Source organism: Mytilus edulis, chromosome 8 (genome assembly GCF_963676685.1).
Source record: "Mytilus edulis chromosome 8, xbMytEdul2.2, whole genome shotgun sequence".
Classification (NCBI taxonomy): domain Eukaryota; kingdom Metazoa; phylum Mollusca; class Bivalvia; order Mytilida; family Mytilidae; genus Mytilus; species Mytilus edulis.
In genome coordinates, this window is record NC_092351.1 from 8,562,719 (window position 1) to 8,628,992 (window position 66,274).

General features: G+C 32.4%; 4 protein-coding genes across 4 annotated transcripts; 3 read left to right on the plus strand and 1 right to left on the minus strand.

Annotated features, from left to right (window-relative positions):
* The first annotated feature begins 22,417 nt into the window (after positions 1-22,417).
* On the plus strand, positions 22,418-23,329 carry LOC139483927 (heat shock 70 kDa protein 12B-like). Its single transcript, XM_071267652.1, has one exon. The coding sequence runs from the start codon at positions 22,418-22,420 to the stop codon at positions 23,327-23,329; it is 912 nt and encodes a 303-aa protein (XP_071123753.1).
* A 4,733-nt stretch (positions 23,330-28,062) lies between these two features.
* On the minus strand, positions 28,063-30,861 carry LOC139483928 (uncharacterized). Its single transcript, XM_071267653.1, has 3 exons — positions 30,816-30,861; positions 28,415-28,795; positions 28,063-28,118 (listed from the first exon to the last, which is right to left on the minus strand). Exons 1-3 carry the CDS (start codon positions 30,859-30,861, stop codon positions 28,063-28,065), a joined length of 483 nt encoding a protein of 160 aa, XP_071123754.1.
* Positions 30,862-39,141: 8,280 nt separating this feature from the next.
* LOC139483929 (uncharacterized) lies at positions 39,142-49,265 on the plus strand. Its single transcript, XM_071267654.1, has 8 exons — positions 39,142-39,148; positions 39,667-39,773; positions 40,677-40,727; positions 41,627-41,705; positions 43,243-43,322; positions 46,812-46,878; positions 48,451-48,550; positions 48,968-49,265. The coding sequence occupies exons 1-8, from the start codon at positions 39,142-39,144 to the stop codon at positions 49,263-49,265; spliced, it is 789 nt and encodes a 262-aa protein (XP_071123755.1).
* A 2,307-nt stretch (positions 49,266-51,572) lies between these two features.
* Positions 51,573-57,226, plus strand: LOC139483930 (heat shock 70 kDa protein 12A-like). Its single transcript, XM_071267655.1, has 3 exons — positions 51,573-51,788; positions 53,882-54,038; positions 57,144-57,226. The coding sequence occupies exons 1-3, from the start codon at positions 51,585-51,587 to the stop codon at positions 57,224-57,226; spliced, it is 444 nt and encodes a 147-aa protein (XP_071123756.1). The 5' UTR covers positions 51,573-51,584.
* The last annotated feature ends 9,048 nt before the right edge of the window (positions 57,227-66,274 follow it).

Here is a 66,274-nt window from a genome sequence, read left to right on the forward strand (position 1 = left end):
CTCCATTTTTACGTTAGCAAGGTCATAAACTCCCCTGTACCTGTATCGTATGCCTTTAAAGAATTCCTGGAGTATACAATTTTCTTAAATTCATTCTGCAATGTGATTGGTAGAAATATACCTATTTAAAATAAGTTATCATTTAAGGTAGATTTTCTCACACGCTTAAATAGTATTAAGATCATTACTGATACTGACGACAATACAAGGACTTTCTTTTTTAACCACCTCGGGTAAGAGTCCTTAATTGTTATCATTTTTATTGAAAAATAATGGTTCTATTTTTAACTGGTAATATTAAGAGAGTTATCATTGTTCCTGTAATTGTTATTGTCTGAAATGCACAGATACACTTAAAATAACGATTTAATATAATGTCAATTGTAATCAAAGTTAGAATCATAAATATATCTGCAAAGGTTAGTCTGAGCATCTGAGTCAAAGTTCAATTTGCAATTATCGAAATTACTGATCAACATTTAGTACCGAAAATTATATAACATGTCAGTTCATTTACAGCATATACCTTATTCTAGAAATCTATTTTTGCAAAATTTGTTCAAAATTTCTCTAAATGCTTTTCGGAATTTTCAAAAGAAAGGCAAGAGACGATAAAGGGCCGTTTAAATTCACATGTGCAAAACAAACTGACAATGCCATGCCGAAATCGAAAAACGACAAAACGATAAATAACATTACACAGTAACACAAAACACAACCTGAAAAATAAAATAATCCGAAAAAAACCCCACAAAAACTAGAAGTTATCAAATGAGCTCCGGAATGATAACACGATCTTTCTTCACTAGTGGTTCCCGTCGTGTTGCTTATGTAAGTTATTTGTGACAGGTTTCATTTAAGTAAAAGAGGATGGGATCATAGTTTCGACAATTGTAACATATTCGTCGTCATCTGTGCAACAGATACTTCATAACTGCCAACTATCATGTGACGGTTCATGTCTGAATCGGTTTTTGTGGATATCCTGTTATCTGCATTGCTTAAGCCAAAAAATCGTCAATATTTGACAATCTTTATGACAAAAAGAGATCTTATTTAAGAAAAGTAGCATACTACAACATATTTTACAATTTGATAACGGACTTTCCGTTTTGCATTTTCTTGTAGTTTGATTAGGTCGATATTTAACGGTATACAATCAGTGAACGTAATTGAAGTTTCTGAAAACAGTAGTATGCCGCTGTTCAAAAGTCATTAATCGATTTAGAGAAAACAAATCTTGGTAACAAATTAAAACTGAAGGAAACGCATCAAATATAAGTGCAAAACAACAGAAACACTAAAGTGCAACAAAACAACAAACGATGGTTCGCGGTTCTCTCCAGATACGTCGTATTTTTATGAATACAAACTGTTCACTAAGATACACAATCAAGTGTTAAATTGTTGTTGGAGGAAGATGTTCGTTGTTTTTCTACGTTTAACATGTTGTAACGACTATAATATTATATATGTGTGCGTTTTTGTATGCAAGTGGTCTTGTATTTATTTTTTGGTGCTGTAGTTCTGTCACTTACTGATGTCATTTTAGCGACATTGTTCAAAATTGTCATATACGCGAGAGGTACGGCTAGTCATACAACCAGATTCAACCTACCAGTTTTTTTCGTAAAATGACCTGTACCAAGTCACGAATATGGCGCTTATCAAATAATTCGTTTCAATGTATGCTCCATTGTCGTTTGTTTTATTGCACTTCAGTGTTTCTGTTGTTTCGTTGTTTTCCCAACAGCATAATAATAGTTGAATTTCAAAACCATTGACACAATAAAACGTTATATTTATCAGTCAACTAAATAACCGTTTCACAGATGATATCGGATATGTTCCTTATGTCGTAACTACAAAACCCTTCCCTTCCCAAGATTGTGACATACCTAATTAGATCATTTACCGGATTTGTAGCAGCACGATAGGTGTCATGTGTAGAACAGGATCTGATTACCCTTCCGGAGCACCTGAGATCACTCTAGTGTTTGGCGTGGTTAGTGTTGCTAGGTTTTCAGTTTTTTATGTTGTGTCTTGTGTATTATAATTTGTATGTTTGTCTCTTTTTTTGTAAGCCATGCCGTTGTCAGTTTATTTTCGATCTATGAGTTTAAAAATCACAGATCTCTAGTCGTTCCTGTACATATAACTACCAGAAAACATGTATCAATTTTTGAATTCTGGTTTACGGTCTTAAGTTAAAAAAGATGTTCCTTTATTTCAATTAATACATTTGCGACATGTACTCATTCGACCAAGGTATACCTTGTAACGACCTTCGTTTTATCAAGTGTAAATACATTTTATGTATCAACATGCTGTAACATTTAAATGCCTGCAGTATCAGTAACTTCAATAATAATTGCAACATCTTAATTATTTGAACTGAATACGTAAATGCGGAGTTTTTTGTAAACAAATTATACCGAACCATCAATTTTCGATATTACACGATATGGTTTCGTATTGACTTGAATTGATATAGATTTGTCATTACTTTTTCTGTTTTTGTCATTACTCGAAGATGTTTTACCTAATTTAATGTGGTTATGTCATTAGGCAGTGTGATTTTAACATACTTGATGTGTATGTGACTTAACGTAATGCAGTTGTTTCATTACATGATATGATTATGTTAGTTAGTAATAGTGGTTTGCCAATTCTTTATATGGCTTCAACATTACGTAATGAAGATTCAAAATTTGACTCTTTTACACTACATGAAGTGCTTGTTTCAGTATTTGATATGGTCCTGTCATTCTTTGATGTGGTTATCACATCACTTGATGAGGTAAAACCACGTGACCATTTCGGAAAAAATATGTTGTATTTTTAAACCGATTTCCATGTGTCATTTGTTTAATGTGTTTTTTGATGAATATAGCTATGCTGTCCATTAAGTTTCAAGTTCAAATTAAAGTCCGAGTTGTTGTTCAGAAGTAATTAGTATGAAAAAGGGGGACGACAGACAAAAATAAGAAAAAAGTACTAAACAATAAGAGTATTTAGGACATAAGGGGATATCCCCACAAGCCACTTGATCCTGCCGTTTTTTCCTTAGTTAAGTATTATAATAAATTCGTAAAAAAATCCACGGAACTCTGTCTCTCGCCTGATATTGCTGCTGTCAGTGTAAAAGCGAAATGTTTTCTGTACATTTATCGGAAAATAAACTCATCATAGATACCAAGATTAAATTTTGTAATTATACCAGACGCGCGTTTCGTCTACAAAAGACTCACCAGTGACGCTCGAATCCAAAAATATGTTTGAAAGGCCACATAAAGTACGAAGTTGAAGACCATTGAGGAACAAAATTCCTAAAAGATTTGCCAAATACAGCTAAGGTATACTATTCCTGAGGTAGAAAAACCTTAGTATTTCGAAAATTCAAATGTTTTGTAAACAGTTGATTTATAAATATGACTATATCAATGATAATTCCTGTCAGCACAGAAGTGCTGACTACTGGGCTGGTGATACATTTTTGTACTCTCGGGGAATTAAAGGACTGGTCATTTTCTTTCATTGGGGTGGGGGAGGGGGATGGGAGGAAACAGTGCAATTACTCTGATTTTTTTCATGTCCCCACTTTATGGAAGTAAAATAAATTCAAGACCCTCCTTCCAAAGACATTAAAATTTCACCCCCCCCCCCAAATATTATTTTTTTATCACGACTTTGAATTCTTATATCAAAAATACATGCATACAAAAATGGATGACTTGGATGTAGAATTGTCTCATTGGCACTCATACCATATCTTCTTATATTAATATATATAAATAACTAAAGGAGATGTTGTAGAATTTTCAATGAGACAACTATTCAACAGCACATAAAGAATGTAACAGGGTTAAACATATGTGTGAGTACTCAACCTCCCTTATTAAACATGGGAAAGCGGCATCACAGCACAGCATGTAAGAATTTGATAAATGTATTGTGTAATTTGTTATGACGAAATCCTAACCTTTTGATTTATACAAAGAAAATGTTCATTGAAATCCAAAACCAACTGCAGACATGGGCGTATCGAGCAAGTTGTGAAATGTATTATGCCTGATTTGGCCTGATTGACATTTACCACACCTTCATTCAATTTCAGCACATTGTTCATAAATATCATTTATTAAAGAAGCTGGAAAAGTAAGTTTAGATAACGATGCATTCGTGTAAGAGGATGTTGAAACTTCTGAATTGAATCTTAGGAATTGATCAGAGCGGATCGAGGTGAAAAACATGATGTTTTTGTTCCAAAACATTATATTTCTTATTGCATGTAGAAGAGGTGGGTCGAGTTGACAAAATTTTTTATGCCCCCCCCCTATCTAAAGAAAAATTGGACACCCCTTACCATGTCTAAAAATTTGGAAGCCCCCCTTTATTCCCCCCACCACCCCCTAAAGGTTACAAATGACCAGCTCCTAAAAACAAAATTTAAAAATAATAGTTATCAAAGGTACCAGGATTATAATTTATAGTACGCCAGACGCGCGTTTCGTCTACATAAAGACTCATCAGTGACGCTCATATCACAATATTTATAAAGCCAAACAAGTACAAAGTTGAAGAGCATTGAGGATCCAAAATTCCAAAAAGTTGTGCCAAATACATCTAAGGTAATCTATGGTCATAAATGTGTTTCTGTAGATGCTTAATTTATCTTGATCTTGAAGAATAACTCCTATACAAGTATTATAAAAATTCATGGAGGTTTACAAATTTATCAAGTCAAAAAAGTTTAATTCGGTAATATCTAATGCAAAAAAAAATAATTTGAAAAATAAGGTTTGATTTCCAATAAGACAACTCTCAACCACATACCAATTGACGTAGACGTTAAAAAATATATGTGACTGTATGGTCTTCTACAATGAGCAAAACCCATACCACATAGTAAACTATATAAGGTCCCAAAATGAAAAATGTTAAAAACAATTTAAATGAGGACCTAACAATCTAAATGATGAAGACGCTGACGCCACTACCGACGACGGAATATAGGTTTGGTGTGTCTGACTGCCGTTACATTAATGTCGCAGGCTCGACACAAATCAAAAGACTTGTACTTTATTGTCAACAAAGGAGAGTATATCAACTCACACTATAGTTACCAATCTTTTATTTTTATAAATTGCATTCTCTGATATAACTCGCACTAATTAAAAAAAAATGTTTTGGAATATCTGATTCACAGATGACGACGGATATGTTCCTGTTTTCGTAACCACAATTCTTTCATCTTTTCCTCGAATGTGAACTACCTAATAAAACCAAGTCACTGGGTTTGTACTTTCACGAATAACACGACGGGTGCCACTCGTTGAGCAGAATCTGCGTACCCTTCCGGAGACCCCGATATATCCCCCGATGGATTTATATTACCCAGTCATACTAATCTATTCAGTTAAGCCAATTGAAACTGTTTTTACATCTTTTTCTTATGTTATGCTGTTACACTACAGTCCGAGGTTAGGTTAGGGTTTAGCGTTCACATACACGTATAACTCCGCCACGTGCACTTTCTTTATGTGCCTGCCCCAAGTCATAGATTGTTTAGTTATAAATTAGACCGTTAGTTTTCTCGTTTGAATTGTTTCAAATTTTCACTTGGCAGGCTTTTGTAGCCGACTATACGGTGTGATGATTGCTTACATCCACTGCATTTAAACTCTGGTGAATGGTTGTCTCATTGACAATCACTTGACATTAAACTCTATTTCAATTTCTATGTTTTGTTTTGTATACTGTAACATTGTTTATCTTTTGTACGCAAATCCCTGAGCCCTCTTTTCGGAAGACCAAGCAAAAGCCCTTGATCCGCGATAGAAAAATTTAAATATGAAATCTTAATCTAAATGAAACTCAAATTCGAGTCTGATTCGAACTCTACCTCAGAAGGTGACTCAAATTCAAAGTCGAAGTCCAATTGTAACTCGAACTCTACCTCAGAAGGTGACTCAAATTCAAAGTTGAAGCCAATTATAACTCGAACTCTACTTTTAAATGTGACTCAAACTCGAAGTTCAACTCGCAACTGAATGCGAACTAGAACTTTAGTTCTAATAATGACTTGAATTCTAACTCGAAATCGAAGTCTATAGATTTCAACAGTAACCCGAACTTTAATTTGAGCCCTAACTCGATGGATGGCCACACTCATCCAAGGCACATAAAACAAGGGAATCTATTTAAAAATAGAACTAGTTTCCGACTTGGTCACGTGATTTTACCTCACCAAGTAATGTGATAACCACATCAAATAATGACAGGACCATATCAAAGACTAAAACAAACACATCATGAAGTGTACAATCGTCAAATTTTGAATCATCATTACGTAATGTTAAAGCCATAAACAGAATTGGCAAATCATCATTACGAAATAACAAAACCACATCATGAAATGAAACAACCACATAACGTTAAGTCACTTACACATCATGTTATGTTTAAACCACATTGCCTAATGAAACGACCACATTAAATAATGGTGAGACCACATCGAGTAATGACAAAACCATGAAAAGAAATGACAAAACTATATCAAGTCAATACGAAACCATATCGTGTAATATCGAAATGTCATTAAGAAATGACTATTCCATATTGAGTTTTATCAAAACATCATTACGTAATGTCAAAACCATATTACGTAATGTCAAAACCATATTATGTAAAGACAAAATATCATCAAGTAATAATAAAACAACATTATAAGTTATATGGTTCGCTACTGACCCCACACGGATCCATAGAGGGTTAGTAAAATCCATAGGGGGTGAGGCCGGAGGCCGAATCCCCTATGAATTTTATTCACGCTCTATGGATCCGTAGGGGGTCAGTAGTTAACCGTATAACGAATTTATCGGACGCTGAACTTTTTCGGCTGCGTTTTGTTGAAAAATAAACAATGAAACACAACAACAGCAATAGATGACGTCACCAGTAATGCGCCATGAACCCCCTATGAAACTTACTAACCCCTACAGTCTCATAGGGGGTCACCACGTGACGGCATTTAACCAATCACAACGTGATAATTTATCTGTGGTCCGATAAAACGTAATATCAGAGTTCCGCATACGACAGATGTGGCGTTCCATACCGAAATGACAAATGTAACACATTTCAAACGAGAAAACTAACGGACTAATTAATGTACAAAAACAAAAGTGAACAAAAACAAATATGTAACACAGCAACAAACTACTGATTTTCAGGCTCCTGACTTGGGACAGGCACATACATACAGAATGTGGCGAGGTTAAACATGTTAGAGGAATCCCAGTCCTCCCCTAGCCCGGGACAGTGGTGTAACAGTACAACATCAGAGCAAACTATAAAAATCAGTTGAAAAAGGCTTCACTCATCAGATAGATACAAAATAACTACATCATCTAACAAAAACACAGAGTGGACGTGGCCGGGTACTTGTAAATCCAAACAACAAATTGACACTAAGTACAAATGTACAGATCTGAGAGTACTCGCTAGTTTAAAGCCGATAACAACTAATTAAAAAATCATATATCTAAGACTAAATTATCAATCCGTACACATCAAACATTTAATGGATTTGATGTAAAGACGTCAGAGAAAACATGACCTTGTGCAGTGTTCTATTCTAGAATAAGGAATTGTTTCCAAAAAAGTAATAGCATGTACGTATGAGTAATGTATTGCTTAAGTTATTTACCTGGTCATGATAACAGTGATGATGGCAGTTATGATTTTGAAAATAAGGTTTATTTTCATTTTTACTTTTTAACGCTTGTATCTTTATATAAATGTGTGCCCTTAGCTTAGCCGTTTATCAAATAACAAATTTTGTGCTTCTGTACATTACCTTCATCCAAAACGCACATGATCATATTTTAATAGATATAAGAAGATGTGGTATGAGTGCCAAATGAGACAACTCTCTCATCCAAGTCACAATCTGTCAAAGCAAACCATTATGAATCAAAGTACCGTCTTCAAAACGGAGCCTTAGCTCACTCCGAATAGCAAGCTATAAAGGGCAAAAGAAAATGATATGTGTAAAACCATTTAAACGGGAAAACCAACGGTCTAATCTGTATAATAAACGAAAAACGAGAAACACTTATGAACAACATCAACAAACGATAACTACTGAACATCAGATTCCTGGCTTAGGACAGTAAGTTTGAATTGAAAAATTATGAAAAGCTCTTCAGTTCAGATATATTTTGAAGGTCCATCTTTCTCTGATCTTACTTTGATATGTTTGCACATGCAAACGCTGTAAGTAATAAATCGATTGAGTGACATAAGCCACACTAAAAACAGGAATGATCTCAGGTGCTCCGGAAGGGTAAGCAGATCCTGTTTGAGATGTGGCCATCCATCGTGTTTTTAATTGTTACAAAGCCGATGAGAAGTGTAATTCGGTGATGTCACATTCGTGGAAAAGAGGACAAGATTGTTAAAACGAACAATTATATATTTATAACATATAGCTGAGAGTGTGATAGAGCAAACTGTTACCCCGAGAAAACATTGTCAACTGAGGGTTTCCGCTGGCGGTCGCCATTTTCGCAATTTGCGAAAAAATAATGATTGTGGCGATTTAAATTCGTCATTGGCGAAAGAATTTGGCGAAAGAAATATATATAACGATTTATTTTCAGCCATCTTGTTTATTTACTTTTTTCAGGTTTCTCTGATTTTACCGATCAGACAATACTCGGAATTCACCTTGAACTCGTTAAGATTTTGACAGAAAATCAATAATCAGCTGATTGCATTTATGAATGAATGAATGAATTTTATTTCTCATAAACTACAAATTACATAGTTACAGAGAATATATAAACAATTACATTAAATATTGAAGCACATGTGAACAATACAAACATAAACATTAAACTAACCAGGAGGAGTGACCCTCACATTTATAATTTTTATAAATCTACAAAGTTTTTCAAGAACAATATAATTATTAGAGCTCATTAATTGTTGATATTTATAGCTATAGACATCAAAGGACTAAATAATAACCAGGTGTTGATTGTATGATATGACAAAATGATATGGTTAAATGGCTTCTGTCAAATGTCACAAAAGAGATTTATTAACCACTTCGCGACGCACGTGTTTGAAACAAAATGTTTACGTTTCCTCTCCTTCTTTTAATGATAGTCCAGAAAAGAAAACTGTTGTTATGACGAAAAATGTTCAAAAGCAAGAAAGGTCTCTGATTTAAAACTTTATCATTTAAATGTCACATAGATAATTGATTTGAGTGGGTACTTTAAAGTCGTTTCAGTGACCCACGTGTTTCAAGCATATAGTTTTACTTATTTACGATGTTTACGATGGTCTAAAAAAGAAAACTGTCGTTATGAAGAAATCTATTCAAAAGGTTGGCATGAGAGTAACCCTTCAATGTAATGACTACACCTTACACGATGGATCAATTTCAAGTGATAAAATGTTTTGTTTTGTTGTAAAAACCACTTCTTATTTAGGGGGGGGGGGGCAGGAAAAAAACTAAATTTTTAAAAGAAAAATATATCTGTGTTACTTGGCGAAAAAAATAATAAAGTGGCGAAAATTATATTGTTTTTGGCGAAAGAGGTGGCGAAAAAAGTAATTGACCCAGGGGAAACCTGTAGTACTAATCTGCTTTATCACCCTCTCAGCTATGTGTTATTTAATTTATTATACTGAATGTCCTATCATTATTGTCTTTTACTGTTGAATTTAAAATTTAAAGTATTTTAACATGACGTCACGTACATAACAACTTTACAGATATTAGAAAAATCAACAGAAGTGAAACAAGAGGTTTTTTTATTTTGACATTCTATCAAAATGTTCTGAGCCAAAATGTAGCACATTAGCATTGTAATTAATTAATAAATTCAATTCATTGTCCTTTACATTATCAATTTCTGATTATTCTACACGAGAGGGTGACATTCAAAAAGTTGTCTCCCGCTGAGGCATTGGATAGAGTAAATTGTCTCCCTCGTATTAGCCAATCAAAATCTGGCACTTTAATTTGAAGGATAATAATGGTCAACTAATCGTGATTGTGTTATTATATAAAGGAAATGTACGCTCTTAAATATTATGTCACCTAGAGATTTATACCTAATATGCAGGCGCCGTTTAAATGTTGCTTTATATAAATTAAAAGTTCACAATTTAGATGCAATCATCACTCTTGACGTAGGTTTTGTTCTCAACCGACTGTCATTGTTTATTTCTAGTCAAGATGTGCATGCAGCTAACTTATAATTAATTCATTTTTTGCTTATTGTACCAAAGTCTAAGAATTAGCGAAATTGACAGTTTTTATAAGGTTTATTTAATTAGAGTTCTAAGGGTTGAACTTAATTGTTTTGTCTTGTTAATTTCCTTTCTGCATCCTATGATACCAAGCAATTCATAGATTAAATGTGTCTAGTAGTACATTGTTTTAGGGGACAATAGCTTTGCTGATTATGAGCAATTATCGTCTTTTTATGTAATATTTGCTTCTAATAGACAATATCAAACTGTGCGACATGACTCATACTGTCGTACAATGTATTTTGCATATATGTAATGTATTTTTGTAATATGAATTTACTTTTCAATTGAGAATTATTCTGCTAAACGGTAGATATTCCAATTTTATCAAAGGTTCATCACCAATTATAATGCTTTTTGCATGGTATATGTCTGATACGTGCGTTGAATATATGTTATATATAAGTTTGACCCATGGTGTGGTTTTCTTCGTCTCATCTTACTAGCGACAAGTTTTGGTGGTCTTAGATCTTTTAGAAAAAAAGGCGTTTGGTTTCTTAATTTGCGGATTTTGAATGATTTCCTAATGTTAAATTTATACTGATTGTGGATTCGCGGATGATACATGTACAGCAGAAGACGCTAACCCCTTCGTCCTCCCGCTGACGGTATATTTTGTGTACATACAATTCCCTCAGTTTTTTAGTTTTTTTTAACCCCGATATATTCTTAATGGTTTTTATGATTTGATCACAGATACACTACTGTCGCCTCAAATTTAGATCGGTGCTGACATGATTTAACAAACTTTTCTAAAATTGTCCGTTTATAAATTTTGAAATTATTAAGAAACTAAGGTTTCAACTCCCTCAGGTAAAGTTGACTTTAGATGAATTTGGCTATTTATCTTTGGTATTTTTGTCATATAGCTCTTCAACGGTTTCGGTACTTATACATCTTTGGATTTCAAATGTTTGGCTTTGAGCGTTCCTGATGAAGGTAAATCCAGAAAAGCGCTTCGGCGCATAGAATTTTTAAACGTGTTGTTTTCAATTTTTTGAACTCAAATACTTGTTTACATTCTAAAATTGCAGTTTTTATTATGGACAGGGATTTCATGATCCAGGTGAAAGTAAGCGAACTTATTCCGATTTGGACCAAGTAAACGACAGCAAAGGTATCAATTCAAGGCAATCTTTTACATTAAATAATAAATATATAGAGATTTTGCTATTTTTTAATACAAATTACGAATATCCAGTTTAACAAAACATTGATTATCATTAGAATACTATTAATATAAGTGGGTGTAGGAGAAGACAGATATGTTGTTCTTGTTGTTGTGCTAGTTGTGATGATGGTTAATGCAGAAGTTATAGTGGTAAAAGCAATAATATTTAGTTCAAATATATTTACTTAATATTACTCTGTATAATGAGGATCGCCTTTTCGTGCAACTGATGAAAAGCGCTGCACGTATTTTGTTGGCAAGAAACGTTATGGTGTAGGTTGTTCAACGATTTGGTAATAACAAAACCAATACAGTGCTGTTCCTTGTTGCAGAGCAGAAAATACAATGTACTTTATTCATTTTTGCTATAAGAAAACGATTGGTGTCAAACCTTTCTTAGACATATCGTTTAAATGTTCGTGTGTGCGTAATTTCTCATGACCTCGATCTACCACACTAGTTAAATATATTAACACATTTTTTTTTAGCTGCGGGGAGATTTTAATCTTGGCAAATGTATAGACAGCTGTATACCGTTTAAGGTTTTGAAATTATCTATAAACGGTTTTTATCTTTTTTGTGTTATTAGGGTAGTGACTAGTTGACATATTTTTCTACTTGTACATATACAAAAAAATCTTTTTCTCACGTTTCTAATTTAACTTTTGATCATTTACGTTTCTCTTAATGTGTTGTATACATTCATATAGAAATCGATGATGTGTTTCAACAAGAGATTGAAACAGATGTTGATAATGTTATTGCTGTAGCAAAAGCGAACATCGCATCATTATTTCAGACACAATGCAAAAGGTAGGTAAAGTAGTAGTCATTTACAACCATCTGTAAACTATTTTTGTATTATTTATTTATATATGATTTATAAAGCGACTAATGAATAAACGCAAGGAACCCCGCCTGCATTGTTTCCAGAGCCCTCTAACACTCCATTAACTAGTTTTTTTATCGGGAAGTATTGCCTTTCCATATTGGCCTCATTTATAGTTGTAAATTCGATGCAGGCAGCGGTAGTTAACCAATGTTGAAATCTCTGAATCACATTGACATAAAAAAAAAGGAGGGAGACCAAGCGGTTCGACCGGGTAGACTTCTCCGGTTATGCATTGATCAACCGCCATTTAAACACAGTACATCATATTTCGTGACATATACATAGAAAAGCTTGGGGATTAGCTCGGGTGTTTTTGTAGAGAAACAAACTATTTCATACAGAACGTTACCAAAAGTTAAACAGTAATAATATAACATTTTTCACTATTGCAAATAAGGCTTCAAATAGGCAAGGTCATTTGTAAAAACATAGTTTCAACAGTTTAATAAAATAACAAGGTTATTGTATGAACATTTGGGAATATTATTCATCACAGAATAAAAATTGGACTCAAAAGCTACAATATAAAAATATACTGGTTACAACATTCACCAGTATTCATGTACTAACACTATAGTCCTTTCTTAACAAAGGGTTATTGCACTTATATACAGAATTTCTCAGGTATATCATATTGGACTCCCAATCGCGTGTTATATGGTATATAGCCCAGAGAAATTTTAGTGCTATAACTATATTATAATATTATTATTATTAATAATAATATGTCATCTGTCATCTATTATCTATTGATATTGTAGGCCATTTGTTGCGGTGGGGGCAATTGAATTGGGAAATTCCAATTCTGGATGTGCCTTTTCTACAGTTCAAGATTTCAAAACTAACCCATTAATGATAAACGCATTACCACTAGATCATACTAATGTATGTTCCTTCAAGACTACTACAGTACTACTTCTTACTCCCGAGGGTCGATTTCATTCATTTGGGGCAACGGCAGAAAATCATTATGTAACTCTAGCGCGAAAAGAAGAGGCTAACAATTGGTACTACTTCAATCGCTTCAAAATGCAACTATATAAGAAGGTATTTTGATTTATTTTTTTTTATTTCGTTAAAAAAAGAAGATTGTATTAGGTGTTTAAAAAATAATCATAGGTGTTAAAACCAAACATAGAGATATAGCCAGATTCTCCTGAAATCATGTCACATGGGATACTTAAATTCAGAGAATACACATGTATGTATGTACTTTATGGTTTTCACAATATCTTGATACATAAAAGTCTATGGAGGAAAGATATGATTTGCCATGCGAAAACTAAACACAAGAGCCCAAACTGAATAGAAGTTCCAGAGGGTAACTTACGCAGTATAATTCTATAATTCTTGATAATATATCAAAATGACAGTTGTTATATAAAAACCAGGTTTAATCCAGCATTTTCTACATAAGAAAATGCCTGTACCAAGTCAGGAAGATGACAGTTGTTATCCATTCCTTTGGTGTGTTTGAGTTTTTGATTTTGCCATTTGACTACGGACTTTCGTTTTGAATATTCCTCGGAGTTCGCTATTTTTGTTATTTTACTTTTGTTATCCATTCGTTAAATGTGTTTGAACTTTTGATTTTGCCAATTTTTTAGACAACTTTAGTTTAGAACTTTCTTCGGAGATCGGTATTTTTGTTATTTTACTTTTTAAAGCAATTGGAACGGTTTGTGTTTTTTAGTTCATCAGTAATATGGAACTAAGACAAATCCTATACAGGAACAAGTTTGCTTTTGATATGGTGAATTTGGTTACCTTAGAATACCTGAAACCTGTATACACATTATTGTCAACACATACAAAGATCTTATCAAGTAGAATCAACTTCAATTACCTTATCACATTTCCAGTCAGTGTTTTTGCACATTTACCTCTTTCTTTTCAGAAGGATATGTATAGATGCATCAAATAAACATGATAAATCTGCAATCAGATTTTTAAAAAGACCATTTTTTTGAACAGGAAAACATTTGTTTTATAAGATTGTGTGAAAATGTAGTGTACAGATCAGAGGAGAAAAGTCATAACTGTTAACAGAATTAAACCAACTATCCAAGCACATAATTAATTCACAACAGCCAAAGAGATGCTGACACTCCCAAACAAAATATTTCCATTATTTTCTCATGCTTTATTATAAATAGAGATTAATACATGGCCTTTTCCATATCAGCCTGGGTATCATCCCGAGACCTCCATATCAGCCCGAGACGGAGTCGAGGTGCTAATATGGGTCGAGGGATGATACCCAGGCTGATATGGAAAAGGCCATGTATTAATCGCTTTATCATATACTTCCGACAATAGTTTTATTTAAGGCAAATAAACTAATGCAATAACTAAAACAGTCAAACATTTTATAAAGAAAATTAAAATTATGAATCAAATATACTATAGTTGTCCAACAACAGCATCATTAACTCCTTATATATTTATGGTAACATTTCCTATAGAGGCATTTTGAAACATTAAAAATTTGGAAGAGTTTTGCGATCATTACTACTCCATGTTTGTTGTACTATAAAATGATTCATAATTGCCAATGGCATTTGTTAGCAAGTATTAAACTATCCCCACAAAAGTTCCCGTAAATTTTGACGTCGTCATAAAAAACATCTGACGTCACAATGGAAAAGTAAACAACCGATACCGGAAACACCGGAAGTAACTTGCACGAGAGGCACTATTATGGGTTTTGTGCACGAGATGCACCTGATATGGGTTATCAGCCCGGGTGGGAAATTATGGCTTGTGTATTTCCGCTCATTACACATATGCAAAAGCTATCATATCAATGCTAAGTATATGATAAAAGTTAATAACAAAGCCTTTAACTGTAGTGAGGGAACTAGTTAAAAGCACATAAATATTACTCGTATAACACATGACAAAACGATATTTGACGAATTTTTTAGTAGTTTTATTAGGCAGTACATAGAAGGGACCTTCAAATGTTCAGAAGAGGCCTTAATATGAGATGATAGCGAATATGCATTATATTCAGACATTTATGCAAATGCAATATCTTTTTGTCAGACAGTTAAAGCAAATTTAAGAATAGGCCAAAAAAGCATCTTAAATGTCCTGACGACAATCTTTTCAATTTATTTTCGAAGGATGACCATGTTGGTCAGAAAGTGTATAACATCTCGGTCTTGGGAGATGTTTTGGTCCCCTAAACAGAACATGGCCACAGGGATGATATCTTAACTTAGAAGTGTTTAATATCATATTGAAGGAATATTTTATCGAATTCTAAACTGATACTGATGGTACTCATGTATAATGAAAATGTAACTTCTTGTTATGTATATATACGTATAATAAATCATAAGAGACTCGATGTTATCAAAATAGGTAGAAATATAGTTTTTAACGATATAGTCATTGAAAATATAAAGCTTGATAGTTCCTTTCACATAATTATGTTCTTATTATATATTTTGCTGATTTGCACAGCAATGTCAAGCATTGAATTATATTTTGAATTTATGTATGAATGTCAAATTATTGAACCAATTTTACGTAAAGTATGTAAATTTTGTTATATTCAAATTCAAAGATAATTCAAGTTTGACCCTGTAATTAAAACAAGAATGAAATTGGTCCTTACTTTGTTGACATTAGTGTATTTCTTATGTATGTATTATGTTTTTTTTTTTCTACAGGAGTGTTAACAATACTAATATAACATTTTCATAGTACGGATATCAAATGGAGTCATCATAGTCACAGTCATAACTTAAAACATTAGATGAACCATTTGAATAACGCACAGCGATATGTAAAGAGCACAAAGTGGTCTTTTTGCGAGATTGCGAACCTCTCATGGTACAAACGTTCGGCTCTGGTCATTGTTTTAAGATAAGGTTCGGCACAATTTAAAGTTATATAGGTTTGGAATACAATTACAACAGTTAGACAGCTGTTGAATATAAGATTCGGTAGCATATTCGTAATTTCCTTAATTTCTGTTTCCATCTCTAACAATGTCGATTGACTTCAATCTAATTACTTTATTGCGAATATAAGAAACCAACATTACTACTTTACATTCAGAACTAAATGGTTTCAATTTTCAACACGACAGGTTCACTTTTATGAATCATGCTACGTTTGGTATTGTTGTTTACCTCGCTGGTGTAAAATCAAATGTTATCTGGGAAATATTTTCAAAAGCATAAACAAAAGCCTGATGATTAATTAAAACGTCATGAACAAGGAAACTTTATTTTTATATTACGTATCATAAGCAGAATTTTATGAAAATAATTGCCTGATTTAGAATGAAATTTTATAAGTCAATTACTCAAAGTTCATATACGATCCGGATTCCACAATTACTTTTGCAAGAAGTATGAAATTTGCAAGAGATGGTTAGTCTTAAATTGTAGGTTTGAAATATTCAACTGTTGACCAATACGACCAGCAGTTATTGTTTCTAGTAAAACAAAATATTTTTCTATTTATTTTTTGTTACGGGAAAACTGAGATTTCTTATAAAACGTTTGGATTCACGTATCAAAGTAAAATGCAAGACTCAGAATACAAACTGTGTTATATTATAAGTATACATGTAGCATAGAGGATAATTTTAACATCATGAAACAAATTTGATTTATTTGAAATAATTCTGTTGCATTTTTTAGCACAGACTTTCAATTGATTTGAATTGACGTGTGTGCTCGTCTATTTCTCGGGGGAGGGGGGGGGGGTCCACTTCCTATATACAAGGTGATAGGACGTGCCCACTGGAATAGGTCACCTTTTCAAGCTTGAAAATATGGGAATAGGTCGGGAAAACTATCAGAAATATATTATAAGGTCAATAAAGTTCCTATAACTTCGTCTTTCATCTTTCTTGGTGTTTCCGGCTGTGTTTTATAAACCGATTTTCTCTCTTTCGGTACTTTGGTATTCCACTGTCATATTACACACAAAACAAAACCCAAACAATATTGGAAAAAGGTAATATTTTACTTACGCAATATATGAAAGGGTATACATTTTTGAAATCTTAATTATATGAAAAGGGTGGGGTAACAGAAACTCAGCGGCACCCCTTATCAATTAAGTAGAGAAGTGCCTCCCCCCCCCCAGGTCTATTTGTCGATTTTGTTATTCTTTTTTAATAGGCTAAAACAAGGATTTTACTATCAGTTATTGAGTTACACATTTTTTTTTCATACCAAAATTTATTCTTGTCTCGCACTTTAAAACAAAATAACCTTTATTCTTTAGTCATTCTCTTTCTTTTTAGTCTCTATTGTTTTAGTTTATTTTTTATGTTATGATTTGAAATACTAGTATGGAGAATATATTTGTTAATACGTTTTTTATATTGTCATGCACAGGAACTGACTAGCGACATGGTTATACAGGAAGTTGGAGGTAAAACAATGAAAGCTTTGTTGGTGTTTGCATTCTGTATAGAATACATCAAAGACCTGGTATTAGATAGATTGAAGCAAGCTATACATGGTCAAGATGACGACGATGTCCACTGGGTAGTGACTGTCCCAGCAATCTGGAATGATCAAGCTAGACAATTTATGATTGCAGCTTCTGCAAAGGTAACTGGGAATGTTGAAATATAAAATGCTGACATGTTTGTTGACAAGAAGACAATTGCACCTTCGTATTTATTGACCAAATACATGTACCTACTATCATGCCATTCAACCAACTAATAGATATTTGTGGAATTCCAGTACATAACTAGGATTTTACATAGACTTTTCATTACAAGTGACAATGAACAAATACATGTGTAAGTCATCTCAAAATAAATACAAAAATAATTGTCCAAAAGGCACCTTGTTTCGTTTGTACTATTGTATGTCCACATTCAGTGACCCGAAACATTCAAGGCCAATCCGTACTTCGTATATAATCAAAAACATCATATGTTAAAAAATGAACAATTTCTTTTTGATGTGAAGATTACTTCAATGGAAAACAGGCGAATACTCAGTTAAATTTAAACAAAAGACATGGAACTCTTTGTTAGACAAGGTAAAAAAGCCAAATTGGTATATTTGAATTGTGTACATCTGTTTATATGGTATTTAAAAGTTTAATAAAGGTGCATAAATTAGGATTTTATGCATCTAGTATATGTGTTTTACTTAAATTATAGTATGACTCTACGAGATATTTGTAGACTTTTAAATTAAAGACAAATTTCGTAAAACAGTCGATTGTGGTAGGTGCAAATACAAGTGGATATTTTGTGCATATGCATAAATTCCACCAAAATAAAAATCCACAGAAAGAAAATAGATTTATCATTTTAAAGCACTCATTTGCATCTCTGCCCCCGGCAACAAATTTTTGGGAAAAAAAACCCCTAAAGATGGGCAATAGCTTCAGAGAAAAGAGAAATTCGAGTGCAGCTTTATTTATGTTCGGGCGTGTTTGAGTTCACTATTTTGTCTTGAAAACTTATCAAGCAAAAATATTTGGTGCATCATCAAACTTCAGATTCTATTATTTTTATATATTTAGGCTACAGTTTGTTTTAATAACATTAAAAATCCACAGTACTTAAAACAGGAAATATATGGGTCAAGTGAAGTACTTTTCTAATGAGTCATAACGATAGAGTACGTGTGCTAGAATACTTTTTTACTTAAAGTATATGACGACAAACTTTACAAGTGGATCTTGAAAATGCAGTGATAAATCTCATTTAGCAATTCAACATTTGGAAACAAACTACGAAATAATGCAGTCGTTTACACACATCAGCACTTTATTCCCATCATCAATATATCGATAAAAAAATAAGATGTGGTATGATTTTCAATTAGACATCTATCCACCAAAGTTCAAATGAGGTTGATGAACGGAATTATAGGGAACAGTGATGCCAATTCTACCAGTTTATACTTCCAACTAAACATTATTTAAAGTGAAATTTATCAAATTAAATTAATTAAATGGCAAAACAATATTGCAACGACAGGTTGAAAGAATAATAACGATAGAAATACTGACTATTTAATCTGTATAGTCAATTTAAAAACAGCATGCATTTGTCTTCACGTGCACATATTAATAGAACATATGTCCAAATAGACATTGGTATTTTTTTCGAGTAACGACTCGACAAAGTTATCTGCATTTACCGTATTTATTCATCTCTTTTTAAAACTGAAAGATACAAATGGTACGTAGATGCAGTTAGACCTTTTAGTAAAATACAAAAAAAAAAAACAAAAAAGAAAAGAAAAGAAAAGAAAGAAAAATCAGATGAAACATCAAAATTTGTTCCAAAAAATATCTGGAAAAAATTATACGAAAAATATGTGTCGATACCAAACGACAAAATGTATCTTGCTATTATTTTAGGCTGGCATTGAAAAAGAAAACCTGACATTGGCTTTAGAACCAGAATGCTCCGCGATGTATTGCGGATATCTTGCCATGGACAAGAAAGAACATGGTGATACTACGGAAATACAAGCATTTTATAAAAATGCACGGTTTATGATGATTGATTTTGGCGGTATGATATATAATTTCTAAATTGTTTGTTGTTGTTGAGGTAAATGCTGAACTAAAGTATCCTTTAACAACTTAAATCGCCTTGTTAAATGTTCAATTTTCGAGTGAACAGCGTATTTCCAAGATAGCACATTCTCATTCAAGTGTTGCTTGTGGTAAATATTAATGAAATTTAGCAATTATCTTTAGCATATAACTTGACATTAATATGGTTACAAACACATATTTTTTTTAAATTTATTTTCAATAACTTTCACAAGCTATGACCTCGACTTACAAAATCATGTAATTATCATTACTGTGGGAATTATTTCGACTTTTTTATTAAAATTCAATATTTGAAATTATAAAGAAACTTAGGTTTCAACTCCCTCAAGCAAAGTTAACCTTGGATGGATTTGGCTATTCGTTATGTACTGTTTTTTATTGATATTCGGCTTTGAGTGATCCTGATGAAGGTAAAACAAGAAAAGTGCTTCGGACGCATGAAATTTGTTTAATGTGGTGTTTTCGGTTTTTAAATGGTCATCTAATTCTTACAAAGTATCCAAATGTAATAACAACCGATGAGTTCTTAGCAAGTATATAACCAAAAGGGAAAATGTAAAATGTAAAATATCGTGAAATGTTTATTGATTACGTATAATGAAAAATGTGAATATGCAGCCCTCCCTTAAAATATACATCGCGAGCGATTTTGTCTGTTCTTTTTGAAATTTCACCATTTGGTTATAATCAAAATAGAGAATGCTTTGGCAGTAAGAAACAAAATAAATCCAACAGCAGTTACATTGTAACCGATGCATGTTAAGGGTATACTGAACACCTAAGGGAGTCATTTTGCTTAGTTTCTTTGTTACCTATTCTGTCATCAACTTGAACTTCTTTTCAACTGAGATTTATTGTGCATATTTCTGTGTGTTTCTTTATTCTACATTGGCTAGAGGTATTAGGGGGGTGGGCTTGTTGAGTTCTAACAAAACATGTTTAACCCCGCCGAATTTCGGCTGTTGTCTGCTCTTTGGTCGGGTTGTTGTCTCTTTGACATATTCCCCATTTCCATTCTCAATTCAAACTCTTTAAAAATCAGCTGAACGTTTTAATCTTAATCTATTAGTAAAGAGAAATCAAGCTTCTCAATGCTTCAAATTAGTGTTTGTCAAACTCCTATATATCCAATGAAATTATTCCTGTAAATTGCGTTAGTCAAATTTCTTGAAACTTTCGTATTTTTGTCAAGGTGAATATTTTTTCAAAATTTTATGAAAATTAAACTAGCCAAATCTATATTAGACAAAGTGTTGGGTCCCCCCTTAAAATTCATTTGGAGCATATAAGTTAAAGTAAAAAAGCTATAAACTGAAAGGGACAGCTCCAAAAGGAGTGAGGTCAGGTGCGTCGACAGGGAAATCTTTTCATGTGATATGCTTGATCAATCGCTATTGGAATGCACACACAGGACAAAATTCACAATTAACGGACAGAACGCAAACAATTGATAACCTTTTCTACAAGATATTTATAAAAAGATTTAAGTAAATTAGTTAACTGAAATGAACGACATTCATACACATGCTGCATTTTTTAAATTAAAGCTGTTTAAACGGATTTCCAATTTTTTCGACTTATAAAAAAAAGATGTGTGATTGCCAATGAGACAACTCTTCACAAAAGACAAAATGACACAGAAATTAACAATAATAGGTCACCGTACGACCTTTCAACAATGAACAAAGCCCATACCGTATAGTAACCTATAAAGGACCCCGACATAACAAATGTAACGAGAAAACTAACTGCCTAATAAATGTACAAAAAATGAACGAAAAACAAATATGTAACACAGCAACCAAAAACAACCACTGAATTACAGGCTCCTGACTTGGGACAGGCACATACATGCATAATGTGGCGGGGTTAAACATGTTAGCGGGAACCTGGGACAGTGGTGTAATAGTACAACATAAGAATGAACTATGAAAATCAGTTGAAAAAGGATTAACTCATCAGATAGATGCAAATAGAAATACATCTATCAAAAACACAGAGAAGATGTGGCTGGGTTCTTGTACATCTCAACAACAAAAAGATACTCACTAAATTCAGATCTGAGAGTACTCGCAGTCACTAAATTATCAGTCATATCCAACATTCAATGGATTTAGGATAAAAACGTCAAAAACAGTCAGAGAAAAAACACAAACTTGTGCAATGCCAAGATCCAGGTATCGACAGATCCATGAATGAGCATATGTATATAACAATAAAATATAGTTTGCTTTTAATTTACTGATTACAACATCAATATTATTACCAATAAAAACAATATTCAAAGATATTATTACAGTGTAAGGCCAGTTATATTTATCACAAAATTTCAAAACTAATTTGCAGACAGGACAGTTGACATAACCGTATTAGAAGTTTTGTCGACCGGACAATTTAGAGAAATCTTCACTGATACTGCATGTGGTGGAAATTATATCAATGACCAGATAATGAAAACCCTGAAAGAAGTCATTGGATGGGAGTTGATGAGAAAATTCCAGGAAGAGGATTATGATGATTACATTGAAGTATTGAGGCAAATTGAACAAATGAAACGAGGTATGGACAACGACTCTGACTGTTCAGTATCAATACCCAAAGCACTTTTACAAAACATTCAGGTACCTGATTCATACAAGCAGTACGTGCAATTAAAGAGGAAGAAAATAACGTTATCGGCATCATTGATGCAAAAGATATTTTCTTCGTCCGTTGATCCAATGATTAAACATGTTGAAAAGCTACTGCAGAGAGAGGAAGCTTGTAGCGTGTCATCTATTCTGTTGGTGGGGGGATATTCATCATCCACCGTAATTCAACATGCGTTTCGAGAGAAGTTTGAGAAAACACATAGGATAATTATTCCACTTACCCCAGACATGACAGTTTTAAAAGGAGCAGTTATTACAGGTCATCGCGTCGAGGCTATCGTAGGAAGAATAGCAAAGTATCACTATGGTCTAGGTCTAAGTACAACAAGAGTGTCTGGTTATACTATATCAATAGTGGAAGATGAGAAAAAAATGTTTTTCTCGTTAATCAAAAAAGGACAAACGATCAAGGTTGGTGAAGTAGTTACACAATACGAAATTGTGTTGAAAGCGAAATCAAGATGGGCCAATCTTGAAATATATACCTCAAAAGATGATAACCCAAAGACAATCATTGATAATGAACATTTCACAAAAATTGGAAGTATCCTTGTCAAACTTCCACAATTCAAAAAAGAAAACATACTTATTCTGACAATATCGTATGACGTAACAGAATTTAAGGTGGTAGCTACAGATAGAAATACAGGTCGATGCTTCGTTGGTACATGTAGGTTTCTTGAGAAAGAAATCAATCAAAGTTTGAGTTGAAATAAAAAATAAGGACCTTTTTAACAACGTGTGAACAGTATTGCGGTTTTAGAATTAGTGTCTCCCTATCACGCAAATCAGTATACTTAATATCATATAACTTTCCACTTTCATATGTTAAAATTTCACTTAATTGTTTATGATCATTTAATGTAGATTGCTTATAACCACATTGTTTTGATAAGTTTAACTTTTTATTATGTTGTGATGATACAATCCACTTTACTTCCATTCAGTCAATATTGATTTTTGACTCAGCGACTGTCACTTTTTGAGGTATAAAAGTGGGCAATAAAGTATGTTTCTACCTTTTTGTTGTATTTGCTTCTTTTGTACAAGTAATTGCTTTTAGTTTCCAAGACACACAGTGATTCTGAAGCAATTACCCTTATACTATTATGAAAAACAAATATGATGATAGATAAAAGATGTTGATTTAAATTGAATGAACCCTCCTTTATAGATAGATTTTATTTGTTAGACGTATTTATCATTATAACGTGTTTGAATGTGTTATGTTTGTTGTTAAACGAGAACCGAGTACACAGATTTGTTGTATTGGCATGACATATTATACACTTTATTAGATGAAACAGATTTAACGACGTTCAAATCTCATAAGTCGACAAAGAAGAGGTTCAAGTACACACATTGAGATTACAAAAAATAGGGCTATAACAACAGGAACAGCTCACACTGTCTCCACCAACAACAGGTGTACAAAAACGCATTGCTTAGATATGAGTACTTGATAAAAGCACAACAGTTGTTGGGATTAGAAGAGTTTTTTAAGTTCACATTATTTGTTTCAATTTCATATTTAGACAATATAGCGTAACTACTAGTTATAAAATAATACAATCAAGCACATTCTGGCTACACCCAGGATAACTAATAGCATGTACATGTATATTATTTGAAATACTTGATAAAATTTCTCGATACAACAGAAGGCTAGTTATGATAAGGTAAACTGTGGGTAAAAATTGTTTCTTCAGAATAGATTACATGATAAATAAAGATTATTACATCGATACAAGTGAATAATCGGATATATCCAAACGAGATAGTTACATTATATAATTCTAAAATCAGAGCCAAGTTGAGGACTTTGAAATCAATAATATGATCAACTAGTTTCTATGTAAGAATATGTTTCTCTAATGATTATCGATCAAATTTTGGTATACAAAACTCCGTTCGAGTAATCCATATTCCACAGGGTTGTCAATTTAATAACGCCTGTTTATTCATTCAGTGAACTGACAAAGGTATGACCCGTCAACTCATACAATCATTTTCTGGGATCATCGGAAACCACACATTGATTAATTTCGTTTATACAATGGACCCGGAAAGGGTTAGGTTGCCACAAAATTAAAGAAAACAAATAGTGCTGTAAGTTTAAGTTATGTGTTAATATTTCATGCAAGTAATTATAAATTCCAATACCAATATGGTCAATACAAACTAGGCCAATATAGATGAAATACGGTAAATTACAACTGCAACTAGAAATAGAGAATATACGGGAAAGGGGCAACATTTTGCTTTGAAACAGGTTACCTTCTTACCACTCAGACCATTGTAAACAATTCTTATTCGTAAGTGGCTGCGTTATTGAACATCCCTTACAGTTAAACGGTCGTTTAATTCGACATCAGTTTTATGCCGCTTAGGACGAGTTGGTTGCTGCTTGTAAAGAAGTTATTGTAGTTAGGACTATTCGATATCAAGTTGAAGTCTTTAATTTCGAAAATTCTTTCGCCTTGGTTGGATATCTGTGACACCGATAATGATAGATGTGTTACAGCTAAAATATAGCTCCTTTAACCTTAGCATGACACTGTCGAAATTCCTTCATTTCTGTATTCTTAAATTTTTTATAACAATTTCGAAAGATTTGGCAAATTTGTAAGGATTGCACATTTTGAAGTAGACCTTAATAATTTTTATTGATTCACAGCTGATTTGATATGTATCACGTCACATCATTATTTCTGAAATCCATATCATTTTAAATGTTGAACCTGTTGGCCTACAACCTATTCTCTAGCTTGGCGGATTGATATTAATAAATATGGCTTTCAGAAATAATGCGAAGGGGTATATCGAACCAGTGATATCAATTAACTGTGAATCAATGATTTTAATAGGTCTCTTCAAAATGTTTAATCGTTATAATTTTGAACCAAAGAAAGGCACCTGTAGTATGTATACCGTTGCGTTAATAGTTATCAAAGGTACCAGGATTATAATTTAATACGCCAGACGCGTGTTTCGTCTACATAAGACTCATCGGTGACGCTCAGACCAAAATAGTTATAAAGCCAAACAAGTACAAATTAAAGTTGAAAAGCATTGAGGACCTAAAAATCCAAACAATTGTGCCAAATACGGCTAAGGTAATCTATTCTTGGGATAAGAAAATCCTTAGTTTTTCGAAAAAGTATTGTAACAGGACATTTATAAAAATGACCATATAATTGATATTCATGTCAACACCGAAGTGCTGACTACTTGGCTGGTGATACCCTCGGGGTCGAAACGTCCACCAAGCAGTGGCATCGACCCAGTGGTGTAAATAGTTATCAAAGGTACCAGGATTATAATATCATACGTCAGATGCGCGTTTCGTATATAAAAGACTCATCAGTGACGTTCAGATAAAAATAGTTATAAGCCAAACAAGTACAAAGTTGAAGAGCATTTAGGACCCAAAATTTCAAAATATTGTGCCAAATACGGCTTTGGTAATCTATTCCTGGGATAAGAAAATCCCTAGTTTTTCGAAAAAATCAAAGTTTTGTAACAGGAAATTTATATTATTTTCTAAATTCTCTTCGTTCACACGAACATAAATTATTTATATACCAAACTGTATAATTTCTATATACCTCGGCCCAATCTGTTTCTTATCTCATTCATAATATAAATAACTAAAACACTAGTTTTAGAACTTGTCAGGCACGATGACCATTCTTTTTTATATAATATCAAATCAATACATGTTTATCAAATGATAACAAATTACAAATGTTTGTAATTGTGTAAATACAGTCCACATCACAGAATAAGTCCTCTGTTTAAATAAACTAAAAAAGGTTGCCTCAACAATCTACAAAAAACAAACAAAAAATGTTACAAAAGTATTTAATACTGTTTTCGAATATGTATGTGCTTAAGTATAACTAACAAAAACTACGTGTGTACATGCGAATGGTCAACGCCCTTATCGATAATTTCAAATCGAGTCCACCGTATTTAAATACACTCGGGTTCATAAAACCTGTTACAATTCTATTGTTATATTAATAGAATTATCATACGATAAAATTCTTCCGCCACTTACATAAATATATTTATTTTCTAAATTCTCTTCGTTCAAACGAACATAAATTATTTATATACTAAACTATATAATTTCTATATACCTCGGCCCAATCTGTTTCTTATCTCATTCATAATATAAATAACTAAAACACTAGTTTTAGAACTTGTCAGGCACGATGAACATTCTCGATTGTACAAAGAATGAAATTGCAGTAATACATCTTATAAACCTAAAGATTTTGAAACTAATAAGGGTTTTTCAAATTGTCGCTTATGTAACTGTCTTTCGCAATATCAGATTTCCACCTTCCGTGAATCTTTAATAATCTGTCCGAGACACCAGCTTTACTAGCGGCTGAGCAACCGCCTGCCCTAAAACTATGTGTACCAAAAATTCTTGCATTTAAACCTATTTCCGATAGAGCCCCTTTTACAATCTCTCTAGTCCTAGTATAAGATAGTTGTATATTCTTTTTTCTCAGCTTACAGTTGTTTGTACTTTTACAATACGATAAAGCTCTGAACACAAAATCATCTGAGGACTTGTCTATTTTAGCTTTATCTAAATAATCACTTAAAATTTTAACAGGATAGTGTGCTTGATCAAGTTTAGCTATCAAAACGTTTTTTTCCTTTCTGTAACAATCGGTTTTGCTACTCTCAATATAGATATCAATATGATCGTTTCCGAATGTAATGTTCTTAGCTCTAATCTGGCATAATTCACTGTACCTTAAAAATCCTGAATAAGCCAGAAAACACATAGCTAATAATCTGAGATTTTTTAACAAACTATTTGTAACGCCAAATTTCCTAAAAAGACTGAGCATGATGTTTGCATTCATCGGTTCTTTTTTTCTGAATAGGCCTTTTAAGCTTTCTTTTAGATTCCTCCACAATACATTTAACTATATCCAAGGCGCATGGGTATTCAAACCCAGCTAAACTGTGAGCCCACTTTATAGCGTAACATGCAGCTTCTATAGTACTGTAGTGTTTAGCACTTTGCATTAGATATTGAAGATATAAACTGACATAAATTTCGTTGGCAGGAAGGACAGACTTGATTTCTGTATACTTTTCAGACCACACTACAAAACGCTTAAAACTGTATGCATATTTAACAGTTGTATTTCTGGCTTTATAGTCAATAACTGAATTCTTCACTTTTCTAAACAAAATCTTAAGTTCTGTGTGCTTTACTTGTGTGTCGTTTTTTCAAAATCCCGTTGAAAATATTTTCTGTAAAATAATTATAAATTAAATAAATATTTACCTTGAAATATGCGTAACTGCTCAGCATACATCAAACAGAAAAAAACAGGTCCAATGAACATAACTATACCCAGTGGTATCTACAGACCATGTGGCTCCATAAACATCGTGACACAATATATACATCAATCAGCTTCTGTAAGCCAACATCTCTGAATAGAGAACCTCCAGTAAGTAAAATCTGCAAAAAATAATAAAAAGTTATCACAAATATCAATCAGTAGCTTTCAAACGAACAGCTAAAATTCTACCTTTGAATTTTGCGTTTGCAAAAATAGAATTTAAATTGTTTCCAGAAACTAAAATTCTGTCTACCTCGTTAAATTCGAGTACGTCTAATTAGTATCAAAAGTAACACATAAGATCTGTATTCTGTATTTTCATCAAAAATGAATGGCCAGTAAGTAGACGACGGCCAACTCGGAACTATCAGTGTTCCCTCTGCTTTGCATCAAACCAAGTGGTTTATGCACTTACAAATTAAAGACACAGGTGGTACTAATAGATTGTTTTCTAGTGCCCAGTGGCACGAGAAAGCGTCTACTGCTGAGGAACCAGGGTTCCAGTACAACGAACTAAATTTATCTACTTTGTAATTGTCCATATTAGCAAACCTGTCGAAGGTATGAGGACCCAAGAGGTCGTCTAAAAACTGAAAATACTCTGGAGAAATACCCCAGTCATCAATATCTATAATCCGACTTAATAAATCAGCCTGCTCGTTCTCTTTGCTGGGTAACCAGATAATGTGTAGTGTAATGTTTTCAAGTAAACAACACCTATAAATTTCTAAGGACAAGTGTTGTAACTCTTGTACTTTGCTACCTTTATTTATGATACTAACAGCATTCTTGTTATCTGTGTGAAAAGTCACAATACTGTTTTGTAAGATTTTTGAAAAGGCACTGACACATAACTGAATTGCTTTTACTGATCGCCAAGTAGAACTCCTGCCCCGCTCAGTTTCTAACCACATTTTGTGCAAAATTTTTGTTGAATTTTGTATGAAACCAGCAGCGCCCGTGTCGCTAGCGTCTGTGAAAACATGAAAATCTGAAATGTTCTTTACCAGATCAACCGCCTTTAATAAAGGCAAATTATCTCTCCATAAAATAAGCTCATTGATACAATCAGGATACTTGCCGATGTTTACATATTGTTCCCAATAGTCTCTTATATTAATAACTGAAAAAAATGTTTTCGTCATGATCTGGGTAACATTACCTACTGCTGGTGTTAAAGCAATTAACTTACCACAGATTTTGGTCAACTGTCGTACCTTTACCCTGTAACTAGAATTTAGTATAAAAGCTACCAAATTCAATATATCATCTATTTTTCTTTGAGGAATTTGCAAGAAATTAAATTCCATAAAAAACCTAACCACTCAACCTGCTGTGAAGGTAACCATGCTTGTCTTTGTTTGGTACAAAACCAGAAGCAATCAAGTCTGCTTTGATTCTTCGAGCGTGTTTTTCACATAGTTCATAACTAACTTCGACCCAAAACCATCATCTAAATAAACAGCTAGATTTACGCCAGTGCTTTACCAATTGTCTCACAGTTTTAGTAAATATATACCCGCTGGAATTTAAACCAAATGGCAACACAGTAAAAACATAAAATTCTCCTTTCCACGAAAACCCTAAATACTTTTGATGTTGTTCAAAAATGTTTAAGTGATGATATCCCGACTTCAAATCAAAGACATATCCGTAACAATTCAAAGTAACATATTGTGATAAAGTTTTCCAATCTTCGAATTTGACTTTGTTTACAATCACTTGTTTATTTACACGTCTTAAATCTAAAATCAATCTGTGTTTACCTTTACCGTTAACAGTTAAAGGGTTAACAACGTGTGGCATAATTGACACACGTTTTACTAAACCACCCAATAAAAGCTCTTTAACTGCACTTGAAACAAAATCTGAATGCTCTAACGCAGATTTATTATTTTTAGAATACATATTTTCAGGCTCTTTTAACAAAGGTATTTTATAACTATTTTCAATAATATCAACAATAAAACTAGAAGCGTTAATACTTTTCCAAAAGTTTACAGAATTTTTAAGCCTGTCTTTAACAAAAATATCTGAACAACCCTTTTCATATTCAAAATAAAATTCATAAACATCGTGTACCTGTAAAGTGTCCGTATGAGCGCTGAAATCCTTACGAAGTTCCTCTGGGAGCTCCAAATCCAGTCTTGGTGTCTTTTTTGCAGTCGGATGCCCAATGTCCAAATAATCCACACCTGAAACACATATCTCCTTCCCTGGACCTTTTGACCTGGTTTCCGTAACCAGGTCTGCTCCCGCGAAAGGGCGGCATGCTGACAGAAACTGGAATTGCGTTATGAGCTGTTTGCGATGTAGAACCGGAAGCTTCAGCTGGTCTTTTTCGTACGTTCTGCTTCTTGTCTGCAGATTTTAGGGACTTTAACTTTTCACCACCCGGGTATCAGCTGCCCTTATCTTCTTTTCGTTCTCGGAGTCTCTGGCTAAATCATCGGACAAATATTCATGTACGGTCTGCCACCCTCCCTCCGACTTATCAGCAATTCTTATGAGCTTGTTTCTTTTCTTTAGCGTGTTAAGAGCCTCGCTCAGAATAATTACCGCTTTATCCGACTTGATTCTCCCTAGGTAATCCAACGACCTCTGTACCAAATCCTGTAAATCTACGTTCAGCTCGTACTGGACCTGATGACCCTTGAATTTGAACGAATTTTCAGCCTTTTTAACCTTTTTGTCCAAAGTATGCGTGATATCTGTGAAAGATGTTTCAATACCCGACAGTCTAATATCCATATATGTTTTGAGAAGCGAAAATAAGTCTACATTAGACATTTCATGCGGATTTCTAGTAGACGTACCTTGTTCACTCGCTAAATCTAAGGTTTCCTCCTCCATAGCAGACATTGTCAACGTAAGTATACGGCAATACAGGTTTAACTAACAAAAACTACTTGTGTTCATGCGAATGGTCAACGCCCTTATCGATAATTTCAAATCGAGTCCACCGTATTTAAATACACTCGGGTTCATAAAACCTGTTACAATTCTATTGTTATATTAATAGAATTATCATACGATAAAATTCTTCCGCCACTTACATAAATATATAAAATGACCATATAATTGATATTCATGTCAACACCGAAGTGCTGACTACTAGGCTGGTGATACCCGCGGGGACGAAACCTCCACCAGCAGTGGCATCGACCCAGTGGTGTAAATAGTATCAAAGGTACCAGGATTATAATTTAATACGCCAGACGCGCGTTTCGTCTTATGAATATGCATGTCCTGTGTACACCGATAACCATGAATAAATATTAAAGTCATTTATCGATTGAGAGAAAAAAAAACGTCTATATAGGAATTCGAATTCACACTTAGCAAAACAGACATATTTTGGAATTGGTCTCATATAGTACTTAAAAGACCAGACGACGTAAATGGTAAACCACAATCTAAGACGTGGTAAAAATGTCCTTATTTAGTTGAGACACAGAAAAATCATATGGATCAACCAATTTGTGATGGTGTCCAAATAATTTTTGGAGTGTCATTTTTAAAATTTCCTCCTCATAACCATGTTGGAGCAGTTTCTGCGTAAGGAGCACACTTTTGTATATGAAGCCTAAACGTGGGCTTTTTATCCCACACCAGACAACATTTAATTTTATTATAAATAATTTTTGATGGTTTCTAGAAAACAAGTTGGTGATAAAAGATAACTAGTTATAAACGAAGCCACGTCAGTTTCACTGGTGGCTCCTGATAGGATGCTTATAAATATGCATGACCTATGTACACCGACATCTATAAATAAATAATTAAATTTTTGAAATTATTAAATGCATGCTTAAATCCCAAAATAACAAGATTGGTAATATACATGCTTTTGATTTGATGAAAATGTACTAATATTTTTTCTCAAGATATCTATTTATAACGTAGTTATTTGTATTTACAAATGTATCCTTTTTGTTTTATGTTAAGGGCATACGATGCAGTTTTGATCCCTTAATGAAACTTTGATGAATATTTGCATAAAGACTTGTTTTGCTCGATTTAATCAAATATTTAATAAAAAAAAATATACCTTCATGTGCTTCTTTTGAGTAAATTGAGGTCGACATTTCAGATATTTTCTCAAAATTCGGATTTGTGGACGTATTTTTCATTTCGTAAAAAATACATAACTTTTTTGTTTTAAAAGATAAACACAAGCTGTTTTTGGTTAATTTATTTGTGAGTTTTATTTTATATAAATGGCCGATAAATTTGTGCATTTTATTTTTACCAATATATCATACATGTATTTATCAAATGTTCATAAATGTAGAAGAAAAAACGTAATATTTTGCTGCATATTTATCAAATGTTCATGAATGTAGAAGAAAAAATGTAATGTTTTGCTGTATATTTATCAAATTAAAAACAAATTGCATTATTGTCTTTTTCATGAAAATTGGTACACATAATCTTCATACGTTATCAAACCAAATGTCATTTTAAAAAAGAGGGGTCCATTAATTCTTTTTCAAGATAAATCAGTTTGAATGATAAATAACAATTGAAAACTGCATCTTTTCTCGATATGTCACAGTTTTACGTTAGCAAGGTCATTACCTCCGCTGTAACTGTAAAGTATGCCCTTAAAGAATTCCTGGAGTATACAATTCTCTGAAATTCATTCTGCAATTTGATTGGTAGAAATATACCTATTTAAAATAAGTTATCACTTAAGGTAGATTTTCTCACACGCCTAAATAGTATTAAGATCATTACTGATACTGACGATAATACAAGGACTTTCCTGTTTAACCACCTCGGGTAAGACTCCTTGACTATTACTATTTTTATTGAAAAACAATGATTCTGTTTTAACTGGTAATAATAACACATTTATCATTGTTCCTGTAATTATTTTTGTCTTCACTGCACAGATATACTTTCAAGAACGATTTTATATAATTACAATTGATATCAAAATTAGAATCACAAATATATCTGCAAAAGTTAATCTGAGCATCTCAGTCAAAATTTATTTGCAATTATTGAAATTACTGTTAAACATTTGAGTACCGAAAACTATATAACATTCCAGATGATTTACAGCATAGACCTTGTTCTTTAATAATGCATATTTTCTCTAAATCCATTTCGGAATTCACAAAAGAAAGGCCAGAGACGCTAAAGGGTCGTTTAAATTCACAAGTAGAAAACAAACTGACAATGACATGCCAAAATCGAAAGACGACGAAGCGATAAACAACATTACATAAAAAAACAACTTGGAAAACAAAATAATTAGCCAAAACAAACCCCACAAAAACTAGAAGTTATCAAATGAGCTCCGGAATGATAACACGATCTTTCTTCACTAGTGGTTCCCGTCGTGTTGCTTATGTAAGTTATTTGTGACAGGTTTCATTTAAGTAAAAGAGGATGGGATCATAGTCTCGAGAATTGTAACATATTCGTCGTCATCTATGCAATAGATACTTCATACCTGCCAACTATCACTTGACGGTTCATGTCTGAAGCGGTTTGTTTGGGTATAATGTTATCTGCATTGCTGAAGTCCCAAAATTCGTGAATATTTTAAAATCTTTGTGACAAAAAGAGATCCTATATAAGAAAAGTAGCCTACTACAATATACTTATTACGATTGTTAAGAACATTTTGAATACCTGTTAATAAAATTGATAAAAAAAGTAAATGAACAAAATCAGTAGTTAACTTATCGAATATCAGTACTACCAGAAATGTTCATGTGAATTCTTGATAAAATCACAAAATGGAAGTTCATAAAATTGTTTTGGTCTAAGGCGACTTAAACGTATTTTGATAATCAAATGAACCACTTTAAAAGACAACCTTGAAACTTGTTGATGGTAAAATGCGGAATTCATTTTATTTGGTTTTGTGTTGTAGACTAATCAGCTGATTTAAGCTTGTAGGCTTCGAATTCTTTGATTATTAAATCACATTTAATGAACTTCCATAAATGCAATGTTCTATTAAAACTATGCATTTTTTAAGCCCTTGTGTATTATTTTGACGTTTTTCTTTTACATTAGAAATGTAATAAATGTTCTGTTAAGGTAGATACATGGTATACCGCCATCTTATATTGTACACTCCCAGTACAAAATCGGTCTAGTTATTTACCCAAATCTGCAAACGTGGAGATATATTTGCAATTTATTGTTTAGATTGTTTATTTAAGAAAACTTGGTAATTTATTGTATAACTCAAAATATTTTGTTTTTTTTTAAATAATTTTTTTTTTAAATAAGCCATTTAAGGGGAGATAATCCTTTTAGAATAAAATATATACTGAACTAATAGGGAACGTTTAAATTTTTACTTGAAGCAAGAAAACAAGTTCGGTGACACCATTTTTTCTTTTTATTTTCTTAAAACATATTATAAAACCTATCTTCTCACAATTTATTTCAAAATTTTATCTCATAGGCAATTTTCAACGACTCATAGCTTGGAAAATAGGACGGTGACCCATACTTTTTATTATATTTTGAAAAAAGCATAGTAAAATCTTCATTTTTGCAAAGCATAAGAAAATTCTATCTCAAGAAATATATATATTTGTCTTCCTTAACGGAAAAATGTTTAGGTATCACGCATGACAAAAATCATAGTAATATTGTGTTAAAAGTGAAATAAAAATAGTATCGATCTCCAAAGTAAACTCAAAAGAGATAGACCGTTATGAAATGTCAAAATCAAAAGTTTAGATACACCAAACGAATGGAAAACAACAGCCTTATTCCTTGATACAGACATGTCCTTATGTATAAATAAGGTGGACTAGAACGGATTTTTTAATTTCTTTAAACTCTCATTTGAATGACAGTCGTATATAATTTCATTACATTGACAACAATGTGTGAAAGGTCATACAAATAGTTTATAGAAATATAAACGATGTTGAGAAAACAAAACGAACCAATCCCATTTATGCATTTATTAATATGCTTAGTATATAAGAATTATAAACGAATACAATATTGTACAGATAAAAACAATATCCTAAAATAAAGCACACAAAGCAAAAGTACCCGAACCCTGTTAAACCCAATATTTTCTACATTAAAAAATACCGCTGTTCGAAAGTCATAAATCGATTGAGAGAAAACAAATCAGGGTTACAAATTAAAACTGAGGGAAACGCATCAAATATAAGGGGAAAACAACAGAAACACTAAAGTGCAACAAAAAAAACAAACAACAATGCAACACACACACAGAAACGATGGTTGGTGGTTCTCTCCAGACACACCGTATTTTCATAAATACAAACTGGTCACTAAGATACACCATAAAGTGTTGAATTGTTGTTGGAAGAAGATGTTCGTTGTTATTCTATGTTTAACATGTTGACACGACTATTATATTATTTATGTGTGCGTTTTTCTGTGCAAGTGGTCTTGCGTTTTTGTTTGTGCTGTATTTCTGTCACTTACTGGTGTCATTTTAGTTTAACATTGTCATATATGCAGGAGGTTTGGCTAGCCATACAACCAGGTTCAACGCACCATTTTTGTTCGTAAAATGTGGCAGCTATCAAGTAATTCGTTTCAATGTATGCTCCATTGGCGTTTGTTTTTATTAGTAGCAAGTACATTTTTTTTTCTCTTTTTTAATTTGCGTTTAATTTAGCGATTATTTCAAAACAAAGTTGACCTGCGATATATTTAGCTGCTTTATATTGCCATCACTCACATTTGCAGTTTTTGATGAACTCTTGGCTTTTAATCGCTTGGTTTGAGCGTCAATTCAGAAAAGCGTTTCGGACGGACCAAACTATGAATGTGTATTTATTTTAATAACCAAACAACATCACCAAATTCGATGTCATTAAAGATAACATGTAACTGTCATAACCATTAGACTTTACAGAAAGTGAAAGTGCGAAATTAAAACACGGTTTTCATGTAACAAGGATACCCCAGACTATTAACGTTAGAATATTCACAACATTTTAAAGTAAATATATGACCATCAGAGATGAATTAATAAATAAAAAATAAAATATTCTCGCCCACCATAGACAGAACTATTCATACATTGATTGTAATAATGATACATTATACAAGTCGGAAAAATGAGACGCACAGTTGGTTTACATATGAAATTGTTATTTTTTCAACGTAATGGTTTTTTAAAGAAAGAAAATATCAAAAATAAGCATCTTGGTAACGTCAGTTTTGGATAATTTTGTATTTGAATCAGAGTAGTTTTGTTTTGTAACAAATAATGATGCATCTCTCCTTGAAATTAGATATTTGTACTATGAGATCCTTTCAAATGGAAAAAATATTGACCAACTCTTTCAATATTATTTTAATTTAGAATTCGGAAAATTGTGTAAAAAGTAGAAAAACATTCATATGTTTCTTAATATTGAAAGATGATAGAGACTTAGATTGTATGTGTTCTAACAAATCTTTTCCATATTCCCATTTGGATACATTGCAAACACCATGTATGGTTTTATAAAATAAGCAATATGTTTACTAGTATGTTGGAAAAAGACGATTCTTTTAATAAATAGCGCAAGAAATGTATAGATTATTCTCATCAATAATTTAGCTTTAATTTTCGCTGACGGACAAGTGTAAGCCAGGGCTTGGTTACTCAAAACTATGTCTTAAAAGAGAGGCGAATGATACTAGAGGAACAGTCGAAAATAAACTGACAAAGCCATGGCTAAAAATGAAACAGATAAACAGACAAATAAAAGTACACAGAAACAACATAGAAAACTAAACACTGAGCAACACGAACCCCAGCACAAACTGTGGGTGATCTTGGGTGCTCTTAATTTAGCGATATTTTAGCTTATTCAATGGATAGTTGTCCTATTCAGTTGCAAACTATGCGGAGGCTATTATTTCTTTGGTAAAAAAAAGGATGGCTATTCATAACTAGTTACTTAGTTACTTAAACTTTATTTTTAACCAGTGGTTATTTGCAAAATTACTCCCCGCTTGTTTTGTTTTATTCCAGTCACTTTTAATGTGCACGTGATGACTTGAATACTCAAAAAAAAAAAATACCAAACTACATGGCAATTTCAAAAAGGAGAATTTCAAAACAACTGACAAAATCAAAAGTTATCAACAAACAGAACGTTTGAAACACATCTGTCATATTCCAGACTTCGACAAATGTATTGGTATTCTGCAACGATTAAAAAGTAATTTATACAAAGCTATAGAGTTCTACCATGTAATAAAACTTTGACATTCAAGAGTCATTATACTCCTGCCGTTGATTGATAACGTTTGATTGTGTCAATTGTTTTGAAATTCAACTGTTATTGTTTTGTTATTCATTTTCAAAAATCATTATAAACCATGGAATGTATTATCTGAATGCATAGCTTTGATTCCAGTATTATAGTCTGCTCATATTTGGTCGTATTGGCACTACAGCGTAAGAATTAAGTTTAAAGTGTTCAGATATATTTTCCTCGTTCTGTAGAGAAGATACATTACTGGTTGCAATTTACATTCGGTGCAGCACAATTTATACCGTTAATGTTCTTATATACATCATGACACGGATAATCATTCTAAAATTATATCGACTTCACACTATTGAAATTCATTTCAGCAGCGCCTGCAAACGGAGTATATATCTCTAAATTGATACAATATTCCCAGGCTTGTATTTCCTATCCTGATTTCCTTGATAGATGGTTACTACTCACAAGGAAGCTATTAAACCAAGAGTTCCAAATGCTGATGTTGAAATTGTTGCTTCGTAAATGTTACGGACACCCTCACGAGTTAGTTGAGCGTTATTAAATAACCGTTTCACAGATGATATCGGATATGTTCCTTATGTCGTAACTACAATCCCCTGCCCTTTCCATAATTATTACCTACCGAATTAGACTACTTACAGGATTTGTAGCAACACGACGGGTGCCACGTGTAGAACAGGTTCTGATTACCCTTCCGGAACACCTGAGATCACTCTAGTGTTTGGCGTGGTTCGTGTTGCTAGGTCTTTAGTTTTCTATGTTGTGTCTTGTGTATTATTATTTGTCTCTTTGTCTCTTTCTTTGTAAGCCATGCCGTTGTCAGTTTATTTTCGATCTATGAGTTTGACTGTCCCTCTGGTATCTTTTGCCCCTCTTTTGAAAATCATAGATCCCTGGTCGTTCTTGTGCATATAGATAACTACCAGAAAACATGTATCTATTTTAAAAATTTTGGTTCACGGTCTAAAGTCAAGAAGATGTTCCTTTATCTCAATTAATACATCTGCGACATGCATTCATTCGACCAAGTCAGGTATACCTTGTAACTACCTTCGTTTTATCAAGTGTAAATACACTTTATGTCTCAACATGTTGTGAAGAAAATTCGATTATCTTTTGCACTAAAGATAATATTTTTGAAGTAGTTTTTCCGCGTATTGATGGTTTGATATGATTTGTTTACAAAAACTCCGCATTTACGTCTCTAATATTCAGTTCAAATGATTAAGAATTGAAATTATTAAGATACCATTTGTTGTTTTGCAAATATATTTGAAGTTACTGATATTGATGGCAATAAAATGTTACAATATTTATCTTTCTGTATTGTTTCATTTCACTGCCAAGCATATTTTGGACTCGGATATCACTGTAGTGACACGAATATAAGAGCTTATTTGTAGATACATGAGCGGTATATAAGGGGAAAACACAGGAATTGAGCAATATAGGAAAACTGCAAAAAGGCCGTTCCTTTTTAAAATAACTTATCATTGATACCAGACTTAAAATGTGAGTACACCAGAACACTCATCAGTGATTCTCAAATCCAAAATATCAACTCACAAAAAAGCAAATAAGGTACAAAATTGAAGAGCATTCAGGACCAGAAATCCGTACGGTTTTGTCGTATACAGCTGAGGTAATCTACTATAAAGAAATCCTGTTTAGGAATAACAATTTCTTTTCTTTGCATTGTCATTCAATATCGGTAACTAAATAAAGCATATGTTTCAATTTTAAAATTTCGCATTCGATAAACTAGTTGATCAGAAAATTTAAATGACCGATGATTTACAATTCTGGTTATATCTTTCATATAACTCAATTCGATATTGCACGATCCTGATTCACTTGATATAGCTTATCGACGTATTTTATATAATTAGCTATGAAAGGTACTAAGCTTATAATTTGATACGCCAGATGCGCGTTTCGTATACATAAGACTCGTCAGTGACGCCCAGAACATAAAAGTTGAATAACATTGAGGACCCAACATTCAAAACAATTGTGCATTACGGCTAAAGTAATCTATGCCTTGGATAAGAAAATCCTTAGTATTTCGAATAATTTATACTTTTGCAAACAGCAAATATATAAAAATTACCATATAATTGATATTCATGACAACATAAGTAATACGACGGGTATCACTAGTGTTACATAATCGTTAAACCCATCTGGAGCATCCCATTATTTGGTTATTATTAGGTTTGGATTTAGCTTCCCAATGTAAAGGGCTGTAAACTTATTTTTGTTGTCCTTCGTTGTTTTTTGTGGGTTTTTTTTGCCATCACGATGTTTGTTTCTCTCGACTGGTAAGTTTTGAATGTCTTCTTGGTATTTTTTTATCTATAATAACATATTAATCACAACATCAAAAAATTATAAATACAAATAATTTTATTTGTAGGTATCATGTTGATCGAAGGATTTCTACAAAAGCGGCTGTCGCTGCTGAAAGGTTATAAAGACCAGTGGTTTGTGTTGACAGATGATGGATATCTTGTTTATTTTAATGTATGTAGAAATACTTCAATCTTTATCCCAGTTTTACTTGAAACGAACTTAACCTGTAATTAAATGTTTGAATTATATAAGAGTGTATCAGATTTAGGACACTATCAACAGAAATAATTCAAAAAAAGAGGGACGATAGATACCAGAGTTACATTAAATAAAGGTGTGAGATAAGCATTCAATTCATAAAACCTTAGAAAAAGGGGTTTATATTAATCGAATCACAATCTATGGAAAACCAGATAGATCAATTTGAAGAGCACTGCATACAAATAACAACAAAATGCGATAATAATTTATGGAAAACAGGCATACTCAACAGTTTTGTTCTTTGTAGTCAAATAATATAATGCCTGTCTATTCCCTAACATAATTCTTCACAAATAACATTCGCACGAAAAAAAGGAGACTTTGGGATAAGTTTCAATGAAACAACAACCCACCAAGCCAGCTGTTGTAAATTGGATTATTAATGATAGAACGGTGCATGCATTAACAATATTTAAAGTAATCATTGTCCTTAGAATAAGCAAGCTGTGTTCAAATTCAGAGAATTCAGATATCGAAAACATGACGATTCCTGGTATTGCCGTCATTTTAAAAAGACCTCTGAGTGCTGTTTACTTTGAAAAAATTATCATAACACATTTATTAGGATGTTTGTGATTAGTGATAATTTTATAAATCTTTGTCACCATATTCAGTTGTGATCTTAGCAATGTATTGTTCTTGCTCAAAATATGTTAAAGGACTTTTGAACGGTACCAATATAAAAGCGTTCAGTTCGATCGCGAAAATTATTTTTACACATATAGAAATTATTAGAATTTGCATTTTCTTAATTTAAGGATCAATTTATAAATAAATGAAATAATTAAGACATCATTTTTATCATTTTCACAGGAAAAACCTAACCAGGAACAACAGAAACCAAGAGGGAAAATGTTTTTATTGGTAATTAGATATTGAACAACGGTTATCAAAAGGCAATGCATGTTTCACGATTTGTTAATAACGATTATTTATTAGACGAAATGCGTAAAGGATGTTTGCTTGTTATGTTTTGGAATCCTCTCGTATGATCCATTTGAATGCCTTAAAAAATTTTGCCCATTGAACCCTATTTTTCTTTTTATAAATCTTTTACATATAAAATCCACCTGTAAAAAAAAAAAAAAAAAAATTTTAATAGTTTTTAAAAACCAAAACTTATCAATAATAAGGTTATGAAAAATCACTAGAGAAAACTTTCCCGCCAAAATTGTAGTGGCTTATATCTCAAAAACAAGCACATTGACCGATATTTCCTTTATTAATCACCAATGGATTTATACTAGTGTTATGAAAAGCTTGTTATTTTGAAACTTAGTAGCAAACCTTCTTACTGTTACAGAGCTCATATTATTTTTTTTCATTCATCTAAGATTGCCTTTAAAAGGACATTACGTGTCACATGTTGTACAATGGACAAAAAGTAACAAAGATAACAAAGACAGTAAACCCAAATATACTATATTCCCAATAGATTTGTGACTTTTTAATAGCGGTATACTACTGTTACCTTAAAGTTTATTAAATAAATCAGGTCTTTTGGTGTGAAGTTTTTTTGCGCTATAGTTTAAAAGTTTGTTTTAAAATTACAAAAATAAAACAAAACAAAATAAATAATGCCTATTATGTGTCACAAATGCGGACCATTTTATAATTACACACCATGCAATACTGTTATTTCATCGTGTTTTTAAAACTTGTAGAATTACTGGACAAACACATACAATCTTCTATTGATTATTATGGATTTGTATTTATTTCAAATGGTTTTTTTTTCTAAACCCACGATATCCCTTTACAAGCTTTCAGATACAACAGTGAAAAAGGATAAAGTCTCTTTTACAGTAATATCAGCAAGTAACAATGTTTACCGTCTGAGAGGTAGGTAATAGCAATAAAACATATATTATATACTTACGTTCCTGGCTGAAAAAGAAATTTTTCGAATAAATGCAAATCGTCTTCAACACAAAGCGTCACATTGAATGTAGCCTTATTACTTGAAACCTATTGTTTGATAGAAGTAGTTTTAATACGATATACAAGTTTATCATATGTTTAGTACAAAATACAGCAATTTTGCATATCTAATAAAGGTTCTTTTTTCCAGTCTGTATCACCTACCCTGTATCGCATACCCCATATCGCATAGTTAAACCCGTATCGCATGCCCTGTATCGCATAGCAAATCCCGTATCGCATACCTGGCATGACGTCACAATTCGAATGACGTCAACGTTTGACCTATGACGTCCAGTTGCTGTTCCTACTAAAAAAATGTCATATCATTTCAACTTAAATCGATATTTTAAAAAAAAATCATTACCAAGTAACTTTACTAGCGATTTTCATAAAAAATAAATACAATAAGATGTAGAAATGTCGGACGATTTAAAAAACGGATATTGCATGAATCGATTCTGTAAAAATATATGATAAACAGAATAATATATTGGATAATCTATATGAAAATTGTCTCCGTTTATAAATTCTTCTTTCTTTAAAGAATAGTTATAACTCCCAATGACAAAGTGTACCCTTTTACATTGTTTAGAAAATCCTATCCTCATGAGGCATTGTTTCAAACATATGGTGCAGGGTCGTAATATTGACTGCACCCGTGTTCCCCATTCATTTATTATCCGGCTGACTACGTAATGACTTTCGACCTGAAAATTGTCAATGATACCTCTGTTCGATATGTGTTCTCCAAAAACCCGAGATATTGGTTGCATAAATTCATCTATTAGAACCAGAACTTTAAATAATGAGTATTATACCAGTGTATAGGTTTATGTAGAACAAAAATACCAAACTCTAAGAAACGCGAGAAAAATACCTTTGTATTCTTTCCGAATGCGTTATGCTTAACATCACGTACCGCTTTTAACACGATGCCCCCACTAAATAAGTTTGATGACTAAGTTGAATGCTTACAAATGATACATAGAAGTATGCCTCATATCTTGACTTACATCTAGAAAATGTCAATGATTGTAAGTTGAGAACAAAAATTAACGACAAAAAGGAGATTTCAGCTTCCCCACTGTGAACTTTCTATGTCTATGTAGCAGCATTCCAACAGCACCTGCAAATGCAGTACATATAGCTCACCTTACATATATAATGCCATAGACCAATAGTTCCAATTGGTGAAGTGACAGGTATCCTTTCGAAAATATTATAGGCACATTTACGAGTTAGTTAACCGTTATAGAATACTAGAATCAATTTACAGTATCGTTCACTTCTATTGTTGGTGGTCTAACATTGTCGACAACAATAAATACCTTCAAGGTTAATGATTTATATGTGCTTTGTGATTTGGCTTAAGTCAATGTGCACGATAAAACACGATGTTAGTGAACTATAACATGATCTTTTAATAAAGTGAAGTTTTATATACATTTTTATAAAGCTGATAGTGATGTGAAGAGGAGCAAATGGGTTCAAGCCATCAATGAAACTAGAATAAAGTCGTACAACAGAATGTTCAAGGTATTACATAAGAGTATTTTGTCATTGTCAAACAAATAAAAAGCAACTCAATTTCAGATGCAAAATTCAGTATGAGCTCATGTTTATATAACAAGTAGGAAGTTACGTAATTAACATGAAAATGATGTTCAGTTTATGAACATGGAGCGACATATTTTTTTACCACTAGTGGAAAGAAAATTGGTACCTTAATGAGTAATATTTATGGCGAGTAATCTACTATTATATATTTTTTTTCACCGTATGAAAATGAAATGTATTGGTGCTATTTTGTAAATTACATTAATATTTCTTTATGTTAGACTCAGGTTGACGTTCGGCCTCTTATCGACGTCCTTTTCCTTAAATCGACACCCGTTTCTCAAATCTACGTCTAAATCTGACGTCACATTCTCAAATCGACGTCTAATATTTTGACCTGCTAATCGACGTCCAATGGTACGTCATGTATTGCAAAAACTACGTCCGATTGATTTTAGTCGTCTTTAATCGATGTTCAATATCGATAAATAATAAATTACTGAACTTAATTATTTACACTTATACATGTACATGTGTTGTAGGGTTCAAACATTTTTCATGACATACTTTCCACATATATATTTTTTTTTCAACCCGAAATGGGTTTCATGCATATCAAAGTTTATCTTGATAAAAAGTTAATCGAATCGATCTACATAGTAGTGTGTCATTCCTATTCATGTTAATAAATGACATGCATGTGAGGGTATGTCAAGGAGAAAGCAACCTAATGACATAGAACACCAAACGACATCTAAAGGGCATTATTCAATCTTCAACAATAGACAAAATAAAGAAGTACAGCCAACCCTTTTTTTTTAGTATTATAATTCGGACTCTGAAGTTATTTTTCAACAAATTTCTGAGCTTTACACCTGGAGTGAAACATATACGCAAGAAATTGGCATTATGTTTTATGTTGTGCACAACTGTTCTAGAATAAGTGCTCACAATCATGTTACCATCTTACGGTGTTTATATTTCACAGATCGTTCGCTATGCTCGTGTCTGTTGTGACGTTTTTGATTTTTAACGCAATCTATGTACATTGTATAACTGGTAAATTATTAAACCAGGGATATCGTTACCATAAATTACTTAAAACCATTACTAAACTTTTCCATAGATATAAAGATTTGGTTTTGAAGTTTGGTTGTACCTGTAGAAAACTTATTTCAAACGGGATAGTACATCCTCATTTTTACGGAAATGTTGTTAACCATGCCCGGAAATTTAGAAATGATCCTTGTAAACTTATCGTTCCTTTAAATGAACTTATTCTAAAAGGTTACCAATTTAACAATAAGATCATTGAATATTGTTTTTATTGGTATAAATATTGATTTTGTTATCAGTTAATTAAAAGCAAACTAAATATAACTAGTATGTTATATACATTTACACATTCACAAGGTCATGTTTTTCTCTGACTGTTTATGACGTTTTTACACTAAATCCATTTGATGTTGGATGTGTACGGATTGATAATTTAGTCTTAGATGCATGATTTTTTTTTAATTAGTTTGTAAGTGGATTTGAACTAGCTGTCAGATAACTGCGAGTACTCTCAGATCTGTTCCTAGTGTCTTTTTGTTGTCTGGATGTACAAGTACCCGGCCACGTCCACTTGTATTTTTGTCCATCTGATGAGTTAAGCCTTTTTCAACTGATTTTTATAGTTCGTTCTTATGTTGTACTGTTATACCACTGTCCAAGGTTAGGGGAGGGTTGGGATCACACTTACATGTTTAACCCCGCCACATTATGTATGTATGTGCCTGTCCCAAGTCAGGAGCCTGTAATTCAGTGGTTGTCGTTTGTTTATGTGTTTTTCGTTCATTTTGTTTTTATATAAATAAGGTCTTCTTTTTATATTAACCCCGAAATATGCTTTATTGGTTTGTAGTGCAGTGGTTTTGGACGGTTAATGTCTGTCATATTTGTTTTTCTGGAATTGTTTTTTTTATAAATAAGACCCTTAATTTTCTATTTGAATTGTTTACATTATTCATGTCATACCACATCTGCTTATTTTTACGTAATCTCTAAAATTTAAGAATTGATATCACAAACTGTTTACATATTTAGTCCAGTATGTTATAAATCTTTAAAAAAAATAAATAATGTTAAATTTATCCTTTTTGTCACACATAAAATGTCTAAAAGTTTCAGCTACGGTCGGTTATTGTTAATTTTGTATTCTGTGTCCAAAACGGACGTTCATTAGAGAAGCTAAACATTGGACGTCGATTAGAGAAGCCAACAAATGGACGTCGATTAGATAGGCATAAAATTGGCCGTCGATTGTGAAGAATATTTGATTGTGACGTCAGATTTGGACGTCGATTTGAGGAACGGACGTCGATTAGAGACCGGACGTCGATCTGAGTGTTACATATATATATAGAAGTATTTCAATGTTATTTAATCATAAATAATTAAGGAATTTATCTTTACACAGCTGTACATGCTGCAGATCAGATGACATATAAAGTTTTATTGTCAGATAAAAAAACCGTGTAGCTGATCTTTTGCATATATTTTATTTTATTGCATATTTTAGTTCATTCATTTAGTTATATTTAACAAAAACCCGTCAGTGTGTCATTAACACAGAATGACAGTTAACTGCTATAAGAAATTAAATTCACTTGACTCAAATATACAAATTATTTACAGATTATATTTTCTTATGAAATTGTTGGTAATAGGCTAACGTGAACAAACAAGTTGTTTAGATATTGATAACTTCCACTTGATCTTAAACCTTGTAAATAGAGGTTTTCGTAATCTTCCTTTTGATAAAATTGACCAAAGTCAGTTTATCTGTATCATAATAGGGACAAAGTTGATCTGCACTTAACTGCAGACATTGCATATATATTTAAGACTGTATTCAATAACGTAATACTTTGAACAAATAATAAAATGTAAATGTTCGAGTAAGAAACAGTCTTTCTGTATTTTGAACATATTATTTTGCCCTTGAAACTATGTTTTCTATGAGTGAGGGTTTATCTCACACGCATCTTTAACCCACGTGACTATCTGTATGTGCATATCAAAAATCATGCACGTATAATTAAGTGGTCGCGATCTATCATACTTGTTGTTTTTTCAATGCTTTATTGTTTATTAATACCAGAATCCACTTACTTTTTCTGAGAATTTGAAAGCTCCACCCAGTTTTGGTAGGGTTTGTGTTTTTCAGACTTGTTTTTTGTCTTTTCGTCGTTTTTCGGATATAGTTATGACCTTGTCAGTTTGTTTTATTCGACTATTGAGAATATTCTTTTGGTATTTTTCGCCTCTTGTATTAGATTTTTTTTTTGTTTTTTTTTTTGTAAATAGTTTAACATTTTACAATGCAGTAAATAACAATTTGTACAGCTTTTATGTCTATAAGAAAAGTTGTGAATACTACTATTTGTTTATATTTAACGCTGTATTATATTTTATCTTGAACAGGGATTTTATGACATAGAAAACAACAGACAAAATACTACCGATTCGGATCAATATGACGGCAGCAAAGGTATAAGTTGAAGCCAGTTTATTTTATCAAATAAGAATTTTTCAATGTGATTTTTATGCTCAACCTACGATAGTAGAGGGGCATAATGTTTTCTGGTCTGTGGGTCATTTCGTCCTTCTGTGCGTTCGTTCGTTCGTTCGTCCGTCTGTGCGTTCGTGCGTCCGTTCGTTCGTTCGTCCGTCCGTACGTTCGTTCGTCTGTCCCGCTTCAGGTTTTTGGTCAAGGTAGTTTTTGATGAAGATGCAGTCCAATCAACTTGAAACTTAGTACACATGTTCCTTATGATATGATGGATCTTTCTAATTATAATGCCAAATAAGATTTTTTACCAATTTCACGGTCCATTGAACATGGAAAATGATAGTGCCAGTGGGCATCTGTTTACTTTGGACACATTCTTGTTTACTGTTTAAAAAACAAACAAAACCATCAAGAGACAGTTAACCCCATAACACGGTTAATATTTTAAAGAGTAACAGTAGTTGTAGTAGGAAAATTGGATTTGAAGGAGGCATCGGGGAACATGTTGTTCTTTTCTTTTTCACTGCCTACATTCAACATAATAGATATTACTCAATAATAAAGATATACCATTAACCCAGGAGAAAAAAAAAGTCCTTTTATATGTTAGGATTCCCAAAAGCTATGTTCGCTTTAATGTTAATACACTTAGAAAAACGACTTTTGTAAAAAAAAGTACCTTGAGTAGGTTGCTTCGTGATATTGTGCGTTTCCAAAAACCTGATGATAAATTGGCATGATTCGCCACCTATCAAAACACAACTGTTCACATATCATTTGAAGATTTATAACTTGATACATGTATAGGTCTAGACAATTGCCTACTTTAAGGCATGTATGTGTCACTTTTTTAAGGCCCTTCCATTTCTAAGTAGCATCATTCCAGCAGTACCTGCATACGGGGTATATATCTCTCAATAGATACGATATGCCCGTGCTTGTATTTCCAATCATGATGGTCTTGATAGAGGGTTGCTGTTCACAAGGAAGCTATTAAACCAAGAGTTCCAAATGGTGAAGTAGGAATCACTTCTTTCTAAATTTGACCGTTATGAAGTTACTGTTTCACAGATGATACCGGATATGCTCCTTACATCGTAACTACAATCCCCTTCCCTTTCATGAATGTGACCTACTGATTTAGACTATTTACCGGGTTTGTAATAACATGTGCAACACGACGGGTGCAACATGTTGAGCAGGATCTGCTTACCCTTCCGGAGCACCTGGGATTACCCCCAGGTTTTGGTGGGCTCGTGTTGCTAAGTCCTTAATTTTCTTTGTTTTATTATGTGTACTATTATTTGTCTGTTTGTCTTTTTTCATTTTTAGCCATGGAGTTGTCAGTTTATTTTCGATTTATGAGTTTGACTTTCCCTCTGGTATCTTTCGCCCCTCTTTTAAGAAGTCATAGAATTTATGCTAGTGACAATTTGACCTATTTTTTTAACTTACATATGTTAAACATTTGCATTCTTAATTTTTCTCGCTTTTTGAACTGCTTTATTATGATGATTGTTTTCTTTCAATATGTTATATGAATTCATATAGAAAGTGATGATGTATTTCAACCAATAAATGAAACAGATTTTGATGGTGTTATTGCTGCAGCAGAATCAAATATTGCATCACCATTTCAAACACGGAAAACGTAAGTTAATCATAATCATATTTACTTTATATTTTGTCTTTAGGCTTATTTTCCCTTTGCATTATTTGTAAAGCATTTCAGTAGCATTTAAAAGGAAGGGATATTCTTAAAACAATTGACAGGTTGTACAATTGAAAAAAGAAAACAAAAGCTGTATTTGGAGTCGATGAAACATATTGCCAAAACTTAAGCTCAATCGAGCTTTTTATACTAATAATATAAATTAATAACTTTATATAACTTTCTAACTTAATTCCATTTAATCTTTTTTTTCGAATTTTTGCATTATAGTTTAATAGGGTTATTGCATTTATATTGAGAAATAATTATCGTAAGCTTATGAAATATGTTAATACCTCAATTTAAGTGCATTTGCTCTACTCTCTTACTATTATTATAATGGTTTCTACATTGTAGACCATTTGTTGCCGTTGGAGCAATTGATTTTGGAACTACTTATTCTGGATGTGCCTATTCTACAGTTCAAGATTTCAAAACTAACCCATTGACGATAGACACATTTCAACTAGATCATACAAATGTGTCTTCCTACAAGACTCCTACAGTACTACTTCTAACTCCAGAGGGTCGATTTCATTCATTTGGGGCGACGGCCGAAAATAATTACGTAACTTTAGCACAGAAAGAAGAGGCTAATAGTTGGTACTACTTCAATCGCTTCAAAATGCAACTGTATATGTTCCGGACCATATGAGTATTTGGACCATACGCGTATGGTCATGACCATATACGTATACTCATATGGTCCGACCATACGCGTATGGTCCGTCCATACGCGTATGGTCGGACCATATGAGTATATACTCGTTTGGTTATAAACGGGCCGGACCATATGAGTATTTGGACCATATTGGTATATTTTTCAATAATATGCATGAGAAAACTTTATAAAAAAACAATGATTGCTATTACAATTCAAATAACATTAAATATTGCTACCAAAGTAAGTTTTCATCGCTAATTGTATTCTTGCATGGATGCGTAGGGTGACATTTACGTCCACACGGTACCATAGCTTTTCTTGGGTCCTGGGTCATTCGATGTGTCTACTGTGAAACAGATCTAGATCTCCAAAATCGTAACATGACTGAAGTACATCATATCACCAGACAACTTTAAAAAAATAAACTAGTGTGCTTGCCGGTGACGTCATTCATGTTTTTAAAACAAAACACGTATAACTATAAGTATAAAAAATTATGAATATTGCACTGCTAATGCTAAAAATGTATATTAAAAGTTTCAAAAGTAAGCAATTTATTAGACTCTTTATCCTGTTGACTTTTACGTCAGGTTATAGTAAAACAGTTGACTTCTTGTGTAACAGTTCATTATAAGATATTTTTGGAAGTTATCTGTCCAGGTCGACATTTTGCCATTCACTCGTTATAACATATCGGTAATGAAAAAAAAATGTGTTTACTATAGCTTTGACTAGTGATGAAATTAACTGTGTGAAACTGCTCATTTCATTTTGTTAATCTTGTTATTACTAATTTTTAATGAAAAAATTACCTTTGGTAATGTCTGAATAATGACGTGACTACTAGAAGGGTTATAAAAAGAGGTAAGCATAAATGTACCTCTTAATAACCCCGATCATACGCGTACGGTCCGACCATACGCGTATGGTCGGACCATATGAGTACATGTATATACCCATATGGTCATGACCATACGCGTATGGTCCAAATACTCATATGGTCCGGAACATATACACACAAGGTATTATTTTTTTTTATTAATCTAGATGTCAAAATTAAACTTGACGGTAAGTCAAATTTTTCCTGAATTTATTTTACAGGGAAATTTCTGAGGGTGCTTAAATCATTACACTGATGCGCAGTCTTACATGTATGTCATTTACGGTTTTAATGTTGATGTAGACAAATAAGAATGATATCAGCGCTATATTACTATCCTTAGGTTGTAATCAACTGTATGAAATCATACGTCAGGAACAATAAACAAAAACCCCAAAGTCAGTTATGAGTTGACAACATATGAAACATATAAAACGAAAAATCAAATGACCTACTTGGTGTGATGCTAAGCAATTAAATGAAACACAACAAATGACAACGAACACACTATTTTAGAAATTCAGTCCTGACTGGACAACCACATAATGAAAAGTGTTGGCTGGTGAAACCAGAGTATGCTGATGCTACCTAAGGAGCATCGGTTATTATGGGTGATCATTTTATATTTGTGTATGCACTTTTACAGTTAATTTCGTTGTGTATCTCCAAGGTTGACTAGGATTAGTAATACGGTCATTTGTATTTTTTCCGATAGTCAGGAATAACCTTCCTAAAGTGGATCCTCCGTTTGGTTGTGTAGAATGTATAAATACACAGCCACGTTCGGATAAGATGGGAACTTTAAAAGAGAGAACATCACTGTCCTCACATTTAAAACCCTTGCACCAACTACTGGCTTATCCCCCATTGAATATACCTTATGTGCATGTGGCATTCTTTTGACATTAAAAAAAAACAGAATGACAAAAACCAAACTCCGAGGAAAATTCTAAACGGAAAGTCCTTAAGCACATGGCAGCTTCAAAATCTCTAACACATCAATCGAATGGTTAACAAAAGTCCTCATCTAAGGCGTTTTTTACAAGACCTACATATTGTTATTTTTGTTTAATTTTTATTTCTAAATAGAATTGAAATTTACATAGATTGTTTGGAATTGTTTTAATTAGTTTAATGTTTTATTTGAATTTTACACTTTCGATTGATTAATGCTGCTCGGTTATTTCACATGTTTTTCGAAAATAGAAGTGTTCCAGATTAGATTGTCCTCCGTAAACATTTATAGTCTTTCCGAAATAACGTTGTTTTGTTTTTATTTAAAATATTGCTCCTTTAAGTTCATGTCTATGTGGTTTGTTTTTTTTTAGTTTATTAGTATCTTCAATTTTTTATTTCATTAAACTCACTAGTATGCTGAGGTGTGGCTTATATATTGTTTTTATCGTCACGTACAGGAGCTGAGAAGTGACATGGTTATAAAGGAAGTTGGAGATAAAACAATGAAAGCCATGCTGGTTTTTGCATACTGTATAGAACATATCAAAGACCAGGTATTGCATAGATTGAAAGACGCCATACATGGACTAGACGACAACGATGTGCATTGGGTTGTAACTGTTCCAGCAATCTGGAATGAGCAAGCTAGACAATTTATGATTGAAGCATCTGCAAAGGTAACAGTGAATTTTGTATAATGGGATTACACATACATGTACTATTACAGGCCAATATGAACCAATGAATCAGTCTAAGATATGCTTGAAAACAATTGTTGGTACACAGTTCCGCTTGTACAAACATGTATTCAAATTTTGTGACCCGCAAATATATCGGGTTACCTGTACTAGATTCATTAAGTAAAACCATCTTAATATCACATATATCAATTTAAATTTGTAGTGACACAGATTTAAATGTAAAGAAGAGACTAAAGAACCCGTGGGTCAATTGTCATAGGTAAGAGACAAACTCACTACGCGATGTAAAATAGAAGGAACGACAAATAACTTTTCACCTAAGGATGTATTTACATTTGTAGTTGATCTATGGAGAAATTAAATAAATCAAGAATTCAGAATTGATACTTTCAGCTGGGAGAAAATCTGTTAAGAATAAAAATAAGCTAAATGTATTTAGGTCGTGGAGCTCCTTTTCAAAATATTTAATTTATAAAATATAGCGGGAAAAGGCTGACTCGGACTTAACCTTATATTTGCATTTGTATTATTTCGGTGTCAAATCAAAACAAAGAAAATCAAGAATCTGCTTAAAATTGGTCAAATGACCTTTTATGAGCTATTAAGTCTTATGATAAAAGATAAATAGGTGTTATGGGGCAAAATATTTTACCTGGTGTCGTATGGAAAAACAGAGAGGAGTTCGAACATTTGACACTTATTCCAAAACCTCACCTAGGTAAATTCTTAAGACAACATATAAAGCTTAAGATGCTACCACACACCATGCCAAAAATTGATTTTACTCGTTTAATTTTAAGGAAATTTTGACAAAATATGTTTACTTTCACCCTATGACAAAAATATAAAAATTAGAAAAAAAACATATATCACACACTTTATCGGAAATATTTCATTGGATACATAGATGTTTGACAAACATTTATTTTTATCATTAAGAAGCTTTATATTGCTTTTACAATCAAACGTGATTATAACATTCAGCAGAGTTTTACACTGTTACCTTCCTGTAGTAAACAACCTTAAGAATGTACTTAGGTGAAATCAAATAAATCAAGATTCTAAAATTGACACTATTAGTCGTAAGAGCATTGGTTAAGGATCAAAATAAGCTAAAAATATTGATTGGTCATGAAATTCCTTTTCGGGATATTTGATATTTTAAATATAACGGGAAAAGCCTACTCGGACTTTTTACCTTAAAGTTGCATAGGTATTATTTGGTTCTCAAATTAAAAAAAATAACAATCTGCAATAATTTTGGTACATGGCCTTTTATGGGCTATTAAATGTTGTGTGAAAAAATAAAATGGGTGTTATTGGGCAAAATATTTTACCTTGTATTGTATGAAAAAACACCAAGCAGTCCGAACATTTTACTCAAATGCAAAAACCTCACCAAAGTACATCCTTAAGGGTAAGCTACACGGACCCCACAAAAAAACAGCTGTGATCTCAGGTGGCTCGGAAGGGTGATGTGATTCTGTCTAGCATGTGGCACCTGTAATATAGGTACACATGTGGTGATACATCTCATTTAGAAATAGCATACTAATAAAGATAAGCTTAGACCATATTAAATATAGTAATACAATTTATAATAAAGTAAACGAATCAAATGATGATTTAAACTACGGCAATTGTTGTCATTATATTTCACTTATATTAAATGTCAACATAATATTTCAATGCCAGGTTGTAAAACCTAATACAAATAAAATTAGTGACTGCTTACAAATTTTTAGTTTAATCTTTTAAAAGCCTTGATTGCACGTGTAGATATCAATACTTTTGTCCATATGAGCAACAACGGCATTGGAATATTTCATGAATAACGATACTTTAATTATGTCTGCATTTACGTTACCTCTATACTTCATTTTCTATTCTGTAAGATATAAATGGTTCGCAGATACAGGTAGATCGTCTAGTATCGTATAATATATATATAAAAAAACAATCAGATAAAATACCAACTTTAATTTATTTATCAAAAAGATATATGGAAAAAGATATACGAAAAATTAGAATCGAAATCAAAGTACAAAAGATATCTCTTTACTTTTTAGGCAGGCATTGAAAAAGAAAACCTGACATTAGCTTTAGAACCAGAATGCGCTGCAATGTATTGCAGATATTTAGCCATGGACAAAAAAGAACATGGGGATAAAGTGGAAATAAAAGCATTTGATGAAAATGCAAGGTTTATGGTGGTTGATTTAGGCGGTATGTTATATCATTTTTTAATTGTTTGTTTTTGTTGTTGAAATATACGCTAAACTATAATATCCGTCACAACTTATATTTAAGCAAATATCTTGTCTCCAAGCATTACCTAATTTAAGAAATGCTTAATAAATATGTAAACATGAATATTATTTGAAAATGATCGCGTTATAAACAAATGAAAAAAATAGATACATATTTTCAAATAAATAAAGGCAACAGTAGTATACCGCTGTTCAAAACTCATAAATCCATGGAAGAAAAACAAAATCGGGGCAAACAACCAAAACCGAGGGAAACGCATTAAATATAAGAGGAGAACAACGACACAACACCAAAATGCAACACACATAGAAACGGACCAAGTATCAGACAAAATCCCACGAGGATAACAAATATAACATCATAACCAAATACATGAATTTGGGATAGACAAGTACCGTGACACGTCTTAACGCAATGTGTATTTACAATAAAAAAAATAAGAAAAAATAAACGACACAACGTTAAAATGTAATACACACAGAAACGAACTATAATATAACAATGGCCATATTCCTGCCTTGGTACAGGGCATTTTTTAAGGAAAACATGGTGGGTTGAACCTGGTTTTGTGGCATGCTAAATCTCGCACTGTTATGGTCATGTGAAATATAGCATCAACATGACCACTCCACACCACAGGACTACAATATAAATAAATTGGAGAACACAATTGACAAGGATCACACAAACAACAGCCAACAAAAAGGCAACAAATTCAAAACTTTTATAAAATCAAATAAAATACTTCACGAAGCTAAATCTTTTGTACTTTGAAATCAATTATAATGTTTCGTATATCTTTTTCCAGATTTATTTTTGGAAGAAGAAAAAATCATGTTATCATCGTCGCTCTAGGAATTATATCGACTTTTTTTGTTATATTTCAATATATACGTAATTCTTACAATGTATCCCGATTTACATGTAACGACAATCGCAAACGACCACTAACTTTGCCAAATGGAAAAAAATAGAACACTTATCGCAACTTCAACAAAGGCTTCAACTTATTTTCAAAATTTCTCTTATTAAGAAGCTTGCATTTGACAAACGGGAATTCCCTAACAAAAAGGTTCCAAGTTTACAGGCAAAAAAATGATCGCACCTATTATCGTCAACCAGTAAAATCACAATATATCAATTTTAGCGCAAGCGCAAAAATACACAAAACTGGCTGTTCCGCGTTACACCAAACTTTATAATACTACCAATTATTCTCAATTTTAAACATCAAAACCCACAATGTACAAAGGCCAAGTTTCAGATACAATGAAGAAAATTCACAAATCAGTACATTTTAATTTATTTTTCGTTGTAAAATTATAAACAAATCAACGAAATGATGTTATCGTGTTTCTCTAAACAAAACATCAAATGTAAACACCGGGCATTTTAAAACCTCTTTTACGCCGCAAAATGCAATAAGATTACTTTAGAAGAACATATATAGGTGAAAAAATGATGTAAAAAAACGATTATTATTAAATTATAATATTATTAATATTAACATATAGGGATAAAGCGGAAGAGCCAAAAACAGTATCGTGTGTAAAAGGCCTTCACTGTTAACGAAATTACCAAATTTCTCCCATAAGAATCGAAATAATTCTTGGTAGCCGTAAATAAACTCATCATAGATACCAGGACTAAATTTTATATATACGCCAAACGCGCGTTTCGTCTACAAAAGACTCATCAGTGACGTTCAAATCCAAAATGTTGAGAAAAACCAAATAAAGTACGAAGTTGAAGAGCATTGAGATCCAAAACTCATAAAAGTGTTGTCAAATACAGCTAAGGTAATCTATGCCTGAGGTAGAAAAGCATTAGTATTTTAAAAAATACAATAGTTTGTAAACAGTTAATTTATAAATATAACAATATCAATGATAATTCATGTTAGCACAAAAAATTTTGACTACTAGGCTTGTGATACCCTCGGGGAAATAAATCTCCACCAGCAGTGGTATCGACCCAGTGGTGGTAAATTTACTCATCATAGATACCAGGACTAAATGTTATATATATGTAAATTTGTTTTCATTTATCCATGGGTTGGACATTTATATTCGATAATTTTACCCTGAGCGTTAAGTAATACATAATTATCTAAGTAAACAATTAAATATTGTTCAAATTCAAAGACAACAAATAATACTTTACTTGACTTATGATTCGAATTTGACATGAACCGTCATTTCAGTACTAAAAGCTATGGCAGACGAGACGATTTTTATTATTCAATTTAACAATTTCTCCAACCTTAGTGGCAATATTCTAACTTCACCTGCGACTGTCATATAATTGTTAGGTTTACCTAACTATAAAACCAGGTCTAAACCACCATTTTCTACACCAAGTCAGGAAATGACAGTTGATTTCCATTCGCTTAATGTGTTTGACCTTTTGGTTTTGCCATTTGATAAGGGACTCTCCGTTTGGGATTTTTCCTCAGAGTTCAGTATGTTTGTGCTTTTACTTTTTATTGCTTTGAATTTTTATTGAATGTTAATGTCTTAAAGAATTTATGATAAAAGTATTGTTAATATGTAGCATACCCTTAAATGTTACACTACTAGGGCCAGTGTGATGAGATTTAACCAATACATGTTTATGGTATCAATGTGTTAGTGATCTGAAACCAAAATAAAGGCAATAGCAGTTTATCGATGGGTGTTAAAATCTAATACATCTAATAGCAGTTAAGATAGAAAATACTAAAACTAAACTGAACAAGTGGATCATCTCCAACAAGGGTGAAGCCAAATGCATCGACAGGGTAAGCTTCTCTTGTTGTTTGCATGGTCACTATCTACGCAAATGTACACACAGTCCAAAATGTCCGTCTGGCAACTTTCGGCCCTCTGTTACAATATAAGGAAGGCAAACAACTGTGTACCATTCAGACTAGAAATCTATAAATGGATATAAGTATATCTTTTAACTGAAATAAGAATTGTCGATGTTATAAACATGCGGTATTCTTGCACACGGTGCATTTTAAATTTTTCGATTTAGGCCGCTAATAATATATTCATAAAGTTTCAAACTAATTTTCAGGCGGAACAATTGACATCACAATTTCAACTAAAAGAAATCTACAACGCCACAGGGGGTCCATGGGGTGGAAATTATATCAATGACCAGATTATAAAAACCCTGAAAGAAGTAATTGGATGGGAGCAAATGAGAAGGTTTCAAGCAGAGGATTATGATGACTACCTTGAAATATTAAGAAAAGTTGAACAAATAAAACGTGGTGTAGATCATAATTCTGATTTTTCCATATCACTACCAAAAGAACTTCTGAAGAACATTAACGTTCCCGATTCACTCAGGCAGTACGTACCAAGATGGCCGTCATGGCTAAAAATAGAACATAGGGGTAAAATGTAGATTTTGGCTTATAACTTTTGGTAGGGGGATATTCATCATCCACCGTAATTCAACATGCGTTTCGACAGAAGTTTGAGAAGAAATATAGAATAATTATACCATTGACCCCAGATATGATAGTTTTGAAAGGAGCAGTTATAACAGGCCACGGCGTCGCAACAATCGCAGGAAGAATGGCAAAGTACCACTATGGGTTAGGTTTTAGTGCATCGGCAGTCTCTGGCCGCAGTATATCAATAGGAGATACTGACAATAAAACGTTTTTCATGTTAATCGAGAAAGGTCAAAAGATTATGGTTGGCGAAGTAGTTACACAATACGAAATTGTACTAAAAGCCAAATCGACATGGGCCAACCTTGAAATGTTTACAACCAAAGATGATAATCCAAGGACAATCATTGATAACGAACATTTCACTAAAATTGGGAACATCCGTGTTATACTCCCATAATTCAAAAAAGAAAGCATACTCATTCTGACAATATCGTATGATGAAACAAAATTTAAGGTGGTAGCAACAGATAAAAACACAGGTCGATGCTTCGTTGGTACATGTAGGTTTCTTGAAAAGGAAAGCAATCAAAACTCGATTTGAAATAAGAATAAAAACATATGTTTAACGTGTCAAAATGAATGTTGTTTAGCCCTTTTCACGTTTCATATAAGTCAGCATATGACATTTTTAATAACAGTTAACAGATTACTAACATGTTGAAACTTTCCAAACTCTGTTTTCTGTTTGGTAGTTTTTTGCAATTTTAATCCTTGTATATTTTTATATGTTTTTTTAGAAATTATTTTGCAAAATACACTGATACACAACTTGCATTGTGTTAAGGTAGAACGGGTGTCCTTCATCATCTTGGATTGTATATAACCTAAGGCCAGGACTTGCAATCAATTTAGCAAAATTGTATTAGAAATGCAGATAGCTAATTATATTTGAAAGAATAAATTTATAACATTTCCAAATATTTTGTACTTACATTAACAGCACGACGCAAGCCACAGTGAAGCAGGAAACAGTATGGATCATCTACGATAACCTCATTTATTTGTTGTTGTTTTTTGTTTTATCTTTTTATTTAGGGAGGGGGGTGTATTGCTCAGTCACTTGTAGGGTAATGTTTGTCTTTTATCGTTTTGTGGCTCTTTCAGTTTGTCTTCTACTTATGAGTTTGAATAACACTTTTGTATATTCAGTGTTATACATCTATTCATTGTACGTCTTTCACTAAATCATTGTTATTTGATGGTCCGGCATGTTAGACGAGCGATAAAAGGCATATAGAGAATTGCCAAAACTGATGACAGGTAAAAAACCAACTACTCAAACAATACTCCTTTGAAAACATGCGATGCGACAAGTGAAAAAACAGCTATGGACAACATGGTCTCGATATTGCTAGACTTGATTAAGGCATGACATTACTTGTGTTTAAATGAGCTTTAAGTTTGTTTTAAGAAGCCTGGGGTCCTGGAAAAACTTACTCTAAGCATCAATAAAGTCAGTCGTAATAGAGCAATGTAGAATTCACGTACCAGTTTTTACTAATTTACTGCTAAATTATATGTAATATTAACAATTACTGTTGATTCACGATATTAAATAGTAATATTTGGATAATTGTTGATACATGTATGTTTTACTGAAAATGTTACTACAAATTCGATACGTTAATTAAACTTCCTGCCAAATGACGTTAAACAACAGTGCAGCGTTCTAACAGACAATAAACTGAAACATATTGTTTTTGTATTCCGTCTGCCGTTGCTGTCGATCAGCAAACAACAATCCCAGGATATTGATAAAGCTCACTTTCCTTTAATAAACAATATTTGTTAAAGAAACTTAAAAAAAACAAAACATTCACAGTCCAAATATTTTCAGGATGACTACTGACATGTATAATGTTTATTTGACCTTGCGGAAATGTTTCGCTACAACAGTAAGCTAGTTAACTTAGCCTCAGGTTTTGATTATATACGCCGCTCATGTTCGATAATACTCTTAATGGTGAACTAAACTGTATTCGTAAGGTAAAGAAAATATGACGAAATATTTTATTAGTTTACATTGAATGTAAATACTCGGTATAAAAATGAGAAGATGTGGCATGGTTGCGAAAAACACGACTATCCACGAATGTTCAAATGAATTAGATGTTAGAAATCATAGTCAACCGTATGGCCTTCAACAATGAGATAATCCAATACTGTATAGGCGGCTATAAAAAGACCTGTCATGAAAAATAGGAAACAACTAACGGTCTAATTTTTAAGAAAACAATTTACGAAAACAAATATGATTAACATGAACCAACGACAGCCACTTAACTACAGACTGCTACAAAGTAGGTAGACTACGATGAAAATATGGACGTTTGAACTGGAAAATGAAAACGTAGATAAGGGCAAACATTTAATCTTGTAACAGGTCATCTTGTGACCTAAACAGGTTTGTTGAAAATGTCATTCTTGAACGTTCAGAAAGCATGGCAGCCACCCTTCAGCAGGTTATGAATTAAATGTCCACATCTCGATCGTACGTGACTGTAACATTGAACATTCCTAACAGCTTTGCAAACGATAAGTTCGACTTCCAGTTTTTGGCTGCTGGATCCCATTTAGTGTCACAATACCCTATTATGTCTGTTTGGATTACTAAAGGAGTTTTTTCGATATAAATTTAACGGTACTATAAACAACTGTCGTACAAGAAGGACATTTATCTAGCTATAAAGCCAGGTTTAACTCGCTATTTTCTTCGAAAAACACATGTACCTTGTCAGGATATGACAGTTGTTTTCCACACGTTTTGTTGGTTGATAACGTTTATGGACTTTCCTTTTTGGATTTCGGTATTTCGACATGGATCTAACTCCCGTACGGGACAAGTCGTAGTTATCATAATTCTATACGCAAGTCAATCATAAGGTGTCTGAATTCGTTGATAAAGGAAATTTTTTACATGAAAGATATTGAAAATAGGGGTCTTAACTGTAAAGTTGACATCATATGCTATAGCACTTTTATTCGGAAGGATTAAGAAAAAAACCGTCATTAGTTTGATCACACTTATTGTACATATGTTACGATGAATACCAATATAAATCATCATAATCTTGATCACGACATCGCAATGCTATACTGAATTTCAATTTTTTGGTGCAATTTACAGTTCGATGGGCTTTTCGTGAAGATGATCTGCTTATGTTTCCGGTGTTGCTGATTTTAGCCCCGTTTTTAGTCTTGGTATCTATGATGAGTTTATTTACAACCACTGGGTCGATGCCACTGCTGGTGGAGATTTATTTCCCCGAGGGTATCACAAGCCCAGTAGACAGCACTAGCACTTTCTGTGCTGACATGAATTGTCATTGATATGGTTATATTTATAAATTTACTGTTTACAATTTATTTTTTGAAATACTAAGGCTTTTCTACCTCAGACATAGATTAACTTAGCTGTATTTGGCAAAACTTTTAGGAATTTTGGTTCTCAATGCTCTTCAACTTCGTACTTTATTTGGCATTTTAAACTTTTTTGGATTCGAGCGTCACTGATGAGTCTTTAGTAGACGAAACGCGCGTCTGGCGTATATACTAAATTTAGTCCTGGTATCTATGAGTTTATTTTACTCGAATAGGGTTCATGTAGCTCAATTTACAGATTCCTGTGTCATGCGTCAATACTTTTGTGCGTCTACTTTCTTTGGATCATTGTTTGATTAGTGCATATACATGTACTTTCAAATTGACTTGTTATACTAACTTTCAAATCCTTAATTCTTTAGATTGAATATCAATCATTCGGTTATAAATTCCTGTCATTTCATGCGCGGGAACAACACAGTTTAGAAATGAACCAGATTTACACGAAAATGACTTATTATCAGAACATCAAACATCAGCGGAGGAATCGAGGTTTCGCGTTCGTTTGTTTTATTGAAAGACGTAATAAATAAATAAAAAAATACCTGCTATTCCACTAGGCGTATGGCTTTTAGTTGTAAGACAAACATATCATGGTCATTTCGAATCAGAACTAAATGCTCGTGACATTGTATTCTGTAAATTGTTTACTTGTCATCCAGCACGTTAAAATCCGGCTCAGGGGTATATAAAGGCAACAGTAGTATACTGCTGTTCGAAAGTCAGAAATCGATTGAGAGAAAACAAATCCGGGTTACAAACTAAATCTGAGGCAAACACATCAACCATAAGAGGAAAACAACGAAACAACAGAAACACTGAAGTGCAACAAAAAAAAAGAAACGACAATTCAACACACAGAAAAGAACTATAAAATAACAACTGTCATTTTCCTGTCTTGGCACAGGACATATCAAGAAAAAAAATGGTGGGATGAACCAGTCAAGTGTTAATCTGAATGCATAAGGATACTTATAGCACATTGACATAATATCGTCTAACATAAATGCCTGTTGTAGTTGATATTCACATTAAACATCCATCTATTATTTTCATTATTAGCATATCGATGAATAAAACATACGCCATGGGAAGTAAGGCTAGTTGTTATGCATATACCAAGAGTCCTGTATATACATCAGTTTATCTTGATATGACAGTTCTAAATTGATGGCTACTATCGGTTTAACCTATTCTGTTCTTAACAATAAATGAGAAACACATATGACAAAAGGCAACAAAAGACAATCAGTCAATTAGTTTATTACACTTTTTATTCTCAATCATAACACTTTGACGTTAAACCAATGCAGAGATTTTCAAATTACAACCTAATCTGAAAATGACGCTAGTTCATTTTTAAATACCGATGTTCAATTTGTATGACTACCTATACACGGACTCTTATTTCATCACTTAGCCTCCATCGTTGTCGTTGTAAACGTTTCTTATAGGATCTTCTCCTTTGAAACTGCAAAACCAATTTCTACTTAAAGGGGCACTAGCTGTCAAATTCATGTTCCCAAACTTGATTTGAATTCTCATATTCGATTTATAACAATGTAAAACATTATCCAAACTATCAAAAGTATACAATAAATAATAAACAGGGTACGAGCATGAAAATGCGTAGCTTCGTTTCGTGTGAATTTTAGTCTGGACTCCATCTAATTTTTACAGCACCGATTTTAACTGTACATACATATCTCTTTTTAACTTTACATACTTAAAGGTTGTTAGCTGTTCACTCACGCTGGAGTATATACACTCAAAAATGAGTCCACTCCTTGACTGGAAGATAGATAATTAAATATCGAGTTGACCTCCAAAGTCATTTGATGACCATATAAGCGATGTAAACATAAATAAAGATATAAATAGATTAAGCAAACTCGTGTTAATGGATTTTTCTAGGTCCGTTTAATTTCATATTATCATGATTATTGATTAAAAATATAAATTTATCCTTGTTTATAACTGAATAAGAATTTTTTATGTGAATCAATTCAGTTAATCAAATGATTTACCTTTGTTTCACTTTCAATATTGACATTCTTGTCCTTCCTTTAAATCACATACAATTCACGTGTTGTCCGTCTCTAGCTAAGGGGTTAAATGAAGTTCACAGGAATACGGTTTCAATGAGGTCGAATTATTCACTTGCAAGTGAATAATTCATCATCAATGTTTCTTCGCTTATTTTGACAAAATTGAACTATTTGACTTTCATTTATGATAGATTTTTTATATAACTCGTAGCTATTGCCCCTTTAAGGATGTTTCTCTTCTTTAAAAACAAAACGCATGTTACAGCAGATTCCAACGAGTATGAAGCTATAGGTAGATTCTTTGGTTAGCTTCCTTGCTAGCTCAACCATGAAATAATTATTAGACCTTATAAGGTAAGGTACAACAATCATTTGGGTGGAGTTAATAGTTAAGCAGAGAACCAATCAGAACTAGTGACATCATTAAATAGTGTAAAACTAGTTTTACAAGTCAGTTTAAAAATAAGTTTTCAATCTAAATTTAAAATGTAGTAATAATTATAAGCTAATTCACACGCATGTTATAGGTGTGTTTGATTTGTCAATTCTATTTCAAAAAAAATTACTCAGTTCATTTATAAATACAGTTATGTGTATGTATAAGGTTAATGACCTCTTCTGTAGCCTTTGAATTACGAATGTTTCAAACTGCAATAATATAAAAACAGCAAAGATAATGAATAATAGAGATGGGCCATTTTGTACATTTACAATAAGGAAACTTCGATCAAGCAATATTATTTGTAGTTTTATTGCATTTAAAAGTTAAACGGGATTTTGTGGCAAATAAACCAAGCTTTTTGTAGAAAATCCACAGATATTTTTGTTATAAAATTTTAAGCATAGATTACTCAGACACTTGATTTTCTATGATGTGCTAGCGTTTATTGTTTACAAAAAGTCCTAGACAACCGTTAATGTAAATTAAAAAAAAATCGTCCGAAGTCACGAAATTCGAGCGCACCCTAGAAGGTGTACTTGAATTGGTCCATATATATATATTTGTTTAAACCAATATCTAAATTTATAAACTTGTTTTAATGAAATCATTGCTAGCACTGCTTGCAAAAAATTCTCCATATATCAAGTACTAAATTGTCAACTATGAAAGTGCAAAGGAAATGCTGTGGATTTTCTATAAAAATTCCATTTGTTTAGCATTGAATCAACACAAGGGTACATCATCCTTGAACAAAACATAAACCGTAACTCCGCTTTTAATTTATTGTAATACATAGAATTTTTTAATTCAATGAAAAACTATAAGAAATGAAATTTAATTTGCAAAGTTGTTTAGGGAAACCTGTTTGTATGAAACATACATATTATAAACAGGCCATTGATATGAGTGTTTTCATTGGGTGATGAATTGGTGCTATGCTCCTCCCAACTTTGAGGTAATAATCATTTCATGGTTGAGCTAACAAGGAAGCTAACCAAAGAATCTACCCGTAGCTTCATACTCGTTGGAATCTGCTGTAAATACCGGTAAACACGAAGATTAGTAAATTAGTAGTTTTAAGAGTTCATTTCTTTCTCGCACAAACGATACAAACACGTTAAGATCATTTGTTTCTTACATACGTTTGCAAAGTTTGCATAAACTTTGACAAACTATACAATCGCTGAATATGCGTCTATATGCGTTTTTTTCCACTATTAAAAGATTGATTCCGACAAAAGAATAGATGTATTATAGGTCTGATTGCCATAACGCAAAACAATGTCACAAATTACCCAAATTTAGAAATTACTTTTCATTGCTGCTATTTTCAATAAAAAGGTTTTATCATCACTAGTTTATATACATTCATCAATCTATTGTGTTGATTTATTGTGTGTGTTGTTATGGTATGTTGTACCCGACAATTTTAATGCCTTTTGGCGCAATCTAGGGGGAGGCACACGGTATGAGGCCGGAATCAACAACGGAAAAGAAAACCAAACTAGAAAAATCAAGAAACACGCTATTATTCAATAAAGAGAACATCAACATCATTATAATTATAATCCGATTTCACAGTACAAATATTATAGTTAAATAAATTGAAAACAATAATTAAATACTACAATTCAAATTAAATATAAAATAATAACAATAATAATTACCATTAGATTAAGCCTTTTCAAATTAAAATTAAAAATTTTTAAAAACTTTGTCTTATTTTTCCAAAGTAAAAATATAAAGAAACATTTAGCGACTTGATTTCCTTATACACTAATTTCTAAGTATCATAGTGACCATTAATCAATAAAATAAGAATGCCAAAATATAGTTATGGTCCAGAACTAGGCCATAACTATAAGTTATATAAAAGATTAGTTTTCTTTAATTTCTGCTTTTAAAATTACCAAAATGTGTTTCAAAATATATTCATTAATATTTTCTTAACTATAATACAAACAATATACAACTTAGAATATATAAATTTTAATTAAGATATTGATGTTACTAAGGTACTAGTTTGTGCCCTATAGCTTAACATAATTAAATTATTGACGTACGTTGCCCATATCGACCATTGTCCAAAGTTTGTGACTTGTTTGTTAATCTTTTACTTTCAAAAAAAGGTTAAAGTAATATTTGTTCTATCAGAAAGTTAGTTTGATCAACGTTAAGTTTGCTTGAACTAAAAACTGGACATGAAAGTTTGGCCTTTAAAGTATATATCAGTTAAACAATAATTTCCTATAAAATATTTTTCACAGTTTATATGTATTAATTAGTGAACTATATAAAATCAAATAAAGTGCATTTTTCTATTACAATAAATCTGATGAAGACAATAAATTGAAGATAAAAGTATGTCTGCACAGATGTCATTTGTGTCAAAAACATCTTCTACAGAAGCTATTTTCTCGCGTTTTAAGTTTGATTCCAAACAACATGTGCGTGCATTTTTGACATTTCAACCAGGGTCTTTAACCACTGATTAAACGATGCAAGCGTTTCTACTTTTGTATAAACGTTTAACAAAGTGACTTATAGAATAATCTAAAAATACACAATTCAACTCTCTATTTATGTAAGACCATGATGAATAACCTTAACTTTAGTTTAATTTAGATATTAAAAAAAGGTGTATGTTACAACAGATATTTATTTCATACAAATTTGATGGTACAATGTAACATATTTATTTGACATGAAATTTCTAATATTCTGAACTGCTGAATTTTAAAACATTTGATATTTGTTAAAACCGAAATTTCATCAATATAAGTTTATAAGTACGAATTTGCTTGATATTGATTTGGGGAGAAAAGGGGAAGGGAAAAAAGGGGGTATGTGCAATGACGAATGCGAAATA

Bases quoted from the DNA above. Each gene is read 5' to 3' on its own strand.
- LOC139483927 (XM_071267652.1), top strand. From the start codon at position 22,418: ATGAAAACCCTGAAAGAAGTCATTGGATGGGAGTTGATGAGAAAATTC.
- LOC139483928 (XM_071267653.1), bottom strand. From the start codon at position 30,861: ATGTCTGCTATGGAGGAGGAAACCTTAGATTTAGCGAGTGAACAAG. The intron at 28,796-30,815 runs GTACGTCTACTA...CTTTTCACACAG, and splicing joins AGATTTAGCGAGTGAACAAG to ATAACAAGAATGCTGTTAGT. The intron at 28,119-28,414 runs GTAAGTGCATAA...TATTTTTTGCAG, and splicing joins ACCACCTGTGTCTTTAATTT to ATTTTACTTACTGGAGGTTC.
- LOC139483929 (XM_071267654.1), top strand. The intron at 39,774-40,676 runs GTATGTAGAAAT...TCATTTTCACAG, and splicing joins GATATCTTGTTTATTTTAAT to GAAAAACCTAACCAGGAACA. The intron at 46,879-48,450 runs GTATAAGTTGAA...GAATTCATATAG, and splicing joins TCAATATGACGGCAGCAAAG to AAAGTGATGATGTATTTCAA.
- LOC139483930 (XM_071267655.1), top strand. From the start codon at position 51,585: ATGGTTATAAAGGAAGTTGGAGATAAAACAATGAAAGCCATGCTGGTT. The intron at 51,789-53,881 runs GTAACAGTGAAT...TTTACTTTTTAG, and splicing joins TGATTGAAGCATCTGCAAAG to GCAGGCATTGAAAAAGAAAA. The intron at 54,039-57,143 runs GTATGTTATATC...ACTAATTTTCAG, and splicing joins TATGGTGGTTGATTTAGGCG to GCGGAACAATTGACATCACA.